Genomic DNA, 72,089 nt, shown 5'->3' on the forward strand with positions numbered 1-72,089 from the left:
CGGAAGCAATGTTACAAAATACTCCACGAATGCTCGAACCGGAGCATCAAACGTTAGATATATGTCCAGATAGTTTAAACTGACTTCAATTCACCACGCTTAATCTTTTACGATAAATCATATTGGAAGTCGCGAAAGTGGTCGGGTGCGTCACGCTCATGGGGACCCTCTGTCTATCGGTAGATGCTGCATATGGATATAGCTCGGTTATATAATGTCTGCAGTAGCTCTATGCACACTTAATAAAGAACGCAAGGCGAATTGAATGCGTGTGACTATCTTGTTTTGTGTAATAAAGTGTTTCGGAAATGTCTCTCACAATCATGAGATTCCTTCAGTTCTGCCTGGTAAAAGTAAATGACGTCTCGTGATTTTTTTCATAAATGAAATAAGTTATTCCTGTGTGACAGAGGTCACGGTTATCCAATCAAAACGAATGAAACGAGGTCAATCTTGTACGACAAACGTGTGGCGTACGGATTTAGTATCTTACCACCTGTATCTTCACAACGTGGGATTGGGCACGGGTGGCCCAGTCGTCTAAGGCGCCGCGATTCGCTTTGCAGATTTGCGTTCCTTGGGCACGCCAGAAACCTATGATTGTGGGTTCGAATCCCGGTTCGCCCCGATTATGTTTCTAGGTTTGTCAGCACCATACCCGTGCTCGTGGGTTTCACCGAAGTGGTAAACGTCTAAGATCTGCATCACTTCGGAGTAACTGTAATACTGTTAAAAGCGGCGTTAAACCCAACTCTGTGTGTGTGTGTGTGTGTGTGTGTGTGTGTGTGTGTGTGTGTGTGTGTGTGTGTGTGTGTGTGTGTGCGTGTGTGTGCGTGTGCGTGTGCGAATATCCCACTCAGACACAGCATACAACGAGCCGACCAGTCCTTGTCCTTAATGCCGAGGGCCAGGAAGGTGATAATAAATACCATCTTTTAACGTCTTTTGGTATGACGTGGCCGGGGATCTTACCCCTGACCTTCCGCTCTCCGGGCAGACGCTCTCTCATCTGGACCATGGAGTGGGTTCTCAGCAATAACCGATCACTAGAAACTAGACTTTTCTTTATGTGTTATTATCGATAGTTAATAATGTATTTTAATTTGCAGTTATCAACAGTTTCTCTAAATATATAGAATGAGAGTATTTTGTATGTTTTCTTCGCCCAGGTTGGAATTGTTCATGAAATCCGTTGGTCTCATTTTTTCGTTGGCCATTTTCGACCATAGCCAATCCTCAGATGCTGTCACTCAACTTCATCTTGATTTGGATGTTAAAGTTGCATGTTAATAGTATTTATCATAGTAAAAAAAGTAGGGGAATAATGTAATAATTCCAAAATTGTAAGAGATATAAGTTTCTAGTAATAGTTGCACGATGATAATGAACGAACTGGGAATACTGCGGCATACTGCGTAGTCACCCAATGGCGATTTGAGTGGGTCTGTCCAAATCCTCTCGCAACGCCTGACGTTCTACCAGCGTGGTTGGCAGCCTATGACGTTGACGCACACGTCTCCTTATCATGTCCCAGATGTGTCCAATGGGGGAAAGATATCCATGTGATAGATTACTAAATAACTTTGGAAAAACTATTTTGGAAATGTGTTCAATTCTGAACATATATGTTGTGAACGGAAGATTTGGAACTTACTATCAAATCGGTGACTGTACATTTATTGGTCATTTAGTGAGTGAGTTGGGTTTATCGCCGCTTTTAAGAGTATTCCAGTTATATCACGGCGTGTCAGCTTAATGTGGGAGGAAGGCCCGAAGTGATGCAGGTCTCAGATGTTTACCACTTCGGTGAAACCCACGAGCACGGGTATGGTGCTGACAAACCTAGAAACATAATCCGGATTCGAACCCACAATCATAGGTTTCTGGCGTGCCCTCTGCAATCCGAATCGCGGGGCCTTAGACGACTGGGCCACCCGTACCCCCTCGTTGTAAGTGCTTGTGGTATATGTGTTATATGTGAAGAGCCTGTGAATCTGATTTGCACATCTAATTTCAATATATTTAATATCTGCATTTGACTTATTGCCTCATGATATGCACTTTATTGAAAGAGGTTAAAATTCTTAACATGTTTACTTTCGAAACATGTTGAAATGTGTGTGTGTGTGTGTGCGTGCGTGCGTGCGTGCGTGTGTGTGTGTGTAATGGTCAAATGAAACATCTGATGCTAAAGACTTTCTTTAATCTATGTTGGTTGCAAAAACCTAATTGGAAGACACGTGTGGTACTTTTGCACATAAATATTTCCAAACAAATAGACTGAAAAGACAATTCAATGAGATTGCATGTTATTTAAAAACTTCAACAGATACAAGGTATTCCTCCCACTGTCAGCAAGTAACAAGAATCATAACAAGCCTTAAGAGTTATTTCCTTTGAATAACATCGTCTTCCCTTGCACCTGTTGTGAAATTCAGCTTTTTATGGTCCTGCTTCTAACGCTGCATGTGACGTTCTGGCGGTATGGTTTACACTTATGTTATATAACCACAGAACTTTCGCCGTTATCCGATTGAAAAGGAGAACGTATGTTGTCCGAAATCCACTTCTAGCTTGTCATCTCTGTGCGTCCGAGGTCTCAGACCTGCACATAATGACAACAACACTGGGTGAAACAAGAAAACATCATTCTCAAAACTTTTTGAACGTACATCCTATATGAACTACTAGTATCTAACCTGATCTTGGTATATGCACAAATGATACAGCTGTATTGTATTTAGATTAGACTAGTTTAGTTACTCATTACCAAAATATTTGTTCAAGAACGTACCTAGAAATCTTATTCTACTTTCTTCCGAACGTCTGCATGCAGTACATAGAGATTACTGTACGAGAATGTGTGTCATACTGATTTTTCGAAACGAGAGTCAAATCTTTTGTATTTGGAGTGGAGCGAGGGTAATCTATGAATTCTTACACAAGTTTCGTAAAATCAGTTAAACACACATGCGAGTATTATCATTTTTTTATTTCCCATTATTTATTCATTCATAAAAGATTCCTTTTAGAAAAATGCACTGTGTGCCGTTGTACAAAGGAACATTAGAGCAACGACTGTCGTAGGTCTATGTTAGGATTTGGGAGTTACGATCACTTTAGTGCTGAGATCTTAGAAAACAATTCCAGCTATGATGTTGTTTCTAGTGTCACGTCATCGTCTGACCTTACGTGACAATAAGATTCCAATGACGTCAACAATGACGTCAGCATCACGTTAGCAATACAATGGTGCGCGTGAAGTGATATTTGGGCTAGTGCGCATATTAGTGCACGTAGTGCATTTTATGCATTTTATGAACTCGTATATATCTAATCTTATGGATAATACAATACAGTATGCCTTTAATGCCCCACGCTTGTTATAAGAGCCAACTACACAGGATCGGGGGACCATGTTTGTCTGTACGATGCATACAGTAAACTACGGTTATAACGAACACGCTTATAACGAACTGACCGATATAACGAACTTACTGTTTTGGTCCCGACTATTTGCTGTAGTTATGCTGTATATATGCTTATAGCGAACTACGGTTATAACGAGCTAAAATTAGTAGTCCCTTTGAGTTCGTTATAACCGTACTTTACTGTACTTCCAAAAGTTCTAATAACATTCAAGGCCTCGGTGGAGCATTATTTTTTTATGTTATGGTAGAAATGCTGAGGAAATTTCCAAATATGACCAAACAGTGACAAAACTCCTGTCTGATGCAGTAAAGTAGTTTGACTTCTAACATATGTTCTTTTCCTTTTCAGGTGAAAAAATGACTTGTCTTTGCATGAATTTCCCATACATATTTACTACGGGCGACTTTTCGTCTACGAGCTGAAGCTACCAATTATGTTGCATGAAGGTCTCATGACTGTGGGCTCTGCTGTCATATCGTCAAAGGACCGCCTCCGTGGTCTAATGGTAGAGCGTCCGCCCGGAGAGCGGAAGGTCCAGGGTTCCATCACCAGCCGCGTCATAGCAAAAGACGTTAAAAGATGGTACTTGTTGTTACCCCGTCTAGCGCTCGGCATTAAGGGGCTAAAACAAGGACTTGTCGGCTCGGAGTTAGTAGACTGTGTCTGAGTGGGGCATTCATGTTAAACTGCGGCATGGTATCTCAGTGTGCTAGCACTATAAATCGGCATCAGTCCGGACTAGTACAAGCAGCCACACGCCAAACATACACGTGCATGCACGTCGCTATATAAGTGCAATAATCTTGGACGCGACGTTAGACCCCATTTCACCTCACCTCACCTCATATCGTCAAAGAAGAGGGTGACATGGGACTGTCACATTAACTGAAATAATCTCGTGCTCACACTAAATGTGTTTCATATGTGGTGGTGACACAAATTGGGATAAATAGGTCAATGGAAAAGTACTCCTCAACAGTTCCATAAACTGGAATCGGCACGTGTCATTACTGGTTTGCCTGGTCCAAAACTCATTAATCAACAATCCACAATCCACAGCCGCACTATTGCTCACTGTGGAGAAACACAACATTCACTGACCACTCTTACTAAGTGATCCAATCAAAATTGACCTGATCTCATTTTTTAATTTAAAATTTTGACGACTAATGAAGGATCTTGACTTTTAGGAAAAGGTGTGTGTGACATTTTCATGAATGTTTCATGTTTAACATACGGATGATAGAATTGGTGGCTTATTTCACTGTTTTATATAATATTTATTGTTTATTGCTAAAGATAAGCGACATCGCACGAGAGGCCTTCGTGGCTATTGATCCTGATTGCCAACAGTACGTGTCTCAAGATCCAAGCAGCTCTTTCTACGAGGGGGCACGGGTGGCCCAGTCGTCTAAAGCGCCGCGATTCGCTGTGCAGGGTTGCGTCCCTTGGGCACGCCAGAAACCTATGATTGTGGGTTCGAATCCCGGTTAGCCCCGATTATGTTTCTTGGTTTGTCAGCACCATACCCGTGCTCGTGGGTTTCACCGAAGTGGTAAACGTCTGAGACCTGCATCACTTCGGGCTTTCCTCTCACATTAAGCTGAGACGCCGTGATATAACTGGAATATTGTTAAAAGCGGCGTAAAACCCAACTCACTCACTCACTCACTCTTTCTACGAAGATTTCAAAGAGCATCATCCGACTCTTGTTCAACATTCAAGGCATCAGCATAACTTTCAAAAGGATTTATGGTAGACATGTGGAGGACGCCAAATGTGACGCTTCAGTAACATAAAATAGGCTGGTTGGTTGGTTGGTTGGTTTGTTGGTTAACGCAGCACTCAGCAATATTCCAGCTATATGACGGCGGTCTGTAAATAATCGAGTCTGGACCGGACAATCCAGTGATTAAAATCATGAGCATCGATCCACCCAATCGGGATCGATGACATGCATCAACCAAGTCAGCGAGCCTGACCACCCGATCCCGGTTTTCAACAGTTGACTTGTCTTTGCATGTGATGACACTCACCGAGTCACCGAGTCGTACCACCCGATCTATTAACAGTCATCCTTGTGAGTCATTAGTACATTATACCACAACATGGAACTGAGGGATGTCAATGTAATAGAACGTTAACTTTGAATCATAATTTACGACGTAATTATTCAATCAGTGACGTGCAAAATGTCCTTTGTAACATTAAAGTACAGTACAGTGTAAACTAGCCTTTGTCGTTTAGCTTCAACTGCGCCAAGGTTCTATTCATTACAATAATTGTTTCAAACAACTGAAACGGGAAGACCTTATACGTTATAGTCGGCTTTCGAGTAATTGGCTCATTACTTGGCTTGTACAAACTGAAAACGAGGGTAAAACGAGTTTGACTCACTGGTCTAATTCAGTTGGTCCTGACATCCGAGGACTAGATGATGAGTGTGGTTGAGTTAATCTCAATGCAAAAATGCGACATACTTTCATCATTTAAGCCTTTTGGCCAATTGTAAATTCAATACAATAAGGGTTTTAAACATATGAGACACAAAGACATGTTACAGGCATTTACACACGGCCAACCTCGTGAAACTCGTGAAAGCTAAAACATCCCTCTGACCACCTGACATCCGAAGATTATATGATTAGTGAGGTTGAGTTAATCTCAAGGCAAAAATGCGACATACTTTCATCAGTTCGTGGCGGAGGGAGAAATGTGGTTTCATGTTGATGAGGAGGTTGGGAATCTCCGTCACCTGTAAAGCAAAGTAACAAAGTGTAACAACAAAGACTCTTTCATGTGTGGATTATCAGAGAGACAGCCTTGCAGGCAATACATTGTTGTAACAGGCTATTGGTATTGTGAAACGATTTAGCCCTGTATAACTTCGGGCATTCCTCTCATATAGAACTGAAATAATGTTACGAGCAGCGTTAAAGTCAACTCACTCATTTACTCACTGTTGCAAAACAGTGTACTACCCTGGCATAAAAAAAATCCTTACAAAGGTAATATGTGTTTTTTAACAGAAGGTGTTTATCTAACGCCCGGGTATATTATTAAAAAGAAAATGTTTTAGTCTTTGCCGTTTTTGTGTTGCATACAATATCTCCATATTGGTTTTATTACTACTTATTACTACTACTTAAAAACATTATTTCAGTTGCACAAAAGTATACAGGTTTAATATTGGAGGAAATGATACACAGTATTAGACGTTAATCACTTTGATAGTGTGAGTGAGTGAGTTGGGTTTAACGCCGCTTTTAACAGTATTCTAGTTATATCGCGGCGTGTCAGCTTAATGTGGGAGGAAAGCCCGAAGTGATGCAGGTCTCAGAAGTTTACCACTTCGGTGAAACCCACGAGCACGGGTATGGTGCTGACAAACCTAGAAACATAATTGGGGCTAACCGGGATTTATCACTTTGATAAAAAACATGAGCATGCTTGACGTGCTACTGTTATCTCTGGATCGATGCTTCAGTCAACAATGTGCTACCGGATCACATGGAGTTGAGGTATATGTACTACTCAATGGTTTGCATGTCCTTGTTGTGATCATTTTGATCCAGGACATTTGTCACTGACACTATAACACATTAAACCTCTAAATGTTTGCACCTCTTGGTCCGCTAATTTTGCTTTTAATGCCAAAAATGTCCGTTTTGCGTTTCTTTCTTTTTTGAATATATATACTCAACAACAAAAGTTACTGTGACACCAATGTTTTAGTGTATTCTTCAAACAAGTAAACATAGGTTTTCAATATTATAGTACATGTATAAAATCAAGTCACAAAAACGCAACTTATACAGAAAAGCATGCATTCCATGCAAAAGTGGACTTTCATGCAAGCCCCATGCATTTCACTACCCAAGAATGGGTATTAAAACCTGTGCATTAACGAGATTCCATATGCACTCAACATTACGAAATGCCACGCTTGTCCGAAAATGAGCGTCTGCGAGCCATTGGTATGCTTGAAGCAGGATCGAGTCAACGTGATGTTGCAAGACAATTTAACGTCCACAAAAACACCATTTAGTGTTTATGGCAACGTTGGCAACAGACGAATGCAGTCGGACACCATCCTCGGAGTGGCAGGCCACGCGTAACCAATAATCGACAAGACGACTGGATTCGAACAACACACGATTCCAGCCAGCAACAGTGACTGCAAGATGCACCCCTGGCCTTCGACGAATATCTTCACAAACCGCACGTCGTCTCCTCAGATGTGCAGGGATTGTCCTCAGAAGACCAACCAGACGTCCCATTTTGACAGGAAACCACCGTCAAGCACTTCTTCAGTGGTGCAGACAGGGCCTACCCTGGACGGCCATGCAGTGGGGACAAGTTCTATTCACTGACGAGTCTCGTTTTCACCTCAGCCACAGCGATGGACGGATTCGAGTGTACCGACGTCGAGGTGAACGTTACGTCAATCATTGTGTCATGGAAGAAGATCGGTTCGGGGGCGGCAACGTTATGGTATGGGGTGGGATTACAGCAAGACAGAGGACCCGTTTGATAGTGGTAGAGGGAAATCTCAATGGACAGCGCTATCGCGACGAGATCATCGGCCCTGTTGTTCTACCGTTTTTATGTCGTCATGACCCAGGCATTACCTTTCAACATGAGAACGGCGCGGCGTCACATTGCTCGACTTGTTCAGGATTCTCTTCAACAAAACAACGTGAATGTCATCCCCTGGCCGGCTTGCTCCCTGATCTCTCACCAATCGAGCACATGTGGGATGAGATGGATCGGCGCCTTCGACGTCAACCACGTGTTCCACAGACACTCCAGGAACTTCGAAACATGCTCCAGCAGATACGGACAGATATCCCACAGGACTTTGTGCGATGCCTCGTCCATTCCATGAGACGAAGATATGTTTCTTGCATCGCAACCAGAGGTGGACACACACGCTATTGATTTGTAAATTGACATTTCGGCATGTTCATGGTTTTTTTTAATGAAATCACACATTTTCTGAAGTCAGTATTGCAAATTATACCATTTGAACACTTACAGGAGTCTTTTATCTGTTGCAAACCGAAATTGTTTCAGATTTGGTAAAAAACATAACTTTGCATTGAATTTTTTTCAATGTCACAGGAACTTTTGTTGTTCAGTATATATAAAACAGAATTACTCATTTCAAGATATGGAGAAAATGTACATAACAGGGTGATTCATTTCAAGAGTAAAGATACTCTGGTATCTTTATATAACAGAGTCATTAGTAGTCATAATCGTACAATTGACTACACAAGTGTTACAACTTTTTTCTTTTTTTTTTGAAAGTGTGGCATCAAAAAAGCTCTCTAAAATGTGATGTGAACTATGAAGCACAATAGGTTGTTTTTTTCTTTTGATGCATGGGTATGCGAGTGTGTTGTTATCGTTACTGGTAAAGGGCTACACTGATTTCCATATTGGATCATGACACAGAGAAAATGACCTGGGTTCAACGCTGACTTAATACAATGAGGATTGCTGATGTTTACGGAATTTCCAAATTGAAACGCAAAGGTTATCCCTGAAACCGGTTTCAACAGAAGTCAATTGTGAAATCAGTAAATGAACACTTAAGATCAAGGAATCAGGAACACACACTGTTTCAGGTTTCCAATAAAAACGGCAATATAATGGGTCAAGTCAGTGTCGGGAGCAATAAGTGCCATGTCCTAGAATTATTGTAAGTGCATCTTAAATCTTTGGAATATAGTCCCCGTTGAATGTCTTGAAAGAGGCCTACATGTATCTACGTTCTTGAATTCAAAAAAAGCGTTGATAGCTGGCAAAACGTTGGTGATTCCAAAAAGGTGTCCACAACACTTGACAAGAAGATAAGAAACAAGTCAGGTCGGAAAAGGCCTCCAAGTATCCTTTATACAATAATTATATCGACTTGGATTGAACTATCCTTTCTTTGAAATGTGAGGTATCATTGAACTCAAAGCCTTTACTTTGTTAACAGTTGGTCTTTAAAACACAGATGTTTGATGATTGATATGACAACACACACACATGGGAAGTGGTGGTTGAACGGGTCACGAAACTTCCACTTGGTTTGCAGGAAGCACAAGGTCCCTGGAAAAAGACTGTCATACATTTTCGACTTGGTTTCAGGGGCATTATGCCGTTATCACTCAAGGAATGAATGAATGAGTACATATTACTTTACGTCGAATTATCAATTTTCAACCTCTTCGCGACTAGACAACGAGAATATGACTCAGGAAATATTGTTTCGGATGGTGTAAAGTGAACTATAGATTACCGATAGGCATATTTCAATATTTTAATTATAGAATATTTTTTTTATTTAATAATTTACTAAATTTGCTGATAATTGCCAGCAGGTACAGGGATGGTGGAAATCTTGCTAGGGTATCATCAAAGTAGCAGAAACACCCCTTGGTCTCTAGTAGGGTGATCTACCTTCAGCTGGCGATCTATAGCCAGCCGTTGTTATGTATTGCGATATGTTTGATTGTTACATACTAGTTTTAAAAAATGATAAATGATATTTCAATATTTTACTATCCTTATTTGACAGGTTTTTATGTAGTATAAATATGTTTATTGTTGATATACATGTATAATATTACCCACTCACCTTTATCATAGTAACGCGTCACACAAAGAGAATCCGACTCGTAATTTTGAAAAAAAAGTGTGAAAAGCGAGCAGATGTAAGTATTCAACCTTATATATAAACCGATGGCATTAAGGCGTAGTGACAAAGATAAGCCCAAACTGAAGTTAAAATATAAAATAAACCAAGCTAAAGTATTAAGGCTTTAAGTAAACAAGTACATGTTGAAGCCACACAGCGTCACATACGTCTTATATGTGAACAGTTACGTCACTAGGTTCTGTCTTCACTGCTGGACAAAGACTCCGGCCTTTGATCGTGCATCAGGAACTGACAGTAGAAAAAGCTGATCTTCGACTTGCGACAGACTTCTAGCATATGAACTTGTGGCTGAGTGATTAAGAGTCGACTTCTGCCTTAGCAGAGTATATAGGTAGGACGCGTACATGTGTTAAATACAATAAAGGCCCAAGTGACTGTCAATTCATCGCCTAAAAGGTAACTAAAATCTGAATGAAATTAAACGTTTAATACACAAACACCATAAAATACATGGGTTTGATCTGAACGTCATCAGCCATTTGTGTGCTACTAGCATGTATTGTCTCGCCATGACTGCTGAAACTGTCATGCAAACAAAGGTGTATATATTTTAAACCACATATAACTTTCACAACTGTTTCACAATCCTCTTACAAACCTACAAATTCCCTTTCACCTCTTACGTAAACGCATTCAGGGATGACTAAATCTGAGGCATATCTACAAATATAATAGAACATTTAATCATTACTCTGTCACCTGTAAAGCAAAGTAACAATGTTCCAAGGAAAGTGTATCATAGTGTCAAAATCTAAGGCATGTCGACAAGGCATGTGTGTGTGTGCGAAACGAGTTTGTCCACCCGGTCCAATTAATTTAGTCTCCTATCATACAAGGAATATGTAATCAGTGTACTTGAGTTAATCTCCATGCAAAAATGAAACATACTTTCAACAGTTCGTGGTGGAGGAAGCGATGTTGTTTCATGTTGATGAGGACGTTCAGAGTCTCCACCTGTAAAATAGAAAGTGTAACAATCAAGATTCACACATGTTAAGAAAATAATCGGGACAAAACGTTTTGCAGGGTGGAGGAACAGATGACAGACTCGTCTGAGCCCCCACAATTCGCTGTGCAGAGTTGCCTTTTCATAACAGTCAAATAGTTATTGTGAAACAGTGCACTAACCTTGCTTCGAGCAAGTCTTTCAAAAGTTAAAATTAAGAGGGAGCAGAACTTTTTTTCGGAGCATTGGTATATTATTGAAAAGAATACGCTTTAGTCTTTGCAGTTTATGTAATGCATACAATAACAACGACAAAATCATTGCGACGTCATTTTATGATGAGGCATTGATAGCGTTTTTGAATGAAACAATACATACAACGATTACACGATTCTGGACAGGTTCTGAACATGAATGAGAACATGCTTTGTCCCACATAGCAGTATCCCTTCTCGGCATAGCTTGGGCATAGTTTTAACTTGTCCTTACACGGTGGGCCTGGAAGTAAATGAATATACAAGCAACACACCAGCCGATGATCTTTATCAATTATGGCACAGGAGACAGTTGGAGTTGTAGTTAACGTGCAGTATTATATATTATATTTTGGAACATGACATGAAGGTTTATGTAGATTTGAAACTTTTGGAGATAGAACACCAAAGTTGAATGATGTGGAGATTAAACATTTCCAATCTCAGTTTTGTCAGAAGCCATCCATTTGTGGCTACGTTTCAAGGACTTTCTAGAGGGACCATATCGTTTGTTTCCTGACGTTTTATCTCTTGGTTTCATATGCTCTTGGCAAAGACAGTCTTGTGTAAATAAAGAACCATTGACCAGACAAACCAGTTTTGGAAGACAGGACCAATGATGCACACTGACACGAAAGCGACAATGACCAACCGATCCAGTTGGGATGAGGGATAAATATAGTGGATCATCAAAACAATACTCACACACATTACAAGTTCGTTGACATTGCCTTAACATGAAGGAGTACATGTAATTCTCCTTTGCACAGAACCCTTTCTTTGCATGTGCTTGACATCTGTTTGAGTCGTCCTTACAATGTGGGTCTGGAAGTAAATAGTAATAACCTCTGTACCACGCTTATCGTGTCGACCTGTAGTCATTGTGTTTTCATCATTTGATGTAAAACGTATTTCATGACAAAAACTGTAATATATACACATGATTTAAAGTCTGATCTGTATTGTGCATTGTAGGTTTAGTCGCCTTTAGCACAATACAATCAATAATGCATTTTGGTATAAAGGCATCAGACCAACATCCAAGTCAATACCATATTTGTTTTATATGGACGCAACATCATATGAGGTTATCTGTTACAGACATGTGTATGACTCTGTTACGACAGTACCTGAGACACTGATATTTCTTCTTTTTAATAATCTCGGAAAAGGATGTTTGAGCACATACTATTACAGGGTTTCACTTACAAAACTTTTTAATGGCTTGTTTATTTGATCAAGGGAAATGCTTTTGAAAAAGTTCCAAGCCAGCAAACAAATATGGCATGTGTTTTTTATTTGCAAAAACTAACCATTATTCGTGAGATATTACTTCCATATATACTATTTATGTATATATGGATTTATGTCAAGTATATCGCAACACAAAATTGACCATCCTTTGGACATTGCGTGAGCAAAGATGGTGGGTAAAGTGTTGGCAACTTAGTTTTGTTTTGGTTTGTTGTTTGTTGTCAGCAATATTCATTCCACATTAAATAATCGCGTCTGGATCAGACAATCCAGTCATCATTCGCCGTCGGGGCATCTTGACACGTCATCAACCAAGTTACCGATTCTGACAACCTGATTCAGTCACCATTACAATTCATTGGTACGTAACAACACCACACAAAACTCAGGGATGTCACTGTTATAGAACCATAGACAATGACAACTTTGCATCGTAATTAATTACATGAGCAGTCACTTAATGACGTATGAAATGCCATATTAAACAGGATAGAACAGCACACTGCAAAGTAGCTTTTATCCGGTTAAGCTTTTTTTCAGTCTATAATTCATTTTGGTATTAAGGCTTTGAGCTAATTTTCGATTCCATATAATAAAGGTCTCAAACGAATGAAACACAAAGACCTCGCACATTAAGCTGAAACGCCCTGATAGCACTGAAATAATGTAAAGAGCGGCGTTAAAGTCAACTCACTCATTTACTCACTATGGCGAAACAGTGTACTACCCTGTCATCAGAATATTCTTACCAAGGGAAAATGTGTATTTTGTACCTGAAGGTGTTTATCTTACGCCCGGGTATATTATTAAAAAGAATATGCTTCACTCTTTGCAGTTTATGTGATGCTTAAAACGATTGGAATGATCTCAAGATTCATTTTGTTACTATCACGAATGATATCACTATAAACACTGTTTGAGTTGCACCAAGGTATGCCAGTGTTTTATTGGACAAAATCAGTTATGCAGACCTCCAATTATGCTTCATACATTAATTACATGAACTTGGATTGAACTATCCTTTCCTTGAAATGTGAGGTATTGAACTCAAAGCATTTACTTCATTAACATGTGGCCCTTAAAACACAGATGTTTGATGATCGATATGATTGAACACACATGGGAAGTGGTGGTTGAACGTTTCCCGAAACTTCCACTTGGTTTGCAGGAAGCACAAGGTCCCTGGAAAAAGACTGTCATACATTTTCCACTTGGTTTGCAGGGGCATTATGCCGTTTAGTTACTACATAAGGAATGAATGAATGAGTGAGTGAATATTACTTTACGTTGAATCATCAATTTTCCACCTATTCGCGACGAGACTACAAGTACATCACTTAATGAATGGTGTAAACGGAACTACAGATTACCGATAAGCATATTTCACTATGTTAATCCCAGAATATTTGTTTGATGTAATTTTGGCTAAATGCTGATAATCGGCAGCAGGTAGAGGGATGGTGGAAGTCCTGCTTTTTAACATAAACATATGATATTCTATTTATATTACTTTCCTTTTTTGACAGGATATTATAAAGTATAAATATGTTTTTTGTTTATGTATAATAATACCCAATCACTTTAGTCATAGTAACGCGTCACACAAAGAGAATCCGACTCGTAATTTTGAAAAAAGTTTCGAAAGCGAGCAGATGTAAGTATCCAAACTTATATATAAACCGATGGCATTAAGGCATAGTGACAAAGATAAGCCCAAACTGAAGTTTAAATATTAAATAAACCAAGCTAAAGCATTAAGGCTTTAAGTAAACAAGTACATGGTGAAGCAACACTGTGTCACATACGTCTTATATGTGAACAGTTAGGTCACTAGGTTCTGTCTTCACTGCTGGACAGTGACTCCGGCTTTTGATCGTGCATCAGGAACCGACGGTAGAAAAAGCTAATCTTCAACTTGAGACAGACTTCCAGCGTATGATGTTGTTGCTAAGTGTTTAAGAGTCGACTTCTGCCTTAGCAGAGTATATTGAGCCGTAAAGTTAAATGGGTAGGACGCGGACATGTGTTAAATACAATAAAGGCCCAAGTGACTATTAATTCATCACCTGAAGGGTAACTAAATTCTGAATGGAATTGAGCGTTTCAGATACAAATACCACAAGATACTTGTGTTTGGTCTGAGCGTCATTACACATGTAACTTGTGAACTTGTGTGCTACTGACATGTATTGTTTCGCCATGAGAACAGAAACTGTTATGCTAACAAAAGTGTATATATTGGAGACCACATGTAACTTTCACAACTGTTTCACAATCATCTTACAAACCTACACATTCTCTTTCACTTCTTACGTAAATGCATTCAGGAATGACTTAAGCTGAGGAATATACACAAATATAATAGAATATTTAATCATTACCCCTGACAATGTTCCAAGGGAAGTGTGTCATTGGGGTGTGTATGACACGGATAACAAAATCTAAGGCATGTCGACAAGGCATGTGTGTGTGTGAAACGAGTTTGTCCATGCGGTCCAGTTAATTTAGTCTCCTATCATACAAGGAGTATGTGATCAGTGTATTTGAGTTAATCTCAATGCAAAAACAAGACATACTTTCGACTGTCTGTGGTGGAGGAAGCGATGTTGTTTCATGTTGATGAGGACGTTCAGAGTCTCCACCTGTAAAATAGAAAGTGTAACAATCAAGACTCACACATGTCAGGAAAATAATCGGGACAAAACATTTTGCAGGTTTAAAGCACAGGAGAACCTGTCGTCTGATCCCCACAATTCCTTGTGCAGAGTTGTTTTTCATGACAATCAAATGGTATTGTGAAACAGTGTACTAACCTGGATTCGAACAATTCTTTCATAGGTAAAATGAAGAAGGAGCAGAACCTTTTTTCTGAGAGTTAGTATTATTATTAAAAAGAATATGCTTTAGTCTTTGCAGTTTATGTAATGCTAACAACAACAGGGAAAATCGAATTCTTTTATCAAAGCTTCAGACAGAAATATTTCAACTACATCAAGGCTGTGTGACAACAAAATTACATTTTATTGAGGTATTGATAGCGTTTTTGAATGAAACAATACTTACAACGATTACACGTTTGTGGACAGGTTCTGAACATGAATGGGAACATGTTATGCCCCATAGAGCAGTATCCCATCTTCGCATAGGTTGGACATATTTTTAACTTGTCCTTACAAGGAGGGCCTGGAAGTAAATCAATATACAGGCTCCAAACCAGCCAATCATCTTTATCAATTATGGCACAGGGGACAGTTTGAGTTGTTGTTATTGTGCAGTATTATGTATTATATATTGGACCATGACATGAAGGTATATGTAGATTTTGAACATTTTAAGATGCAACACCAAAGTTGAATCATGTGGAGATTAAACATTTCCAATCTTTGTCAGAAGCTATCCATTTGTGGCTACGTTTCAAGGACTTTCTAGAATGACCATATCGTTTGCTTCCTGACGTTTTACCTCTTGGTTTCATATCCTCTTGACAAAGACAGACTTGTGTAAATAAAGAACCCTTGACCAGTCAAACCAGTTTTGGAAGACAGGACCAATGATGGCACACTGACAGGAAAGCGACAATGACCACCCGATCCATTTGGGATGAGGGATAAATATAGTGGATCATCAAAACAATACTCACACACATTACAAGTCCGCTGACAGTGTATCGACATGAACGTGCACATAGAACTCTCCTTTGCACAAAACCCTTTCTTTGCATGTGCTTGACATCTGTTTGACTTATCCTTACAATGTGGGTCTGGAAGTAAATAGTAATGCAGCCTACAACTCTCTGTACCACGCTTATCGTGTCGACAAGTCATTGTGTTTTCGTCATTTGATATGAAATATTTTTCATGTCAAAAACTGTATTACATAAACATGGCATACAGTCTGACAAAACATCCAATTCAATACCATATTGGTTTTACATGGACGCAACATCATATGGGGTTATCTGTCACAGACATGTGCATGGCTCTTGTTACGACAGTACCTGAAACACTGATACTTCTACTTTTTGATAACCTCGGGAAAGGATGTTTGAGCACATACTATTACGTGGTTTCACTTACAAAACGTTTTAATGACTTGTATATATGATAAAGGCAATTGCTTTTGAAACATTTCCAAAAAAAGCCAGCAACCAAATACCGTTATTATCGCATGTGGATTTTAGTTGCAAGAACTAACGATCCTCGTGAGATATTACTTCCAAATATACTATTTATGTATATATGGATTTATGTCAAGTATATCCCAACAAGAAATGGACCACCCTTTGGACATTGCAGGATCAAAGATTTTGTGTAAAGTGTTGGCAACTTAGTTTTGTTTTGGTTTGTTGTTTGTTGTCAGCAATATTCATTCCACATTAAATAATTGCGTCTGGATCAGACAATCCAGTCATCATTGGCCGTTGCGGCATCTTGACACGTCATCAACCAAGTTACCGATTCTGTCAACCTGATTGAATCACCATTACAAGTCATTGGTACGTAACAACATCACGCAAAACTCAGGGTATCACTGTTTAGAACCATATACAAGGACAAATTTGAATTGTAATTAATTACATGACCAGTCACTTAATGACGTGTTAAATGCCATATTAACAAGGATAGAACAGCGCACTGCAAAGTAGCTTCTTTTCAGTCTATAATTCATTTTGTTATTAAGGCTTTGTGCTATTTTTCGATTCCATACAATAAAGGTTTCAAAAATATGAAACACAAAGACATGTTCAAACGACCAGTAAGTAAAAACGAGACGTTACTTGGCAAACTCGTACAAGCTAAAACATCCCTCTGACCACATGACATCCGAAGATTATATGATTAATGTAGTTGCGTTCATCGCAAGGCAAAAATGCGACATACTTTCATCAGTTCGTGGCGGAGGGAGAGATGTTGTTTCAAGTTGATGAGGAGGTTGGGAGTTTCCGTCACCTGTAAAGCAAAGTAACAAAGTGTAAGAACAAAGACTCTCTGATGTGTGGATTATCAGAGAGACAGTGTTGCAGGCAATACGTTTTGTAACATTGAAATGGTATTGTGAAAGAACTGAGACCTGCATCACTTCGGGCATTCCTCGCACATTAAGCTGAAACGCCCTGATAGCACTGAAATAATGTAAAGAGCGGCGTTTAACTCAACTCACTCATTTACTCACTATGGCGAAACAGTGTACTACCCTGTCATCAAAATATTCTTACCAAGGGAAAATGTGTATTTTGTACCTGAAGGTGTTTATCTTACGCCCGGGTATATTATTAAAAAGAATATGCTTCACTCTTTGCAGTTTATGTGATGCTTTAAACGGATGCAATGAACTCCAGATTAATTTTGTTACTACCACGAATGATATCACTATAAACACTGTTTGAGTTGCACCAAGGTATGCCAGGTTTTTATTGGAAAAAATCAGTAATGCAGACCTCCAATTATGCTTCATACATTTATTATATAGACTTGGATTGAACTATCCTTTCCTTGAAATTGATTGAACTCAAATCCTTTCCTTTTTAACATATGGCCCTTAAAATACAGATGTTTGATGATTGATATGATTGAACACACATGGGAAGTGGTGGTTGAACGGGTCACGAAACTTTCACTTAGTTTGCAGGAAGCACAAGGTCCCTGGAAAAAGACTGTCATACATTTTCCACTTGGTTTGCAGGGGCATTATGTCGTTTATTACTCAATGAATGAATGAATAAATGAGTGAATATTACTTTACGTTGAATCATCAATTTTCCACCTATTCTCAACGAGACTTCAAGAACATCACTCAATGAATGGTGTAAAGGGAACTACAGATTACCGATAGGCATAATTCAATATTTTAATCCCAGAATATTTGTTTGATTTAATTTTGGCTAAATTTGCTGATAATCGCCAGCATGTAGAGGGATGGTGGAAATCCTCCTAGGGTACCATGAAAGTAGAAGAAATACCCCTTGGACTCCAGTAGGTTCATCTACCTTCAGTTGCTGGCGATCTATAGCCAGTCTTTATCATGTAGTTCACATATAAGGCCCAAGTGACTATTAATTCATCGCCTGAAGGGTAACTTAATTCTGAATGGAATTAAGCGTTTAAGATACAAATACCACAAGATGCTTGTGTTTGATCTGAACGTCATTACACATGCAATTTGTGTGCTACTGACATGTGTTGCCTCGACATGACAACTGAAACTGTTATGAAAACAAAAGAGTATATATTGGAGACCACATGTAACTTTCACAACTATTTCACAATCATCTTACAAACCTACAAATTCCCTTTCACCTCTTACGTAAATGCATTCAGGGATGACTAAAGCTGAGGAATATATACAAATATAATAGAATATTTAGTCATTACCCCTGACGATGTTCCAAGGGAAGTGTGTCATTGGGATGTGTATGACACGGATAACAAAATCTAAGGCATGTCGACAAAGCATGTGTGTGTGTGAAACGAGTTTGTCCATGCGGTCCAATTAATTTAGTCTCCTATCATACAAGGAGTATGTGATCAGTGTATTTGAGTTAATCTCAATACAAAAACAAGACATACTTTCAACTTTTCGTGGTGGAGAAGGCGATGTTGTTTCATGTTGATGAGGACGTTCAGAGTCTCCACCTGTAAAATAGAAAGTGTAACAATCAAGACTCACACATGTCAGGAAAATAATCAGGACAAAACGTTTTGCAGTGTTGAGGCACAGGAGAACCTGTCGTCTGATCCCCACAATTCCTTGTGCAGAGTTGTCTTTTCATGACAATCAAATGGTATTGGGAAACAGTGTACTAACCTGGATTCGAACAATTCTTACATAGGTAAAATGAAGAGGGAGCTGAACCTTTTTTCTGAGTGTTGGTATATTATTAAAAAGAATATGCTTTAGTCTTTGCAGTTTATGTAATGCTAACAACAACAGGGAAAAGTGAATTCTTCATCAAAGCTTCAGACAGAAATATTTCAACTACATCAAGGCTGTGTGACAACAAAATTACATTTTATTGAGGTATTGATAGCGTTTTTGAATGAAACAATACTTACAACGATTACACGTTTGTGGACAGGTTCTGAACATGAATGGGAACATGTTATGCCCCATAGAGCAGTATCCCATCTTCGCATAGGTTGGACATATTTTTAACTTGTCCTTACAAGGAGGGCCTGGAAGTAAATCAATATACAGGCTCCAAACCAGCCAATCATCTTTATCAATTATGGCACAGGGGACAGTTTGAGTTGTTGTTATTGTGCAGTATTATATATTATATATTGGACCATGACATGAAGGTAAATGTAGATTTTGAACATTTTAAGATGCAACACCAAAGTTGAATCATGTGGAGATTAAACATTTCCAATCTTTGTCAGAAGCTATCCATTTGTGGCTACGTTTCAAGGACTTTCTAGAATGACCATATCGTTTGCTTCCTGACGTTTTACCTCTTGGTTTCATATCCTCTTGACAAAGACAGACTTGTGTAAATAAGGAACCCTTGACCAGTCAAACCAGTTTTGGAAGACAGGACCAATGATGGCACACTGACAGGAAAGCGACAATGACCACCCGATCCATTTGGGATGAGGGATAAATATAGTGGATCATCAAAACAATACTCACACACATTACAAGTCCGCTGACAGTGTATCGACATGAACGTGTACATAGAACTCTCCTTTGCACAAAACCCTTTCTTTGCATGTGCTTGACATCTGTTTGACTTATCCTTACAATGTGGGTCTGGAAGTAAATAGTAATGCAGCCTACAACTCTCTGTACCACGCTTATCGTGTCGACAAGTCATTGTGTTTTCGTCATTTGATATGAAATATTTTTCATGACAAAAACTGTATTACATAAACATGGCATACAGTCTGACAAAACATCCAATTCAATACCATATTGGTTTTACATGGACGCAACATCATATGGGGTTATCTGTCACAGACATGTGCATGGCTCTTGTTACGACAGTACCTGAAACACTGATACTTCTACTTTTTGATAATCTCGGGAAAGGATGTTTGAGCACATACTATTACGTGGTTTCACTTACAAAACGTTTTAATGACTTGTATATATGATAAAGGCAATTGCTTTTGAAACATTTCCAAAAAAAGCCAGCAACCAAATACCGTTATTATCGCATGTGGATTTTAGTTGCAAGATCTAACGATCCTCGTGAGATATTACTTCCAAATATACTATTTATGTATATATGGATTTATGTCAAGTATATCCCAACAAGAAATGGACCACCCTTTGGACATTGCAGGATCAAAGATTTTGTGTAAAGTGTTGGCAACTTAGTTTTGTTTTGGTTTGTTGTTTGTTGTCAGCAATATTCATTCCACATTAAATAATTGCGTCTGGATCAGACAATCCAGTCATCATTGGCCGTTGCGGCATCTTGACACGTCATCAACCAAGTTACCGATTCTGTCAACCTGATTGAATCACCATTACAAGTCATTGGTACGTAACAACATCACGCAAAACTCAGGGTATCACTGTTTAGAACCATATACAAGGACAAATTTGAATTGTAATTAATTACATGACCAGTCACTTAATGACATGTTAAATGCCATATTAACAAGGATAGAACAGCGCACTGCAAAGTAGCTTCTTTTCAGTCTATAATTCATTTTGTTATTAAGGCTTTGTGCTAATTTTCGATTCCATACAATAAAGGTTTCAAAAATATGAAACACAAAGACATGTTCAAACGACCAGTAAGTAAAAACGAGACGTTACTTGGCAAACTCGTACAAGCTAAAACATCCCTCTGACCACATGACATCCGAAGATTATATGATTAAAGTAGTTGCGTTCATCGCAAGGCAAAAATGCGACATACTTTCATCAGTTCGTGGCGGAGGGAGAGATGTTGTTTCAAGTTGCTGAGGAGGTTGGGAGTTTCCGTCACCTGTAAAGCAAAGTAACAAAGTGTAAGAACAAAGACTCTCTGATGTGTGGATTATCAGAGAGACAGTGTTGCAGGCAATACGTTTTGTAACATTGAAATGGTATTGTGAAAGAACTGAGACCTGCATCACTTCGGGCATTCCTCGCACATTAAGCTGAAACGCCCTGATAGCACTGAAATAATGTAAAGAGCGGCGTTTAACTCAACTCACTCATTTACTCACTATGGCGAAACAGTGTACTACCCTGTCATCAAAATATTCTTACCAAGGGAAAATGTGTATTTTTTACCTGAAGGTGTTTATCTTACGCCCGGGTATATTATTAAAAAGAATATGCTTCACTCTTTGCAGTTTATGTGATGCTTTAAACGGATGCAATGAACTCCAGATTAATTTTGTTACTACCACGAATGATATCACTATAAACACTGTTTGAGTTGCACCAAGGTATGCCAGGTTTTTATTGGAAAAAATCAGTAATGCAGACCTCCAATTATGCTTCATACATTTATTATATAGACTTGGATTGAACTATCCTTTCCTTGAAATTGATTGAACTCAAATCCTTTCCTTTTTAACATATGGCCCTTAAAATACAGATGTTTGATGATTGATATGATTGAACACACATGGGAAGTGGTGGTTGAACGGGTCACGAAACTTTCACTTAGTTTGCAGGAAGCACAAGGTCCCTGGAAAAAGACTGTCATACATTTTCCACTTGGTTTGCAGGGGCATTATGTCGTTTATTACTCAATGAATGAATGAATAAATGAGTGAATATTACTTTACGTTGAATCATCAATTTTCCACCTATTCTCGACGAGACTTCAAGAACATCACTCAATGAATGGTGTAAAGGGAACTACAGATTACCGATAGGCATAATTCAATATTTTAATCCCAGAATATTTGTTTGATTTAATTTTGGCTAAATTTGCTGATAATCGCCAGCATGTAGAGGGATGGTGGAAATCCTCCTAGGGTACCATGAAAGTAGAAGAAATACCCCTTGGACTCCAGTAGGTTCATCTACCTTCAGTTGCTGGCGATCTATAGCCAGTATTTATCATGTAGTTCACATATAAGGCCCAAGTGACTATTAATTCATCGCCTGAAGGGTAACTTAATTCTGAATGGAATTAAGCGTTTAAGATACAAATACCACAAGATGCTTGTGTTTGATCTGAACGTCATTACACATGCAATTTGTGTGCTACTGACATGTACTGTCTCGCCATGACAACTGAAACTGTTATGCAAACAAAAGTGTATATATTGGAGACCACATGTAACTTTCACAACTGGTTCACAATCCTCTTACAAATCTACAAATTCCCTTTCACCTCTTACGTAAACGCATTCAGGGATGACTAAATCTGAGGCATATATACAAATATGATAGAACATGTAATCATTACTCCTGACAATGTTCCAAGGGAAGTGTGTCATTAGGGTGTGTATGACACGGATAACAAAATCTAAGGCATGTCGACAAGGCATGTGTGTGTGTGAAACGAGTTTGTCCATGCGGTCCAATTAAATTAGTCTACTATCATACAAGGAGTATGTGATCAGTGTATTTGAGTTAATCTCAATGCAAAAACAAGACATACTTTCAACTGTTCGTGGTGGAGGAAGCGATGTTGTTTCATGTTGATGAGGACGTTCAGAGTCTCCACCTGTAAAATAGAAAGTGTAACAATCAAGACTCACACATGTCAGGAAAATAATCGGGACAAAACGTTTTGCAGTGTTAAGGCACAGGAGAACCTGTCGTCTGATCCCCACAATTCCTTGTGCAGAGTTGTCTTTTCATGACAATCAAATGGTATTGTGAAACAGTGTACTAACCTTGATTTGAACAATTCTTACATAGGTAAAATGAAGAAGGAGCAGAACCTTTTTTCTGAGTGTTGGTATATTATTAAAAAGAATATCCTTTAGTCTTTGCAGTTTATGTAATGCTAACAACAACAGGGAAAAGTGAATTCTTCATCAAAGCTTCAGACAGAAATATTTCAACTACATCAAGGCTGTGTGACAACAAAATTACATTTTATTGAGGTATTGATAGCGTTTTTGAATGAAACAATACTTACAACGATTACACGTTTGTGGACAGGTTCTGAACATGAATTGGAACATGGTAAGCCCCATAGAGCAGTATCCCATCTTCGCATAGGTTGGACATATTTTTAACTTGTCCTTACAAGGTGGGCCTGGAAGTAAATCAATATACAGGATCCAAACCAGGCAATCATCCTTATCAATTATGGCACAGGAGACAGTTAGATTTGTTGTTATTGTGCAGTATTATATATTATATATTGGAACATGACATGAAGGTATATGTAGATTTTGAACATTTTAAGATGCAACACCAAAGTTGAATCATGTGGAGATTAAACATTTCCAATCTTTGTCAGAAGCTATCCATTTGTGGCTACGTTTCAAGGACTTTCTAGAATGATCATATCGTTTGCTTCCTGACGTTTTATCTCTTGGTTTCATATCCTCTTGACAAAGACAGACTTGTGTAAATAAGGAACCCTTGACCAGTCAAACCAGTTTTAGAAGACAGGACCAATGATGGCACACTGACACGAAAGCGACAATGACCACCCGATCCATTTGGGATGAGGGATAAATATAGTGGATCATCAAAACAATACTCACACACATTACAAGTTCGTTGACAGTGTATCGACATGAACGTGTACATGGAACTCTCCTTTGCACAAAACCCTTTCTTTGCATGTGCTTGACATCTGTTTGACTTATCCTTACAATGTGGGTCTGGAAGTAAATAGTAATGCAGCCTACAACTCTCTGTTCCACGCTCATCGTGTCGACAAGTCATTGTGTTTTCGTCATTTGATATGAAATATTTTTCATGACAAAAACTGTATTACATAAACATGGCATACAGTCTGACAAAACATCCAATTCAATACCATATTGGTTTTACATGGACGCAACATCATATGGGGTTATCTGTCACAGACATGTGCATGGCTCTTGTTACGACAGTACCTGAAACACTGATACTTCTACTTTTTGATAATCTCGGGAAAGGATGTTTGAGCACATACTATTACGTGGTTTCACTTACAAAACGTTTTAATGACTTGTATATATGATAAAGGCAATTGCTTTTGAAACATTTCCAAAAAAAGCCAGCAACCAAATACCGTTATTATCGCATGTGGATTTTAGTTGCAAGAACTAACGATCCTCGTGAGATATTACTTCCAAATATACTATTTATGTATATATGGATTAATGTCAAGTATATCCCAACAAGAAATGGACCACCCTTTGGACATTGCAGGATCAAAGATTTTGTGTAAAGTGTTGGCAACTTAGTTTTGTTTTGGTTTGTTGTTTGTTGTCAGCAATATTCATTCCACATTAAATAATTGCGTCTGGATCAGACAATCCAGTCATCATTGGCCGTTGCGGCATCTTGACACGTCATCAACCAAGTTACCGATTCTGTCAACCTGATTGAATCACCATTACAAGTCATTGGTACGTAACAACATCACGCAAAACTCAGGGTATCACTGTTTAGAACCATATAAAAGGACAAATTTGAATTGTAATTAATTACATGACCAGTCACTTAATGACATGTTAAATGCCATATTAACAAGGATAGAACAGCGCACTGCAAAGTAGCTTCTTTTCAGTCTATAATTCATTTTGTTATTAAGGCTTTGTGCTAATTTTCGATTCCATACAATAAAGGTTTCAAAAATATGAAACACAAAGACATGTTCAAACGACCAGTAAGTAAAAACGAGACGTTACTTGGCAAACTCGTACAAGCTAAAACATCCCTCTGACCACATGACATCCGAAGATTATATGATTAATGTAGTTGCGTTCATCGCAAGGCAAAAATGCGACATACTTTCATCAGTTCGTGGCGGAGGGAGAGATGTTGTTTCAAGTTGATGAGGAGGTTGGGAGTTTCCGTCACCTGTAAAGCAAAGTAACAAAGTGTAAGAACAAAGACTCTCTGATGTGTGGATTATCAGAGAGACAGTGTTGCAGGCAATACGTTTTGTAACATTGAAATGGTATTGTGAAACGAATTAAACCTGCATCACTTCGGGCATTCCTCGCACATTAAGCTGAAACGCCCTGATAGCACTGAAATAATGTAAAGAGCGGCGTTTAACTCAACTCACTCATTCACTCACTATGGCGAAACAGTGTGCTACCCTATCATCAAAATATTCTTACCAAGGGAAAATGTGTATTTTTTACCTGAAGGTGTTTATCTTACGCCCGGGTATATTATTAAAAAGAATATGCTTCACTCTTTGCAGTTTATGTGATGCTTAAAAGGAGTGGGATGATCTCCAGATTAATTTTGTTACTACCACGAATGATATCACTATAAACACTGTTTGAGTTGCACCAAGGGAAGCCAGTGTTTTATTGGATAAAGTCAGTAATGCAGACCTCCAATTATACTTCATACATTAATTATATGGACTTGGATTGAACTATCCTTTCCTTGAAATGTGAGGTATGATTGAACTCAAAGCCTTTACTTTGTTAACATATGGCCCTTAAAACACAGATGTTTGATGATCGATATGATTGAACACACATATGGGAAGTGGTGGTGGATCGGGTCACGAAACTTCCACTTGGTTTTCAGGGAGCACAAGGTCCCTGGAAAAAGACTGTCATACATTTTCCACTTGGTTTTCAGGGGCATTATGCCGTTTAGTTATTACTCAAGGAATGAATGAATGAGTGAGTGAATATTACTTTAGGTTGAATCATCAATTTCAACCTATTCTCGACGAGACTTCAAGAACATCACTCAAGGAATGGGTAAAAGGAACTACAGATTACCGATAGGCATATTTCAATATTTTAATCCCAAAATATTTGTTTATATAATTTTGACTACATTTGATGATAATCGCCAGCAGGTAGAGTGATGGTGGAAATCCTGCTAGGGTACCATGAAAGTAGAAGAAATACCCCTTGGACTCAAGTGGGGTGATCTACTTTCAGTTGCTGGCGATCTATAGCCAGTCTTTATCATGTATTGTTATGAAAAGTGATATGTTTCATTGTTTCATAATAGTTTTTAATATTAATATATGATATTCTATTTATTTTACTATCCTTTTTTGAAAGAATATTATAAAGAATAAATATGTTTATTGTTTATGTATAATATTACCCAATCACTTTAGCCATAGTAACGCGTCACACAAAGAGAATCCGACTCGTGTTTTTGAAATATGTGTCGAAAGCGAGCAGATGTAAGTATACAAACTTATATATAAACCGATGGCATTAAGGCGTAGTAACAAAGATAAGCCAAAACGGAAGTTAAAATATTAAATAAACCAAGCTAAAGCATTAAAGCTTTAAGTAAACAGGTACATGTTGAAACCACACATCGTCACATACGTCTTATATGTGAACAGTTACGTCACTAGGTTCTGTCTTCACTGCTGGACAGTGACTCCGGCTTTTGATCGTGCATCAGGAACCGACGGTAGAAAAAGCTAATCTTCAACTTGAGACAGACTTCCAGCGTATGTTGTTGTTGCTAAGTGTTTAAGAGTCGACTTCTGCCTTAGCAGAGTATATTGAGCCGTAAAGTTATATAGGTAGGACGCGGACATGTGTTAAATACAATAAAGGCTCAAGTGACTATTAATTCATCACCTGAAAGGTAACTAAATTCTGAATGGAATTTAACGTTTAAGATACTTTACCATAAAATACTTGTAGTAGGACTCCAGTAGGTTGATCTACCTTCAGTTTCTGGCGATCTATAGCCAGTCTTTATCATGTAGTTCACATATAAGGCCCAAGTGACTATTAATTCATCGCCTGAAGGGTAACTTAATTCTGAATGGAATTGAGCGTTTAAGATACAAATACCACAAGAGGCTTGTGTTTGATCTGAACGTCATTACACATGCAACTTGTGTGCTACTGACATGTATTGTCTCGCCATGACAACTGAAACTGTTATGAAGTGTAACAAAAGTGTATATATTGGAGACCACATGTAACTTTCACAATTGTTTCACAATCCTCTTACAAACCTACAAATTCCCTTTCACCTCTTACGTAAACGCATTCAGGGATGACTAAATCTGAAGAATATATACAAATATAATAGAACATTTAATCATTACTCCTGACAATGTTCCAAGGGAAGTGTGTCATTGGGATGTGTATGACACGGATAACAAAATCTAAGGCATGTCGACAAGGCATGTGTGTGTGTGAAACGAGTTTGTCCATGCGGTCCAATTAAATTAGTCTACTATCATACAAGGAGTATGTGATCAGTGTATTTGAGTTAATCTCAATGCAAAAACAAGACATACTTTCAACTGTTCGTGGTGGAGGAAGCGATGTTGTGTCATGTTGATGAGGACCTTCAGAGTCTCCACCTGTAAAATTGAAAGTGTAACAATCAAGACTCAAACATGTCAGGAAAATAATCGGGACAAAACGTTTTGCAGTGTTAAGGCACAGGTGAACCTGTCGGCTGATCCCAACAATTCGTTGCGCAGAGTTGTCTTTTCATGACAATCAAATGGTATTGGGAAACAGTGTACTAACCTGGATTCGAACAATTCTTACATAGGTAAAATGAAGAAGGAGCAGGACCTTTTTTCTGAGTGTTGGTATATTATTAAAAAGAATATCCTTTAGTCTTTGCAGTTTATGTAATGCTAACAACAACAGGGAAAAGTGAATTCTTCATCAAAGCTTCAGACAGAAATATTTCAACTACATCAAGGCAGTGGGACAACAAAATTACATTTTATTGAGGTATTGATAGCGTTTTTGAATGAAACCATACTTACAGCGATTACACGTTTGTGGACAGGTTCTGAACATATATGGGAACATGGAATGCCCCATATAGCAGTATCCCTTCTTGGAATACCATGGACATATTTCTAACTTGTCCTTACAAGGTGGGCCTGGAAGTAAATCAATATACAGGATCCAAACCAGCCAATCATCCTTATCAATTATGGCACAGGAGACAGTTGGAGTTGTAGTAATTGTGCAGTATTATATATTATATATTGGACCATGACATGAAGGTATATGTAGATTTTGAGCATGTTAAGATACAACACCAAAGTTGAATCATGTAGAGATTAAACATTTCCTATCTTTGTCAGAAGCCATCCATTTTTGGCTACGTTTCAAGGACTTTCTAGAGTGACCATATCGTTTGTTTCCTGACGTTTTATCTCTTGGTTTCATATGCTCTTGGCAAAGACAGACTTGTTTAAATAAAGAACCATTGACCAGACAAACCAGTTTTAGAAGACAGGACCAATGATGGTACACTGACACGAAAGCGACAATGACCACCCGATCCAGTTGGGATGAGGGATAAATATAATGGATCATCAAAACAATACTCACACACATTACAAGTCCGCTGACAGTGTATCGACATGAACGTGTACATGGAACTCTCCTTTGCACAAAACCCTGACTTTGCAAATGCGTGACATCTGTTTGACTTATCCTTACAATGTGGGTCTGGAAGTAAATAGTAATGCAGCCTACAACACTCTGTACCACGCTTATCGTGTCGACAAGTCATTGTGTTTTCGTCATTTGATATGAATAGCTTTTCATCACAAAAACTGTATTACATAAACATGGTATACAGTCTGACATAACATCCAATTCAATTCAATTTTGGTTTTACATGGACGCAACATCATACGGGGTTATCTGTCACAGACATGTGTATGGCTCTTGTTACGACAGTACCTGAAACACTGATACTTCTACTTTTAAATAATCTCAGGAAAGGATGTATGGATTATCAGAGAGACAGTGTTGCAGGCAATACATTTGTTTTACATTCAAATGGTATTGTGAAACGACTGAGACCTGCATCACTTCTAAGCGAAGGTCTGTTTCTCATATCTGACACTCCCATTGTACCCGCTTTACAAACTAAGTTCACCTATTTAGATTGATAGATTATGTGATGGGAAAGAATAATATTTTGGTGTGCTCAATTTTTTTCACTGCGGTCACCCTGAAATCCAAGATGGCCGCCAAGATGGCCGCCACTTTTCTACCTAACCTATTAACTTCACTATATATCCCATTTGTTTATCAAATATTAATCATAAATCACTTCTGACCATGAACAGCTGATGTGTAATATATATATATTTTGTTTGGGCACCAAATATAAAATTTTAGAACGGAATTACTAGTTCAAAATGGATGCCAAGTTCAAATTAATTATATTCTTTAATAGAAAACAGGGTATTTTTTGTATGGATATACCAATCAGAACTGCAATTTGGAATAGGATAATACAAATTAACCACTTTCGGTTCAGTAAATATTCATTAAAGGTATATTAGGTTTCATCAAACTACAAATAATGACCAAAAATATGGAATTCATCTGTCAATAAGGGTGAGAAATTAAAAAGCATAGCAGCATAAAACTATCTTCTGCACTGTAAACGAATACATGCATTCAGTATATTCAAGAATAACATCATTGAACAGTTAAAAAAACAAATAAAAAAACAAAAACATTTAAAGTGGTTATGCTTATAATCACTACTATAAACAGTTGTCTTGCAAGTAGTACAGGAAGTGCTGTCTCAAAGAATGTTGTCAAGGATAAACAGACTCCACTGGAGGACAAAATTTTGCAAAATTATCTTAGTGTCGGTAAGTACATTGCTTTGTTATTGTTCACAACAGATTTGTGCATTCAAAAATACAGACAAGAGTCTTCGTATCTCTGTTGAACAAACATCAGCACTGCATAAATAAATCACTTCTTCAAGAGATGGATACTGCAAATGCAGAGATTCTGACATCTCAGAACGATCTTGGCTACCATATGCCGCAGGGAGTGGCTCCAATGTACCTTCTTTGTTTGGTTGGGACAACAATGACTACAAAAACAGAGGTCATTTCTCAGGATCACTACAGGGCCATGATCAACTGGATACATGGCTCAAGCAAGATTACCTGGACATGATGCTAATCGAGAACCTCCTACAGGTCAATCAGAGAATCACCCCCGAACTGGACGCAAATCCATATCTGTCTCTGTCTCTAGCATGCATCATAAGCAAAAGACCAGAACCTCCTCGATATAATAATGCTGCTCAACTGCTGACTACACTGGATTCAAAAAGTGCAAAAAAGGCTAAGCAGGTCGATTTGGTATGGCAACTGTCCCGAATGGATTTCAACTTAGGCAAAAACGTGGAACCATCAGAGCAAGCTGTCCCAGGATGGAAGGGATTTAACAGCGCTACCCAGCCCTCTACACCAATGGAGCCTCACATAATTGGATACTGCCAAACCATCCACAAACCCCCTGATCATAGTGTGATCTATACGTTTCTGACCAGATCATTGAGATGACTGACAAAACAATGGATGATGATCATGGCAGAGGTTCTTGTTCTGTCCAAGTGGTAGTTGATATGGGAATATGGACCAAAGCCATAGAAGTTATCCACAGCAAACAGGATTCTGATCCTAAAATGAACCGAATTGTGTTGCATCAGGGGCCATTTCATACAAGTATGCGGTTCATGGCATGTGCTGGTTTCCTCTTTGGTAATGCTGGACTGCGTGACATCTTCATTGAGGCAGGAATTTTGGCAGAAGGATCAGTTGACAAGGTCCTTCAAGGAGAGCACTGGGAGCGTGGGTTCTATGCCCACACGCTTGTTGCTGAAGCTTGTGAGAGACTTCGTTTTGCAGCGTTTGTCAAACACCTTGATCATGGAAGATGTCTTGAAATCTTGAAGTCTGAAATTGATGGTATTCGTCATGATATGTCACCTTAGAGACTTGCCACTCTAACAACCTCAGACACCTTCAGATTTGTGTTGTCACTCTACAACTCATACATCTAATCTCTTGGACCAAATGGAAAGTTCTGGTCAATGTATCTCGAAATGGTTGGGATACTCTTGCGGCATGTGCGAGCTGCTTGAACAGGTGACTGGAAACTAAGTCTACACTCTGAAATTGAAATGCTCCCCTGGTTTTTTGCCTGTGGAAGAAATGTATATGGACGATACAAACCTCTCTACTTGCTAATGATGCTGAACCTTGAAAACACACACCCAGATTGCCAAGAGCAGCTTCTTAATGGATCCCTCTTCACCATCCAGAAGAGTAAAAATAACCCATTTGGCAGAGTTCCTGCTGACCAAGAAACTGAAATGGGTGTTTACAGAGATTCTAAGGCTCCAGGAGGTGTAGCAGATATCAGCATGAAACCAGCAGCAACACGGAAATGGGAAATCCTGTCAACTCAGAGAGCTGAGTTTATGAGACGGTGCACTTCTCTGACTGGGCAAGATACGGGTCAGAGAAGATGAAGAGAAAGTGCAGCACATCATGAACACAATAACAAAATGGAACAATCCATTTGAAGGTGAAGGACCACTTTGTCTTGGAGTAGATGAATGTGAAGGTCTTATAGGAGCTCATCCTTTCACTGGTTGCGACAGTACTAGTGCCTTCAAGGGACGAGGAAAAATGGGCATACTCTGGCTTCTTGAAAATGATGCAATCTTCTGCAATGCATTGGCTTCACTTGGAAAAAGCTCAGAAGTAACTGACGATCTATTGAAATCGTGTGAAGCAGCAACTTGCATCTTCTACAGCTTCAATTCCAGAACCAAACATCTGAATCCGGTTTTAACATACAGTGTAAATACACTGCGGACAATCATGTTTGGATCAGGAACATCAGATCCAGAGAAACTACCTCCATGCCAGAATGTTCTGAGAAAGAAAGTACAGCGTGCTAATTACCAAGCATTCCTCTCCAGAAATTGTCTGAAACAGGACCAGCAACCACCTTCTCCAAATGGACATGGATGGTTTGTGGCAGATAAAAAGTTTGAAATTAAATGGATGGATGTACAACCAGCACTGTCATCAGTCCTAGCAATGACCTGCTGCAGCTGCAAAACTGATTGCCAAACAAAGAGGTGTGGATGTGTAAAGAACAGTCTGAAATTTACAGGACTGTGTTCTTGTGTCTCAGGATGCCAGAACAAGTCAAGAAACACTGGTGCTGAAGTGGACATACTTCCTTCAGAAGATTCTTCAGTTGAAATACCTGATGGCGATATCCATGATTCAGACATGGAGTCAAACTCATCTTCAGACACAGACAGTGATATCTGAATCAACTTTGTCCAATGAAATGATGCATCTGAATGCATCAAAGCTCTTCAAACATCATTTACTGAATCAAATACAGTACTAGTGAGTGTGAAACATTTTGACATCATGAAAATGGACTTTGATTTAAAAACAATTTTCCTTTGAGTTTGAGTCTAATCTCAGATATGTAAATATGTTGCACTTTTTTCTACAAAATTCATTATTTAACTTTATAAAAGTACTATTTTTGCAGAATTCTGAATTATTTTGCATTAAAAATGTATATGTGCACCTATAAATGCATTTCCGATTTTGAAAAAGCTGACTTGTTATTGTTTTGACAGAGTAATGAGTGCATTGAGAAATTTTCCCACTTTGGCGGCCATCTTGGACGCCATTTTGGATTTCGGGGTGACCGCAGTAAATTTTTACGAGCACACCAAGAAATAATGTTAGGTAATGGTTTAAGCAAGCTAAACAACATGGTGAACTTAGTTTGTAAGATGGGTACAATGGCACCCAAAAACTAAGCATGCTATGGGAATCAGACCTTCGATTATTCGGGCATTCCTCGCATAGTTAATCTGAAACGCCCTGATAGCACTGAAATAATGTAAAGAGCGGCGTTTAACTCAACTCACTCATTCACTCACTATGGCGAAACAGTGTACTACCCTATCATCAAAATATTCTTACCAAGGGAAAATGTGTATTTTGTACCTGAAGGTGTTTATCTTACGCCCGGGTATATTATTAAAAAGAATATGCTTCACTCTTTGCAGTTAATGTGATGCTTAAAACGATTGGGATGATCTCCAGATTAATTTTGTTACTACCACGAATGATATCACTATAAACACTGTTTGAGTTGCACCAAGGTATGCCAGTGTTTTATTGGATAAAGTCAGTAATGCAGACCTCCAATCATGCTTCATACATTAATTATATGAACTTGGATTGAACTATCCTTTCCTTGAAATGTGATGTATGATTGAACTCAAAGCCTTTACTTTGTTAACATATGGCCCTTAAAACACAGATGTTTGATGATCGATATGATTGAACACACATATGGGAAGTGGTGGTGGAACGGGTCACGAAACTTCCACTTGGTTTTCAGGGAGCACAAGGTCCCTGTATAAAGACTTTCATACATTTTCAACTTGGTTTTCAGGGGCATTATGCCGTTTAGTTATTACTCAAGGAATGAATGAATGAGTGATTATTACTTAAGGTTGAATCATCAATTTCCACCTATTCGCGACGAGACTACACGTACATCACTCAATGAATGGCGTAAACGGAACTACAGATTACCGATAAGCATATTTCACTATGTTAATCCCAGAATATTTGTTTGATGTAATTTTGGCTAAATTCTGATAATCGGCAGCAGGTAGAGGGGTGATGGAAGTCCTGCTTTTCAATATAAATATATGATATTCTATTTATTTTACTATCCTTTTTTGACAGGATATTATAAAGTATAAATATGTTTATTGTTTTTGTATAATATTACCCAATCACTTTAGCCATAGTAACGCGTCACACAAAGTGAATCCGACTCGTAATTTTGAAAAAAGTTTCGAAAGCGAGCAGATGTAAGTATCCAAACTTATATATAAACCGATGGCATTAAGGCGTAGTAACAAAGATAAGCCCAAACTGAAGTTAAAATATTAAATAAACCAAGCTAAAGCATTAAGGCTTTAAGTAAACAAGTACATGTTGAAACCACACATCGTCACATACGTCTTATATGTGAACAGTTACGTCACTAGGTTATGTCTTCACTGCTGGACAGTGACTCCGGCTTTTGATCGTGCATCAGGAACCGACGGTAGAAAAAGCTAATCTTCAACTTGAGACAGACTTCCAGCGTATGATGTTGTTGCTAAGTCTTTAAGAGTCGACTTCTGCCTTAGCAGAGTATATTGAGCCGTAAAGTTAAATGGGTAGGACGCGGACATGTGTTAAATACAATAAAGGCCCAAGTGACTATTAATTCATCCCCTGAAGGGTAACTAAATTCTGAATGGAATTGAGCGTTTAAGATACAAATACCACAAGATACTTGTGTTTGATCTGAACGTCATTACACATGCAATTTGTGTGCTACTGACATGTGTTGCCTCGACATGACAACTGAAACTGTTATGAAAACAAAAGAGTATATATTGGAGACCACATTTAGCTTTCACAACTGTTTCACAATCCTCTTACAAACCTACAAATTCCCTTTCACCTCTTACGTAAACGCATTCAGGGATGACTAAAGCTGTGGAATATATACAAATATAATAGAATATTTAATCATTACCCCTGACAATGTTCCAAGGGAAGTGTGTCATTGGGATGTGTATGACACGGATAACAAAATCTAAGGCATGTCGACAAGGCATGTGTGTGTGTGAAACGAGTTTGTCCATGCGGTCCAATTAATTGAGTCTCCTATCATACAAGGAGTATGTGATCAGTTTATTTGAGTTAATCTCAATGCAAAAACAAGACATACTTTCAACTGTTCGTGGTGGAGGAAGCGATGTTGTGTCATGTTGATGAGGATGTTTAGAGTCTCCACCTGTAAAATAGAAAGTGTAACAATCAAGACTCACACATGTCAGGAAAATAATCGGGACAAAACGTTTTGCAGTGTTTAGGCACAGGTGAACCTGTCGGCTGATCCCAACAATTCGTTGTTCAGAGTTGTCTGTTCATGACAATCAAATGGCATTGTGAAACAGTGTACTAACCTGGATTCGAACAATTCTTACATAGGTGAACACGAAGAAGGAGCAGAACCTTTTTTTCTGAGTGTTAGTATTATTATTAAAAAGAATATCCTTTAGTCTTTGCAGTTTATGTAATGCTAACAACAACAGGGAAAAGTGAATTCTTCATCAAAGCTTCAGACAGAAATATTTCAGCTACATTAATGCAGTCAGACAACCCAATAACATTTTATTGAGGTATTGATAGCGTTTTTGAATGAAACAATACTTACAAAGATTACACGCTTCAGGACAGGTTCTGAACATGAATGGGAACATGTTATGCCCCATAGAGCAGTATCCCATCTTCGCATAGGTTGGACATATTTTTAACTTGTCCTTACAAGGAGGGCCTGGAAGTAAATCAATATACAGGCTCCAAACCAGCCGATCATCCTTATCAATTATGGCACAGGAGACAGTTGGAGTTGTAGTTATTGTGCAGTATTATGTGTTATATTTTGAAACATGACATGAAGGTATATGTAGATTTTGAGCATGTTAAGATGCAACACCAAAGTTGAATCATGTGGAGATTAAACATTTCCAATCTTTGTCAGAAGCCATCCATTTCTGGCTACGTTTCAAGGATTTTCTAGAGTGACCATATCGTTTGCTGCCTGACGTTTTACCTCTTGGTTTCATATGCTTCTTGGCAAAGACAGTCTTGTGTAAATAAGGAACCCTTGATCAGACAAACCAGTTTTGGAAGACAGCACCAATGATGGTACACTGACAGGAAAGCGACAATGACCACCCGATCCATTTGGGATGAGGGATAAATATAGTGGATCATCAAAACAATACTCACACACATTACAAGTCCGCTGACAGTGTATCGACATGAACGTGTACATGGAACTCTCCTTTGCACAGAACCCTGACTTTGCATATGTGTGACATCTGTTTGACTTATCCTTACAATGTGGGTCTGGAAGTAAATAGTAATGCAGCCTACAACAATCTGTACCACGCTTATCGTGTCGACAAGTCATTGTGTTTTCGTCATTTGATATAAAATGTTTTTCATGACAAAAACTGTATTACATAAACATGGTATACAGTCTGACATAACATCGATTCAATACCATATTGGTATTTCTTTGACGCATCATATGGCGTTATCTGCAACAGACATGTGCATGGCTCTTGTTACGACAGTACCTGAAACACTGATACTTCTACTTTTTTATAATCTCGGGAAAGGATGTTTGAACACATACTATTACGTGGTTTCACTTTCAAAACTTTTTAATGGCTTTTATATATGATAAAGGGAATTGCTTTTGAAATAGTTACAGGAAAAGCCAGCAACCAAATACCGTGCTTATGGCATGTGGATTTTGGTTGCAAGAACTAGCGATCTTTCGTGAGATATTACTTCCATATATACTATTTATGTATACTTGGATTTATTTCAATAATATCCCAACAAAAAAATGGACCACCCTTTTGACCTTGCGTGATCAAAGATTGTATGTAAATTGTTGGCAATTTAGTTTTGTTTTTGTTTGTTTTTTGTTGTTTGTTGTCAGCAATATCCCATCCATATGACAACGACTTGTAAATAATCACGTCTGGATCCGACAATCGGGGCACGCTGACGTCATCAACCAAGTCACCTATTCTCACCACCTGATTCAGTCACCATTACGAGTGATTGGTATGTTATAACACCTCGCAAATCTCAGATATCAATGCAATAGAGCCATCGACAACATTAACAATATAAACTGTTTATTAAGACACTGATAAGGGTCACATTTGGTACGGATGTAGGACGATGCATTCGAGAACAATCTCATAAGATACTGACAACGTTTACACTTTGTTACAATTGATAAAGTGGGTGCAATTACAATTTTACTTTCCTGCCAGTGATATCACTAGGCTGGCGGATAATGGATTCGAAAACACCAACATTAAAGGATTCAGAGAACTAATTGAAATAAAATCTTCATTTACGGTCATCAATAACATACAAGATGGTCAGATATAATAATATCTGAAGTCAAAATTTAAAAAAAATGTTATATCGTTCCTGAGTGAGGACTTTAAACTTAATTCCACCAACATGGTGCTACAACCAAGAACCTTATCAGGAATAACTGTGAGTTTACGATCAATGGATTCTGGCATGACAAAGGGACACAACTCCAAGTTACAAACGACCTGGACAGCACAACATGGATCGCAGAATACACATATGTGTGTTTCATGCGATATATGATGTTAAAAAGGATGACACGTCCTTACCCTCAGTCGGTGTTGCACTCCCCGAAGACGCCAGTAACACAGTTACCAGAACTGAGACAACTATCCCAGTCATGGTTGGCAGTTCTCGCAGTACAGTCGATGTGGTCACCACGCCTGTGTGTACCACGATGTGTATCTCAGGTAGGGAGAAACTGCGAGTAACGTAAGCTAGAACAGCATTTATAGTACAATAATAAACAGCAAGTGGTTTCAGAGTATTTGATTGGCTGCCAAGTAATGTTTTTGCTAATAGGCGCATAAGCCCAAACATAGGCCACGCCTATGAGCGGACTTCTGGTGTCCTGATTGGCTGAGAATAGGGTTGACGTAGACTGGGTTGCATTATTGCTTCGAAAGATGTCACTACTATTGTCTACAATTTTGCTTCAAATACAATCCTTGAAGTAATTATCGTGGCCTTATTTATTTTATAAGAATAAACTTAAATATGTTTTGTGTCTATCGAGGAGTTAACGTAAACTCCGGTGTACATACTTTACGCAAGTCCGCATCGACGGAAATAATATTACCGTCAATTATTAGGTCACATTAATGTAACAAAAGGTGTGATGGCGTTATCAGGCTTGGCTTTTGTCGGACACTCCATACTCAAAGGCATGGATACTAATACCTTCGCCATGCGATATATTCCCAGAGGTATCGAGTTTGTGATGCGGTATGGCTACCCGACCATGTGGCTTTTCTGCATGTATTGGTATGTACAGAGTGGCAGAACAAAGTGATTAGAGCCGCTTTATGTGCATTTAATGCGTTTCATTGGGGTTGATATCTTTTCTGACATGTGACACAAGCCATAGGTTTGCATTAATTTGCTTGAGGTTTACAAACACCCTTGTGTTCAAACTGTGACGTGTACACGATGACCTTGTCATCAACCTCGATGTCATTCGATGTAGTCTTACGTTCCTCTCACGTGCCTTAGGTCTCCAGATTTTCCTTGGGTATTATGTATAATTTTACGCCCTTCGATCAATTCTATTGTGTATTTTTAAATTATTTTTAGTTTAAAAATAATTAAAATTCTGTTTCAGGTTACTTCTACTTAAAAAAAGCTTGTATTGAGAATACATAAACTTTCAGCTACAGCTGCGATACCAGATATATTTTTATTATAACGATGTAATGCTTGACGTTGTATTATTGGCATTGCATTTCTTTTAAATGGGCGAGAAGGGCAACACACATATAAAATAATTTTGACGTTTTGACCAGATATATTTTTATTATATCCATGTAATGTGCTTGACGTTGTATTATTGGCATTGCATTTCTTTTATATGGGCCAAAGGGCTCCACACAAATAAAATAATTTTGACGTTTTGACCAGATATATTTTTTATTAATTATAACTATTCCTTAATATGTTTTGGTAAAAAACACATTGCAACGATGTCATTTTTGTTGCAGACAATCCCTTTCTTCAACAGTCTAAAGCATAATATTTGCTAAAAAAATTGAATCTCTCATACGCCCTGATTATGTTCTTGGTTTATAGGTACCAATTTGTAATCATCTTGGTCTCAATTTGGACATTAACGTGAACAAGGACGTTCTTTGTAAACAGAACCCTTTCTTGGCATATGTTTGACTTACAACAGGTGGAGGTGGAATAGGATGGAATTGGGTTTAATTTGCACTTATATAGCGACGTGCATGCACGTGTGTGTGTGTGTTTGTGTGGCTGCTTGTACTAGTCCTGACTGATGCCGATTTATAGTGCTAGCCCACTGAGATACCATGCCGCAGTTTAACATGAATACCCCACTCAGTATACTGACTCCGAGCCGACCAGTCCTTGTTTTAGCCCCTTAATGCCGAGGGCCAGACAGGATATAAACATGTACCATCCTTCAACGTCTTTTGGTATGACGCGACCGGGGATCGAACCCCGGTACTTCCCCTCTACGGGCAGACGCTCTACCACTAGACCCAGTTCCATAGCGACATTTTCAATGTCAATATATCTCAAATACATGGCCAAGAATCATACACTACAGGTCAAATTACCACAACAACAGCGTTATATATCAACATGACATGTACCCGCGGAAGGGGCGACCAACGGGATCGGACGGTCAGGCTCAGTGACTTGGGTGAATGTGTATCTCAAATGTGTAGATCGATGTTCTTAATGTCAATAACTAGGTTGCCTGCTCGAGTCAGGTTTAACGCCATTGCTAATTACAAATGTTATCAACCCGTGAAGATCCAGGTTAAAATAGGTCTTCGGCAATCCATACTTGCCGTAAAAGGCGACTATGCTTGCCGTAAGTGGCGATTAACATGATCGGGTGGTCTGACGGTTGATGCAAGTCATCCGATTGAAAATTGCGTGGATCGATGCTCATGCAACCAATCACTGGGTTATCTGGTCCAGACTCGATTATTTACAGACCGTCGTCATATAGCTGGAATATAGCTGTGTGCGGCGTTAAACAATAAACAATTAAAAAAAACAAAGAGTGCAAGCACATAAGCGTGAAATGTCATTTCAAGGATTATCAGTAAAAATATCACCTTTTCAGGAACGTTGTATACACCTTGAAATTTTCCAATGTACGACGTCATCACGTTGCGAGCGTATGTTCCTAACTGAATCAAGAACAAATTTACTTTGTCAATACAGTATTTTCATCAAGCATGTCGAGCGAACATTTTCTAGGGTAATTGATTGGACAAAGTGATTTTGTGTATTATTTCTGAAACAATTTATAAGGTTTTCTTAATCCTGCTCAGTACCAATGGGTAAAAACGTTTGGGAGTGATATGCATCAGTTGTACTAAGATTAATATTTGACGCAGCATAGGAATGTATTAACATAGACGACATTTGCCATTATCTCGACAAAGTCTGTCCCTACATGCTGAATTATATACACAATAACGCTCTGGCAGCTGGTATCAATTGACTGGGGTACTTTGTGCATGCACCAAGCTGGTGTATGCAGTCTTGCACAATACAAGTACACACATTGCCATAATTATTATCATTATTATTATTTTTGACGCCAGGGTCAACGTTATTATCGATCAGACATAATCGATCAAAGAGTGGCGATTTGTTTGACTTTAACTTATAGTACTACGTTTCGCGAAATCCACCTCCATTGTGAGATTTCTATTGTCTTATATCTGCTAAAGTATATTTCTCTCCTGTAAAATCTTGAATCATGTCAACGGATCATGCCATAAGATCGCGCTTTTAAATCTCGGTACATACTGGAGGGAATATTGTATATGAATCAGGTCTGTCAGCACCATACCCGTGCTCGTGGGTTTCACCGAAGTGGTAAACATCTGAGACCTGCATCACTTCGGGCCTTCCTCCCACATTAAGCTGACACGCCGTGATATAACTGGAATACTGTTAAAAGCGGCGTTAAACCCAACTCACTCACTGAATATGAATCAATCGTCAAATTTTCAGTATTGTATACTACATGCGTGTATATACTATAGTAACCATATGATTGACAATAAACGGGTTAAAATAAGAATCCAGTCATAACGAACATAGTATATTGACCGCAGGCCTCACTAGGACATCAGTAATACGATATAATACAGATATACAGAAAATTAATCATTGGTGACGGGTATTGGTGCAATCATTTCTCACTCAAAATTATGATTAGAAGATAAATACTTACGTTTGTTACTTTTGCCTAAGACCGCCTCCGTGGTCTAGTGGTAGAGCGTCCGCCCGGAGAGCGGAAGGTCCGGGGTTCGATCCCCGGCCGCGTTAAAAGACGTTAAAAGATGGTACTTGTTGTTTCCCTGTCTGGCGCTCGGCATTAAGGGGCTAAAACAAAGACTGGTCGGCTCGGGGTCAGTATACTGTGTCAGAGTGGGGTATTCATGTTAAACTGCGGCATGGTATCTCAGTGGACTAGCACTATAAATCGGAGGAGCAGGACATCCAGCATGCCAAGCGGACAATTTATTTTGGGGGCCTCGTCATATGTACAGCGCCACTATTCGCTGTGTAGAGTTGCGGCTATAAATCGGCAGCAGTCCGGACTAGTACAAGCAGCCACACAAACACACACACGTACATTCACGTCGCTATATAAGTGCAAAAATCTTGGACGCGATGTTAAACCCCATTTCACCTCACCTACTTTTGCCTAATGTCATTCATCGACTGCAAATGCATTTGAAACGTATCCCGCTAGTTAGATAATGTGTATTCAGAGCTCCAGATAACTTTTGAGCAATTGTGTTTTTACTCCAGGGTTTCTATTCTAATTGAGTTATTACATTCTTCATTGGGAAACCAATATTTATTCACTCATCTATTCATCACTCTATTGAGTTTTTCCCCAAATTAGTAAACATTTTAGGATTTTAAAAAATGAAATACTATTTTAGATGTTTATAACTGTTGTTAATATATTGGTTTGACTCGGAAAGTAAATTAGCTCGTAATTGTGTTTCGGAAATTATGCATGCTGAAAAAGCTTCATTGGGCATTGACGCGTACTGTTTTTATACATTTGTGTTTTTCATTAAATGCAAGCGTTTCTGTACGCAAGTTAATTGAAAGTAATTGCGTTTTGAATATATATATTTTTTATTTTATTTTATTATTTTTTTTTGGCGGGGGGGGGGGGCGGGGGGGGGGGGGGGGGATTTGGGGGTATTTTACGCAAATTCGCAGCTTATCTGTAGCTCTGCAGACTGTATTCATGACTGTACCGCCATTACCGATCCGGGTTAGAATAGGTCTTCAACAACCCTTGCTTGTCGTAAGAGGCGACTAACGGGATCGCGTGGCCATGCCAGCTAATGTGGTTGATGTCATTGTATCCAAGTTGCCTAGATTAGTGCTCATAATATCAATCATTGGATTGTCTGGTCCAGCCTCGATTATTTACAAACTGCCGTCAGATTGCTGAGTGACGTAAACAAACAAACTAACATAACTGTACATTCACGCTGTTTATCGTAATTGCCTAGAGGTATCCATTTAAAAGAGTTTTTCAGCATGTTACTTTAATTGTAATGACGGAAACCTCAGCGAATCGAGGTTTCATACAGAAAGTACGGCATCATTAAGGACTGTTTAACAGTCTAGGTAAGGGAGCAACTATGGGTATCTTTCTCTATGCACATTTTTGTTAACAGCACCGAAGACTAACCTATGAAACGTTTCACTCCCCAGGTTGTGCTCTGCAGTTACCTTTGACACTGATGGTTTTCGGGCCCTCATCTTTAATGTTGATGAAGCGGGTAGGCTTTGCAATTCTTCGACTTGCGGAGGGGTGGTCGGATAGCCTAGTGGTTAAAGTGTTCGGTCGTCGAGCCGAAGACCCGGGTTCGATTCCCGACATGGTCACAATGTGCGAAGCCCTTTTCTGGTGTCCCACGTTGTGATATTGCTGGAATATTGCTAAAGCGGCGTAAAACCTCACTCACTCACTCGCTCACTCGCTGGGGCCGTGAATCTCATCATGACGTATGTCCGCTTCAATCGCCTGGTCGAGTTAGAAACCTATCAATAGTTATGAATACTTAGAAAATATCATCTTTTTTCCTTTTATATCTGTAGTTGTATTTATAGTATGTATACAAATTAACGCTGTTACATAAACAAGATAGTATTCATAAACTGAGCGTTTATTCTCCTCATGTAAAAACATGGAGTTGATAAAGGCGTAGCCCATCATTAAATGCTTGCCATCATCATTCCTGAATTCTTCCAGGATAGTATCTGTAAATAATCGAGTTTGGATCACATAATCCAGTGATTGACATCATGAGCATCGATCCACGCAATTGGGATCGATGACATGCATCAACCAAGTCAGCGAGCCTGACCACCCGGTCCCGTTAGTCGCCTCTTATGACAAGCATTGTCGCCTTTTACGGCAAGCATGGGTTGCTGAAGACCTATTCTGCTCCGGAATCTTCACGGGTCAAAAGTCTTATGTGGATTTGTGGGAACTGAATGATAATCAAGTAAGTAGGCTGATCACATTAACTTCTGGTTTACAATGATTGCCTCGCGCCGAGGGGGTAAGTCGTTCTAATTGTTGAGTGTTTATAAAGAGTCGCCCATCCAATTTCTGTGGCGGCGTTTCAAAATGAGACAAATAGAGCTGATGTATTTACTAAACATCAGGAAATACATCTTTATTTATTTTTGTGTATGGGAAGGGGAACGACCATTTGATATTTGGGGGCGGGGGTGGGGATTGTTGTGGAGAGGGGTGCTGCGATTTTGTATTGAGACCAGATGTTTTTTCAGCTTTTACCAGATATTAATTAAAACTTTGAGACATAATATTTTATAGAAAAAAACACATTGTAGCAATGTATATGAAGTATAATTCGTATTTTGGCAAGAGCAAGTACTTTTTTCGATAAAATCCCTCCAATAACTTCAAATGGTAGGCCCTAATATATCGTATAACTGACTTTTTCTGCAGGATTTCTTACCTATAACAGGTGCACGTCAGGCTACCCTACACTCATGGGCATGGATATGTTAATGTCCATGTCCATGTCCATGTCCATGTCAATGTCCACGTCCATGCCTACGTCCATGTCTCTTAACATTAACATTTACATGGGCATTGACATTGACATGGACATGGACACGGACATAGACACGGACATGGACATGGGCATGGACATAGACACTGACATGGACATGGGTCATAGACACTGGCATGGACATTGACATTGACATGGACATGGGCATGGACATAGACACGGACATGGGCATGGACATTGACACTGACATGGGCATGGACATATAGACACTGACATGGGCATGGACATAGACACTGACATGGACATTGACATTGACATGGACATGGGCATGGACATAGACACGGACATGGGCATGGACATTGACACTGACATGGGCATGGACATATAGACACTGACATGGGCATGGACATATAGACACTGACATGGGCATGGACATAGACATAGACACTGACATGGGCATGGACATATAGACACTGACATGGGCGTGGACATAAAAACACTGACATGGGCATGGACATAGACACTGACATGGGCATGGACATATAGACACTGACATGGACATGGACATGGACATAGACACTGACATGGGCATGGACATAGACACTGACATGGGCATGGACATATAGACACTGACATGGACATGGACATAGACACTGACATGGACAAAGACATAGACACTGACATGGGCATGGACATATAGACACTGACATGGGCATGGATATATAGACACTGACATAGGCATGGACATATAGACACTGACATGGGCATGGACATATAGACACTGACATGGACATGGACATATAGACACTGACATGGGCATGGACATATAGACACTGACATGGACATGGACATATAGACACTGACATGGACAAAGACATAGACACTGACATTGGCATGGACATATAAACACTGACATGGACATAAACATAGACATTGACATGGGCATGGACATATAGACACTGACATGGGCATGGACATATAGACACTGACATGGACAAAGACATAGACACTGACATGGACAAAGACATAGACACTGACATGGGCAAAGACATAGACACTGACATGGGCATGAACATATAGACACTGACATGGACAAAGACATAGACACTGACATGGGCATGGACATATAAACACTGACATGGACATAAACATAGACACTGACATGGGCATGGACATATAGACACTGACATGGGCATGGACATATAGACACTGACATGGACATGGACATATAGACACTGACATGGACATGGACATATAGACACTGACATGGACATGGACATATAGACACTGACATGGACAAAGACATAGACACTGACATGGGCATGGACATATAAACACTGACATGGACATAAACATAGACACTGACATGGGCATGGACATATAGACACTGACATGGGCATGGACATATAGACACTGACATGGACAAAGACATAGACACTGACATGGACAAAGACATAGACACTGACATGGGCAAAGACATAGACACTGACATGGGCATGAACATATAGACACTGACATGGACATGGACATAGACACTGACATGGACATATAGACACTGACATGGGCATGGGCATATAGACACTGACATGGGCATGAACATATAGACACTGACATGGGCATGGACATATAGACACTGACATGGGCATGGACATATAGACACTGACATGGACATGAACATATAGACACTGACATGGACATGGACATATAGACACTGACATGGACATGGACATAGACACTGACATGGACATGGACATAGACACTGACATGGACATGAACATATAGACACTGACATGGACATAGACACGGACATGGGCATGGACATATAGACACTGACACGGACATGGACATAGACACTGACATGGACATGGACATAGACACTGACATGGACATGAACATATAGACACTGACATGGACATAGACACTGACATGGGCATGGACATATAGACAATGACATGGACATGGACATAGACACTGACATGGACAAAGACATAGACACTGACATGGACACGGACATAGACACTGACATGGACATGAACATATAGACACTGACATGGACATAGACATATAGACACTGACATGGGCATGGACATGGACATATAGACACTGACACGGACATGGACATTGACACTGACATGGGCATGAACATATATACACTGACATGGACATGGACATGGACATGGACATAGACACTGACATGGACATGGACATTAACATGGACATTAACATGGACATGGACATTAACATGGACATGGACATGGACATGGACATTAACATGAACATGGACATTGAAACTGACATGGACATGGACATGGACATGGACATTAACATGGACATGGACATATAGACACTGACATGGACATGGACATGGACATTAACATGGACATGGACATATAGACACTGACATGGACATGGACATATAGACACTGACATGGACATGGACATGGACATATAGACACTGACATGGGCATGGACATGGACATTAACATGGACATGGACATGGACATATAGACACTGACATGGGCATGGACATATAGACACTGACATGGACATGGACATTAACATGGACATGGACATGGACATATAGACACTGACATGGACATGGACATAGACACTGACATGGACATGGACATAGACACTGACATGGACAAAGACATAGACACTGACATTGACATGGACAAAGACATAGACACTGACATTGACATGGACATATAGACACTGACATGGGCATGGACATATAGATACTGACATGGACAAAAACATAGACACTGACATGGGCATGGACATATAGACACTGACATGGACATGGACATTTACACTGACATGGGCATGGACATATAGACACTGACATGGACATGGACATAGACACTGACATGGGCATGGACATATAGACACTGACATGGACATGGACATAGACACTGATATGGACATAGACACTGACATGGACATGGACATAGACACTGACATGGGCATGGACATATAGACACTGACATGGACATGGACATAGACACTGACATGGACAAAGACATAGACACTGACATGGGCAAGGACATATAGACACTGACATGGGCATGGATATATAGACACTGACATGGGCATGGACATATAGACACTGACATGGACATGGACATAGACACTGACATGGACATAGACACTGACATGGACATGGACATAGACACTGACATGGGCATGGACATATAGACACTGACATGGACATGGACATAGACACTGACATGGACAAAGACATAGACACTGACATGGGCATGGACATATAGACACTGACATGGGCATGGATATATAGACACTGACATGGGCATGGACATATAGACACTGACATGGGCATGGACATATAGACACTGACATGGACATGGACATATAGACACTGACATGGGCATGGACATATAGACACTGACATGGACATGGACATATAGACACTGACATGGACAAAGACATAGACACTGACATGGGCATGGACATATAAACACTGACATGGACATAAACATAGACACTGACATTGGCATGGACATATAGACACTGACATGGGCATGGACATATAGACACTGACATGGACAAAGACATAGACACTGACATGGACAAAGACATAGACACTGACATGGGCCAAGACATAGACACTGACATGGGCATGAACATATAGACACTGACATGGACAAATACATAGACACTGACATGGACATATAGACACTGACATGGGCATGGACATATAGACACTGACATGGGCATGAACATATAGACACTGACATGGGCATGGACATATAGACACTGACATGGACATGGACATATAGACACTGACATGGGCATGGACATATAGACACTGACATGGGCATGGACATATAGACACTGACATGGACATGGACATATAGACACTGACATGGACAAAGACATAGACACTGACATGGGCATGGACATATAAACACTGACATGGACATAAACATAGACACTGACATGGGCATGGACATATAGACACTGACATGGGCATGGACATATAGACACTGACATGGACAAAGACATAGACACTGACATGGACAAAGACATAGACACTGACATGGGCAAAGACATAGACACTGACATGGGCATGAACATATAGACACTGACATGGACAAATACATAGACACTGACATGAACATATAGACACTGACATGGGCATGGACATATAGACACTGATATGGGCATGAACATATAGACACTGACATGGGCATGGACATATAGACACTGACATGGACATGGACATAGACACTGACATGGGCATGGACATATAGACACTGACATGGGCATGGACATATAGACACTGACATGGACATGGACATATAGACACTGACATGGACATGGACATAGACACTGAGAGGGACATGGACATAGACACTGACATGGACATGGACATAGACACTGACATGGACATGGACATAGACACTTACATGGACATAAACATAGACACTGACATGGGCATGGACATTGACACTGACATGGGCATGGACATATAGACACTGACATGGACAAAGACATAGACACTGACATGGACATGGACATAGACACGGACATGGGCATGGACATATAGACACTGACATGGACATGGACATAGACACTGACATGGACAAAGACATAGACACTGACATGGACAAAGACATAGACACTGACATGGACATGGACATATAGACACTGACATGGACAAAGACATAGACACTGACATGGGCATGGACATACACACTGACATGGACATGAACATATAGACACTGACGTGGACATGAACATATAGACACTGACATGGGCATGAACATATAGACACTGACATGGACAAAGACATAGACACTGACATGGGCATGGACATATAGACACTGACATGGGCATGGATATATAGACACTGACATGGGCATGGACATATAGACACTGACATGGGCATGGACATATAGACACTGACATGGACATGGACATATAGACACTGACATGGGCATGGACATATAGACACTGACATGGACATGGACATATAGACACTGACATGGACAAAGACATAGACACTGACATGGGCATGGACATATAAACACTGACATGGACATAAACATAGACACTGACATGGGCATGGACATATAGACACTGACATGGGCATGGACATATAGACACTGACATGGACAAAGACATAGACACTGACATGGACAAAGACATAGACACTGACATGGGCCAAGACATAGACACTGACATGGGCATGAACATATAGACACTGACATGGACAAATACATAGACACTGACATGGACATATAGACACTGACATGGGCATGGACATATAGACACTGACATGGGCATGAACATATAGACACTGACATGGGCATGGACATATAGACACTGACATGGACATGGACATATAGACACTGACATGGGCATGGACATATAGACACTGACATGGGCATGGACATATAGACACTGACATGGACATGGACATATAGACACTGACATGGACAAAGACATAGACACTGACATGGGCATGGACATATAAACACTGACATGGACATAAACATAGACACTGACATGGGCATGGACATATAGACACTGACATGGGCATGGACATATAGACACTGACATGGACAAAGACATAGACACTGACATGGACAAAGACATAGACACTGACATGGGCAAAGACATAGACACTGACATGGGCATGAACATATAGACACTGACATGGACAAATACATAGACACTGACATGAACATATAGACACTGACATGGGCATGGACATATAGACACTGATATGGGCATGAACATATAGACACTGACATGGGCATGGACATATAGACACTGACATGGACATGGACATAGACACTGACATGGGCATGGACATATAGACACTGACATGGGCATGGACATATAGACACTGACATGGACATGGACATATAGACACTGACATGGACATGGACATAGACACTGAGATGGACATGGACATAGACACTGACATGGACATGGACATAGACACTGACATGGACATGGACATAGACACTTACATGGACATAAACATAGACACTGACATGGGCATGGACATTGACACTGACATGGGCATGGACATATAGACACTGACATGGACAAAGACATAGACACTGACATGGACATGGACATAGACACTGACATGGGCATGGACATATAGACACTGACATGGACATGGACATAGACACTGACATGGACAAAGACATAGACACTGACATGGACAAAGACATAGACACTGACATGGACATGGACATATAGACACTGACATGGACAAAGACATAGACACTGACATGGGCATGGACAGACACACTGACATGGACATGAACATATAGACACTGACGTGGACATGAACATATAGACACTGACATGGGCATGAACATATAGACACTGACATGGGCATCGACATATAGATACTGACATGGGCATGGACATATAGACACTGACATGGACATGGACATATACACACTGACATGGGCATGGACATATAGACACTGACATGGGCATGGACATATAGACACTGACATGGACATGGACATAGACACTGACATGGACATGGACATATAGACACTGAGATGGACATGGACATAGACACTGACATGGACATAAACATAGACACTGACATGGGCATGGACATATACACACTGACATGGGCATGGACATATAGACACTGACATGGACATGGACATAGACACTGACATGGACATGGACATATAGACACTGAGATGGACATGGACATAGACACTGACATGGACATGGACATAGACACTGACATGGACATGGACATAGACACTGACATGGACATAAACATAGACACTGACATGGGCATGGACATATAGACACTGACATGGACATGGACATAGACACTGACATGGACAAAGACATAGACACTGACATGGGCATGAACATGAACACTGATATGGACATGAACATATAGACACTGACGTGGACATGAACATATAGACACTGACATGGGCATGAACATATAGACACTGACATGGGCATCGACATATAGATACTGACATGGGCATGGACATATAGACACTGACATGGACATGGACATATAGACACTGACATGGGCATGGACATATAGACACTGACATGGACATGGACATAGACACTGACATGGACATTGACATAGACACTTACATGGGCATGGACATATAGACACTGACATGGACATGGACATAGACACTGACATGGACAAAGACATAGACACTGACATGGGCATGAACATGAACACTGATATGGACATGAACATATAGATACTGACGTGGACATGAACATATAGACACTGACATGGGCATGAACATATAGACACTGACATGGGCATCGACATATAGATACTGACATGGGCATGGACATATAGACACTGACATGGACATGGACATATAGACACTGACATGGGCATGGACATATAGACACTGACATGGACATGGACATATAGACACTGACATGGGCATGGACATATAGACACTGACATGGACATGGACATATACACACTGACATGGGCATGGACATATAGACACTGACATGGACATGAACATATAGACACTGACATGGACATGAACATGGACACTGACATCGACATGAACATATAGACACTGACATGGACATGGACATATAGACACTGACATGGACATGAACATATAGACACTGACATGGGCATGGACATGGACATATAGACACTGACACGGACATGAACATTGACACTGACATGGGCATGAACATATATACACTGACATTGACATGGACATGGACATGGACATAGACACTGACATGGACATGGACATTAACATGGACATGGACATTGACATGGACATTAACATGGACATGGACATTGACACTGACACTGACACTGACATGGACATGGACATGGACATGGACATGGACATGGACATGGACATGGACATTGACATGGACATGAACATGGACATTGACATGGACATTGACATTGACATGGACACTGACATGGGCATGGACATTGACACTGACATTGGCATGGACATTAACATGGACATGGACATTGACATGGACATTAACATGAACAGGGACATTAACATGGACATGGACATTAACATGAACATGGACATGTACACTGACATGGGCATGGACATAAACATGGACATATAGACACTGACATGGACATGGACATGGACATTAACATGGACATTGACATTGACATGGACACTGACATGGACATGGACATTGACACTGACATGGACATGGACATTAACATGGACATGGACATGGACATGGACATTGACATTAACATGGACATTAACATGGACATGGACATGGACATGGACATGGACATGGACATGGACATTAACATGAACATGAACATTGACATGGACATGGACATGGACATTGACATGGACATTACCATGACCATGGGCATGGACATTGACATGGACATTAACATGAACATGGACATTGACACTGACATGGACATGGACATGGACATGGACATGGACACTGACATGGACATGGACATGGACATTAACATGGACATTGACATTGACATGGACACTGACATGGACATGGACATGGACATTGACATTGACATGGACATGAACATGAACATTGACATGGACATTAACATGGACATGGACATGGACATTACCATGACCATGCGCATGGACATTGACATGGACATTAACATGAACATGGACATTGACACTGACATGGACATGGACATTAACATGGACATGGACATGGACATGGACATATAGACACTGACATGGACATGGACATAGACACTGACATGGACAAAGACATAGACACTGACATTGACATGGACAAAGACATAGACACTGACATTGACATGGACATATAGACACTGACATGGGCATGGACATATAGATACTGACATGGACAAAAACATAGACACTGACATGGGCATGGACATATAGACACTGACATGGACATGGACATTTACACTGACATGGGCATGGACATATAGACACTGACATGGACATGGACATAGACACTGACATGGGCATGGACATATAGACACTGACATGGACATGGACATAGACACTGATATGGACATAGACACTGACATGGACATGGACATAGACACTGACATGGGCATGGACATATAGACACTGACATGGACATGGACATAGACACTGACATGGACAAAGACATAGACACTGACATGGGCAAGGACATATAGACACTGACATGGGCATGGATATATAGACACTGACATGGGCATGGACATATAGACACTGACATGGACATGGACATAGACACTGACATGGACATAGACACTGACATGGACATGGACATAGACACTGACATGGGCATGGACATATAGACACTGACATGGACATGGACATAGACACTGACATGGACAAAGACATAGACACTGACATGGGCATGGACATATAGACACTGACATGGGCATGGATATATAGACACTGACATGGGCATGGACATATAGACACTGACATGGGCATGGACATATAGACACTGACATGGACATGGACATATAGACACTGACATGGGCATGGACATATAGACACTGACATGGACATGGACATATAGACACTGACATGGACAAAGACATAGACACTGACATGGGCATGGACATATAAACACTGACATGGACATAAACATAGACACTGACATGGGCATGGACATATAGACACTGACATGGGCATGGACATATAGACACTGACATGGACAAAGACATAGACACTGACATGGACAAAGACATAGACACTGACATGGGCAAAGACATAGACACTGACATGGGCATGAACATATAGACACTGACATGGACAAATACATAGACACTGACATGGACATATAGACACTGACATGGGCATGGACATATAGACACTGACATGGGCATGAACATATAGACACTGACATGGGCATGGACATATAGACACTGACATGGACATGGACATATAGACACTGACATGGGCATGGACATATAGACACTGACATGGGCATGGACATATAGACACTGACATGGACATGGACATATAGACACTGACATGGACAAAGACATAGACACTGACATGGGCATGGACATATAAACACTGACATGGACATAAACATAGACACTGACATGGGCATGGACATATAGACACTGACATGGGCATGGACATATAGACACTGACATGGACAAAGACATAGACACTGACATGGACAAAGACATAGACACTGACATGGGCAAAGACATAGACACTGACATGGGCATGAACATATAGACACTGACATGGACAAATACATAGACACTGACATGAACATATAGACACTGACATGGGCATGGACATATAGACACTGATATGGGCATGAACATATAGACACTGACATGGGCATGGACATATAGACACTGACATGGACATGGACATAGACACTGACATGGGCATGGACATATAGACACTGACATGGGCATGGACATATAGACACTGACATGGACATGGACATATAGACACTGACATGGACATGGACATAGACACTGAGATGGACATGGACATAGACACTGACATGGACATGGACATAGACACTGACATGGACATGGACATAGACACTTACATGGACATAAACATAGACACTGACATGGGCATGGACATTGACACTGACATGGGCATGGACATATAGACACTGACATGGACAAAGACATAGACACTGACATGGACATGGACATAGACACTGACATGGGCATGGACATATAGACACTGACATGGACATGGACATAGACACTGACATGGACAAAGACATAGACACTGACATGGACAAAGACATACACACTGACATGGACATGGACATATAGACACTGACATGGACAAAGACATAGACACTGACATGGGCATGGACATACACACTGACATGGACATGAACATATAGACACTGACGTGGACATGAACATATAGACACTGACATGGGCATGAACATATAGACACTGACATGGACATGGACATAGACACTGACATGGACAAGGACATAGACACTGACATGGGCATGGACATACACACTGACATGGACATGAACATATAGACACTGACATGGGCATGAACATGGACACTGATATGGACATGAACATATAGACACTGACGTGGACATGAACATATAGACACTGACATGGGCATGAACATATAGACACTGACATGGGCATCGACATATAGATACTGACATGGGCATGGACATATAGACACTGACATGGACATGGACATATACACACTGACATGGGCATGGACATATAGACACTGACATGGGCATGGACATATAGACACTGACATGGACATGGACATAGACACTGACATGGACATGGACATATAGACACTGAGATGGACATGGACATAGACACTGACATGGACATAAACATAGACACTGACATGGGCATGGACATATACACACTGACATGGGCATGGACATATAGACACTGACATGGACATGGACATAGACACTGACATGGACATGGACATATAGACACTGAGATGGACATGGACATAGACACTTACATGGACATGGACATAGACACTGACATGGACATGGACATAGACACTGACATGGACATAAACATAGACACTGACATGGGCATGGACATTGACACTGACATGGGCATGGACATATAGACACTGACATGGACATGGACATAGACACTGACATGGACATGGACATAGACACTTACATGGGCCAAGACATAGACACTGACATGGACATGAACATATAGACACTGACATGGACATGGACATAGACACTTACATGGGCCAAGACATAGACACTTACATGGGCATGGACATATAGACACTGACATGGACATGGACATAGACACTGACATGGACAAAGACATAGACACTGACATGGGCATGAACATGAACACTGATATGGACATGAACATATAGACACTGACGTGGACATGAACATATAGACACTGACATGGGCATGAACTTATAGACACTGACATGGGCATCGACATATAGATACTGACATGGGCATGGACATATAGACACTGACATGGACATGGACATATAGACACTGACATGGGCATGGACATATAGACACTGACATGGACATGGACATATAGACACTGACATGGGCATGGACATATAGACACTGACATGGACATGGACATATACACACTGACATGGGCATGGACATATAGACACTGACATGGACATGAACATATAGACACTGACATGGACATGAACATGGACACTGACATCGACATGAACATATAGACACTGACATGGACATGGACATATAGACACTGACATGGACATGAACATATAGACACTGACATGGGCATGGACATGGACATATAGACACTGACACGGACATGGACATTGACACTGACATGGGCATGAACATATATACACTGACATTGACATGGACATGGACATGGACATAGACACTGACATGGACATGGACATTAACATGGACATGGACATTGACATGGACATTAACATGGACATGGACATTGACATGGACATTAACATGAACATGGACATTGACACTGACACTGACACTGACATGGACATGGACATGGACATGGACATTGACATGGACATTGACATGGACATGAACATGGACATTGACATGGACATTGACATTGACATGGACACTGACATGGGCATGGACATTGACACTGACATTGGCATGGACATTAACATGGACATGGACATTGACATGGACATTAACATGAACAGGGACATTAACATGGACATGGACATTAACATGAACATGGACATGTACACTGACATGGGCATGGACATAAACATGGACATAGACACTGACATGGACATGGATATGGACATTAACATGGACATTGACATTGACATGGACACTGACATGGACATGGACATTGACACTGACATGGACATGGACATTAACATGGACATGGACATGGACATGGACATGGACATTGACATGGACATTAACATGAACATGAACATTGACATGGACATTAACATGGACATGGACATGGACATTACCATGACCATGGGCATGGACATTGACATGGACATTAACATGAACATGGACATTGACACTGACATGGACATGGACATGGACATAGACACTGACATGGACACTGACATGGACATGGACATTGACATTGACATTGACATGGACATGGACATGAACATGAACATTGACATGGACATTAACATGGACATGGACATGGACATTACCATGACCATGCGCATGGACATTGACATGGACATTAACATGAACATGGACATTGACACTGACATGGACATGGACATGGACATGGACATTAACATGGACATGGACATGGACATTGACATTGACATGGACATGGACATGGACATGGACATTAACATGGACATGGACATTGACATTGACATTGACATGGACATGGACATGGACATGGACATTGACATGGACATTAACATGAACATGGACATTGACACTGACATGGACATGGACATGGACATGGACATTAACATGGACATTAACATGGACATGGACATTGACATGGACATGGACATGGACATGGACACTGACATGGATATGGACATGGACATGGACATTGACATGGACATGGACATTGACATGGACATGGACACTGACATGGACATGGACATTAACATGGACATGGACATGGACACTGACATGGGCATGGACATGGACATGGACATGGACACTGACACTGACATGGACATGGACATTAACATGGACATGGACATGGACACTGACATGGGCATGGACATGGACATGGACATGGACATGGACACTGACATGGACATGGACATTAACATGGACATGGACATGGACACTGACATGGGCATGGACATGGACATGGACATGGACACTGACATGGATATGGACATGGACATGGACATGGACATGGACATTAACATGAACATGGACACTGACATGGGCATGGACATTAACATGGACATGGACACTGACATGGACATGGACATTAACATGGACATTGACATTGACATGGACACTGACATGGGCATGGACATGGACACTGACATGGACATTGACATTAACATTGACATGGACATTGACATGGACATTGACATGAACAGGGACATTAACATGGACATTAACATTAACATTGGCATTGACATAGCCATAGACATTAACATTGACATTTACATGGACATTAGCAATCAAGATCAAGATTCTGCAATTCTGTCGATGACATGGTGTCTATTTCTAATGTGTATTTCATTGTTGTGTCGAAAGTGTGTTGGTGAAATACCCTCATACATTACTAATAAAACAAATATAATAAATAAAATTACCAATATTTATTACAAATAATATGTAGCACAAACGGTCCCAAAATGCAGGAAATTGTTTAAACATTTCGGGGAGAACCTCGGACGCAGTACACCCTAAAAAATAAAACTGAATTTTTTGCGCCCTTGGACATAGATGTTTTGTTTAGCTCTCATGCGACAGGTCAAATCACCGTCAACCATAAATACGTGCAACATAATCAGCAAGTCAGTGACCTGTCTACCCCATGTCCACATCCTCGCATACTTATGATGTTGTTGTGACATGGCAGACATCACCAACTACTGACCCTCTACACGGCGGTGCATTCCTCATTCGCATCAACAACACCACGTCACTGACAGCCAAAGTTCAAAATGTGCAAATCAAATAGTTCTGGATTCTGATTCCGAATAACATTTGCAACTTGCATATTCCACGTTTATCCATGCATCATCCAATGGTGGTATGCATGTCTTGCTGTGTATTTGTGTTCGAAAACTTTAACGCTGGGTTACTGACATTCGTCACCACTCGCCCCTTTCCGTAACCTGCAAGAAGACTCGTCCCCCTGTCGATGAATGTAATGTGCTAAAATACGACAAACCAATCAGAATGCGCGTATGATTTCAAGTTCTTCATCAAAGAATCCTTCAAAAATAATTTTTGATTTTATATATGTCTTGCATCTAAACAATATACCCAAGACACAGTTAAATGTGTTCAATCATACTGTGTAATTCTGCATGTCCCGATGTGCTTTAAATTGCATCTGAAATATAATATATGGGGAAATATATGTGAACCAGTAGCAAAGAGTTGACAATTGTTTTAGGTATGCCCGTTTGCGCTAAGACGGAACCCGGTCGCAAAAAATGGCCATGAGCGGGGCACGAGTCGCTATTCGGCTTGTCTCGGAATAACACGAGTTGGTCACGAATGGGTTATTGAGTCGCGGTAACGTGACGTCAGCACGTGTGACACACTTTAACTGACCTCGCAGTCGCCGAAGGTGACTTCTGACATTGTGAACTTGCATTTGATAAAGTTCATGTATTAAATCCAACAAGACGTACTTTCTACGGTGGCCCATAAGGGACATGGAGTCGGTTTTTCAATATTTTGATTTTTCACTTACTGTTATCGTAACCTTTTGCAAATTGACACGATTTGTCATACAAATATGTGATAAATCATGTATAAAGAAGATATTGAATCGCTGAAAATGTCAAAAACTAAAATGAAAATGTCAAAAACAAAAAGGAAAAGGTCAAAAACAAAAATAAAAACGTAAAAAAAACAAACGAAAATGTCAAAAACAAAAGCGAAAATGTCAAAAACTAAAATGAAAATACAAGAAAACTATTTCCATCGCAGTGATAATATTCCCACCGCGGGGATAATATTTCCACCGCGGTGAGAATATTATTCTGTATTTTCATTTTAGTTTTTGACATTTTCGCTTCACATTTCAGCGATTCAATAACTACTTTAAAGTACATTTTCCATGTTTTCGGTTGTTTTTATACATGATTTATCACATACTTGTATGACAAATCGTGTTTATTTGCAAAAGGGTATGATAAAAGTAAGTGAAATATCAAAATATTGAAAAACAGACTCCATGTCCCTTATTGGCCACCGTATCTTTCCAAGAGACATTATCCACATGACTGTGTGATAGGAAGGATGACTTCAACTTTCCCATAGTCAACTTTGCCTTGATGTCTTGCAATATTCAAGCAGTTCCAGTCGAGCTGCCTCAACCTACGCACATTGATAAAAATTCGTCCTGAGATACCGGATTCACGCACCGCCGTCTGTCATTGCACTTCGGCAGACCCGTGAAGATCCAGGGTAGAATAGGTCTTCAGCAACCCATGCTTGCCGTAAAAGCGACTATGCTTGTCGTAAGAGGCGACTAACGGGATCGGGTGGTCAGGCTCGCTGACTTGGTTGATGCATGTCATCGTATCCCATTGGCGTTGATCGATGATGTCAATCACTTGATTGTCAGGTCCAGATTCGATTATTTACAGACCGTCGTCTCATAGTTGGAATATTTGTTGAGTGCGGCGTTAAACGACAAACAAACAATCCGATGTATCCTGAAAGGTCGCTGGGTTTTTTTGTTGCGTGGGGATAAGCCGCTAAAACTTTGGTGGTTAGGGATAGGATCTAGAGACGTTTGAAGTGCGATCGGACCGCCTCCGTGGTCTAGTGGTAGAGCGTCTGCCCGGAGAGCGGAAGGTCGGGGGTTCGATCCCCGGCCGAGTCCTACCAAAAAACAATAAAAGATGGCATTTGTTGTTACCCTGCCTGACGGTCGGCATTAAGGGGCTAAAACAAGGACTGGTCGGCTCGGAGTCAGTATACTGTGTCTGAGTTAGGTTTTCATGTTTACTGAGAGAACAATACCAGTGAAGATCCGGTTAGAATTGGCCTTCAGCAACCCATGTTTGTAAGGGGCGACTAACGAGATCGGGTGGCCATACTTACTAATGTGGTTGATGTTATTGTATCCCAGTTGCCTAGATCGATGCTCATGCTATCAGTCACTGGATTGTCTGGTCCGAAAAAAATTTACAGACCGCCGTCATAAAGCTGGAATACTGCTGAGTCCGGCGTTAAACAGCAAATTAAACAAACACAGAGAGCAAGCATATAAGCGTGACATTTCCGTGATTATCAGTAAAATTAGCACTATTTCAATAAAATCATAAACAAACTATTTCAAGGACGATGTATAATCCCAGAAATTTTCAGTGACTATGTTATATTACTGGGGAAGATCAACTACACACATGTTCCCGAATATTCGTGATTAGTGATATTTTTTATTATACATCGTCCACGGAACACATACACACACCTATTTATATACGTCATGTATGTCTCAATTACTAATCAATAACTTTACTTTCATTTCCGTGTATGTCACTGCCTCTGGTCAATAGTGCACAAAGCGGGAGCATTGTACGTGCTCTATAACCCACGACCGTACAATACAGACTTGTTTATTCATATCCGAGAGCACGTGCCATCTGTGAAATGTACTATCTATAGTTATATCGATAACCTCAATACGTCGGGTCGGAGTACAGAGCTGATTTGGGTATTTAGACTTACGACCGGCTAATCATCCCGACCAAGAAGTATAGATCAGATTGTTGCATGCTAAATACGAATTATGCGTTGAAGATTTAATAAGTGCACGTAAGACGATAAAACAAGCTGGTCCGTCATGGAAGTCGACGATTGTGCTGGAGTTTCCGTCAGTTGGCGACAGGCGACGAATTCGAAGGGAGCTGTCAAAGCAGACGACAGTACTCGCGCAGGCGCAGACGTGACTCCGTGGATTGTCGTCTGCTTGACTAACCACGTGAGAAAGGTTTTGTCATTTGTTATGGAAACGTTTGGAATGCAGACAAGCTCGGAACCACTGCTGCCACAGTCAACCATAACGACTATGATGGAAGAGGCTAAACACATATGCAAGGATTATACATACCAGCGACTGTCAGAAAAAGATATGACGAAGAAATTACCGTTTGGAGGCTGTAATTCAGAGCTGTCTGAAAGCTATATCAACGCGGGACAGGTGCTGGAGAAAATGTACCCTCGTGTTTACACGGACGTTTCAAGGAAGATTGGCAGAACTATGAGTAGCGCAGGTATTGTGAAAGCAACTCTGAACGACGTGTTGAACATACTCTTCCGTGATTCCATTACTTGGGGTAAAATTGTGTCAATGTTCGCGATAAGTAGTTCCTTTGCCGAGGAGTGCGTTCAACAAGGACACCCTGATTTCGTCAACGACGTAGTCGACACGGTTGGGGGATTTGTCGTCATGCACCTCGTGGAATGGCTTGTAAAACAAGGTGGATGGGTAGGTCGATGTTTAAATTGCATTGTTTTTTTCATGAATTCAATTGTTCTGTCATTTGCATAAGTTGTCATCATCGTTTTCTCAGATAATACCATTCAAATTTAGAAACGAGATCGAACGGGTCTGGGGTTTGTATAGACTGGGATCAGTCTGTGTTTTCGATATAAAATCAATTATTTGGAACATACGAGGTACATTTGCCCTGGTCTTTGATATGTACAACAGTGTGTTCTGAATGCACAAATGCATGTGGAAACTTTTAAAAACTATGTTTATATTTTAGGTTTTAGTTGCATGTTGTTTGTTTCTTTGTTTAATGTAATTGTTTACAAAATATTTTAACAAAATGGAGACTGCATAGGTCTAGGGATTGTGGCGATTGGGTTTTGGTTGATGGGGTGGGTTGGTTTGTTGGTGTTCGGCTGGGATTGGTCAGTGGGAATAAGAGGGACGCTCCACAACATCACCAGTCATTAAGCAATTAATTGCAATTTTCCTGTTAATTAAGTCGTGTTTATGTGCGATCACAGTGTCGGACGACTGTGATGGAATGTTCGTGACAACATGATTTTAAAAATATTTTTATTATCATCATCATCATCATCATCATCATTATTATTATCAGATTGATATTATTAAATACAAATTATAATATCGCCACCCATCCACCTCGTGTTCAAATGATTTTCTTTCAGTTTCGGACTTGAGGAAGACGAGATTGAGATAAAGTTATCCAAGGTTAATGTCAAGTCCTTTGTTTTGATAATCTCAATCTGGTCCCCCCAAAAATATTACTATATCAGCTACTTATAAATAGTTAGCTCTCCAGCCAAGTAAAGGGCTAATCACTTACGTCAGAACAAATGTTATCGTGCCACTTAAAACCACGAACCACAAATGTCCCATCTCAACCAAGGCCACACACCATACCTGCACAATAGGAAGATAGTCACATGTTGATCTCTCCAGTTCGATAGCATGTGAAATACGGCAGATAAACTTTGATAAGCTATGAATGACAGGGCCATGAATGCTGGCGATAAATAAGCCTGTTGTTTTTAATCGTAACTGCGATCTTAGAACAGGGGCTATGCACACGAGTCCATTTTTTCTGTTGTTATCCGATCGTATATCTATCAATGTCCACGAGTAGGTCACGAGCGCCGATTGACGTTGGTATGTGTGACACAGCTACGAATTGCTGTCAGATCATAAGCATGTGTAGAGTTACGAGGTTGCGCAACATGCTGCGTCTCGCTATCTACATTTACCTGTAAGCTAGATGTGACATCAGGTGAAATGGGGTTCCAGATTTTTTTTTAAAATCGCAAACTGGAATAAATCAAAAGTAACAAAATAATGCATTATTGCTACAACTAATGTGATGGCTTTGTAGACGTAGCGTGTGTATTACTGATAACTATGAGTGTTATGTGGGAGTTGGAGTGAGTGAGTTGGGTTTAACGCCGCTTTTAACAGTATTACAGTTATATCACGGCGTGTCAGCTTGATGTGGGAGGAAAGCCCGAAGTGATGCAGGTCTCAGACGTTTACCACTTCGGTGAAACCCACGAGCACGGGTATGGTGTTGACAAACCTAGAAATATAACCGAGGCGAACCGGGAGTCGAAACCAAAATCATAGGTTTCTGGCGTGCCCAAGGGACGCAACTCTGCACAGCGAATCGCGGCGCCTTAGACGACTGGGCCACCCGTGCCCCCTACTGATAACAGGACCAGTAAAGAGACTTCAATGTTTGATTTTACATTATTGTACTGAATGCAATGTTTAAATACCTCGAAGATATGAACTTTACAATAATCCCAATTATAAGCAAAATAATGATTTTGTTCCCCAGTTTGCCTGCCAAGCGTGCTTAGTTAAGAATCCTAGACAAATCCCTGAGTGTGGCTGCTTGTACTAGTCCGGACTAATGTCGATTTGATGGTGCTAACCATCTGAGTTATCATGCCGCAGTTTAACGTGGAATTTAACTCAGAGGCGACCAGTACTTGTTTTATCCCCATAATGCCGAGCGCTAGGCAGGGTAACAACAAGTACCGTTTTATTTTTGTATGACGCGCCCAGCATCGAACCACCCACCCTCCGTTATCCGGGTAGACGTCATATCCACTCGACCAGGGAGGCGGTCTCTATATGCTGTCAATATATGTTTGAAACAGACAAATTTCAGTCAGCACTTCAAGACCTTCAGTTCTACTCGCTTTAAAGAGCCAAACATATTTTTAACATTAACATTATTTGTTTTTTAAATCCATCACATCCAGTCAACGACTTGTTTTGGGGACTAATTTAAAAAAAATATATACGGGATCAGATCTCATATTCACTACCTGTCAGAATACCAAACACTCAGTGAAGATCCGGGGTAGAAGAGATCTTCAGCAACCCATGCTTGCCGTAAAACGCGACTATGCATGTCGTAAAAGGCGACTAACGGGATCGGGTGGTCAGGCTCGCTGACTTGGTTGATGCATGCCAATTGCGTGGATCGATGCTCGTGATATCAATCACTGGATTGTCTGGTCCAGACTCGATTATTTACAGACCGCCGCCAGATAGCTGGAATATTGCTGAGTGCGGCGTTAAACAACAAACCAACCAACCAACGCTTACAACGTTGATGCATGTCATCGATCACACATTGCAAGGATCGATGCTCATGATATTGCACGGGATTGTGTGGTCCAGACTCGATTATGTACAGACCGCCGTCATATAGCTGGAATATTGGTGAGTGCGGCCAACAAACCAACCAACCAAACACTCGGCGTCTAACTCAGTGCGACTGTTAAACATTCATTGTCAGTGCTGAATGATAGTTGACCGCCTCTGTGGTCTTGTGGTAGAACGTCCGCATGGAGAGCGGTTGATTGCAGGATTTGCAAAGCATGTTTACTGTCGTTTGCCTCTTGTTTTAAACTCACGAGCAGTAGGATTCTGAAGGACCAAGGGTCATAATCAGATTTAATCAGGGAGGTTCGAACCAATTCATAGCTTCATGAACCGCTTTCGTGATCTAGTGGAAGAGCGTCTGGCCGGAGAGCGGAAGGTCCGGGGTTCGATCCCCGGCCGCGTCATGCCAAAATACGTTAAAAGATGGTACTTGTTGTTACCCTGTCTGACGCTCGGCATTAAGGGGCTAAAACAAGGACTGGTCGGCCTGGAGTCAGTATACTGTGTCTGAGTGGGGTATTCATGTTAAACTGCGGCATGGTATCTAAGTGTGCTAGCACTATAAATCGGCATCAGTCCGGACTAGTACAAGCAGCCACACACACACACGTGCATGCACGTCGCTACATAAGTGCAATAAACTTGGACGCGACGTTAAACCCCATTTCACCTCACCTCACCACCCCACCTGAATGATAGTTAAACAAATAGCATTTATAGGTCAATGCTGTTGACGAGCACCCAATGCTACGTGTAAATGTTACAATATCGCATTCGTTTTTACGTGTGTTGTTTGTCTGTTTCTTGTTCAACGCCACAGTCAGTAGTATTCCAGCTACATGCATGGCGGCGGACTGTAAATAATCAAGTCTGGATCAAGCCATCCAGTGATCGATACTTTGAGCAACGATCGGGGTACGAAGACACACGAACAGCAAGTCACCGAGTCTGTCCTCCCGATCCAAAGTCCTGCACCCTGACCGTCGAATATATTTATTTTGTGAAAATAAATAAATCTAGAAACGCATACAAAAGCAAGTCTAGCCATCCCTAGCAAGCTCTTTTCCACAGCATAGGGATTTTTTTAAAATTTTAGTCAAGAAGGATATTGTGTAATATAAGATTTCAGAGACTAAATGTTAGTCTACCCGATCCACTGAGTTGCCTCTTACGACCAGCATTGGTTGCTAGGGGCTACCTATAGCCCGGAATCCCCACCGTGTAAATACGTGCACAGCTGCCTACTTATTGTAGCTTATAGGTTTGACGCTAACAGCCCCCTCCACGGTGACGCAGACATGCGTGATGGATGCATGTAAAAAACGAATATGCTATTGGTTCATGTGCACAATTTATCATTGTTTTACCAAGTAGAATGCTGTATGATAAAAAGACGAGAGAGATAGAGAGAGAGATTTCATCTCCAAATGCTCGAAATATTGCAAATAATTATTGTGATTTCACACAAGAGTAGGTTATTCTACGTATTACCGATATTATTCTACGTATTACCGATATTATTCTACGTATTACCGATATTATTCTACGTATTACCCATGTTATTCTACGTATTACCCATATTATTCTACGTATTACCCATTATAATGTTTTATTTGGTTATGATGTAGAGAAGATCTCAAAATTTCATGTTGGCCTCGGTGGGTCATTTACAACGGATCACCTCATCTCAATGTTTTGCGACAATGCGTTCATATGACGTCACGTTTCTATAGGATCGCCACAAAGGGGCACAACTGAAACGAAGTAGCCAGCATAAAGCTAACATTGCGCTCAGTTACAACTGAAATAATTTCACAGATATCCTATGCATAAGTCCAGTGTCATTAATATCAAATTACATCCAAGGAATCGGAAGCCATGAAGGCATTGTACTCTTGACCATTAAAAACGCGTTGTCCATTGATCAGGGCGATCAGTGTTGACATTGCTATTAGTTCCAAAGCATTAAACGGTCAAGAAGCCAAAAGCCGAATTCAATATGCCAGTATATATATAAGCAGAATAAATCCTTGACTTGGGCAGTCTGACACGACTGCATATTTGAGCTGCTGTTATATGAAATCGTTATCTATACGTGCACCTTCAGTATGACAGGGGGGCACGGGGGGCCCAGTCGTCTTAGGCGCCGCGATTCGCTGTGCAGAGTTGCGTCCCTTGGGCACGCCAGAAACCTACAATCATGTTTCTAGGTTTGTCAGCACCATACCCGTGCCCGTGGGTTTCACCGAAGTGGTAAACGTCTGAGACCTGCATCACTTCGGGCTTTCCTCCCACATTAAGCTGACACGCCGTGATATAACTGGAATACTGTTAAAAGCGGCGATAAGCCCAACTCACTCACTCACTCAGTATGACAGTTGTCCTTTATCGACCTTCGTCGAAATGCTGTCATTGTTGCAGTGACTGAGTGTCGTATTCGGATATTAATGGATGTGCAAAACGCTGACCATTTCGCTTACATCCGGCGTTCTTTCACATACCAATCCTACTTGGAAGTGAGTGAGGTTTAACGCTGCTTTGGGTGAGCAAGAGTGCTGGTTTTACGCAGGTTTTAACAATATTCCAGTAAAATCACGGCGGGGAACCATCTTCCCGAGGCAAGGGAGTTAACTGACTGTTAAAGTCCAGTTTCCACCCGTGCCGAAGTAGCCTGGAATTATGGAGTTATATTTTGGCTGGACTAGTGCATCTATGCACAGTAGATCATATACATAGATCATAGATCATTATACCGCAGTTACAGCTGTTTCCACACTAAGAGGGTTCATTCAGGTACAGGTAAACACCTTTACACATGTTGCATAAAGTGCATATCACCATGGATGTGATGTAATATATATTTAAGTTAGAAGTGCAAATCATAAATACCACCATGACTAACAACGAACTCGGTACAATATTAAGATAAAAATGTACAAATAAACCAAGCTAACGTGACCAGGAAAACTGATACTTGTGACAACAACAGTTTCCGTAGCACAGGTGGTAGCGTGACGGAAGACAAATCAAGGTCCGAATTCCACCGAGCTTTAAGATTCTTGTTTCATCAATGTGTTAATTGTTGATGTATGCTTAACAGTACTTCTCTCATACAAGAAACTGACAATGAAAGTATATCTGATTACCACTGAACCTTCTTAGTGGGGGCACGGGTTGCCCAGTCGTCTAAGGCGCCGCGATTCGCTGTGCAGAGTTGCGTCTCTTCGGCACGCCAGAAACCTATGATAGTGGGTTCGAATCCCGGTTCGCCCCGATTATGTTTCTAGGTTTGTCAGCACCATACCCGTGCCCGTGGGTTTCACCAAAGTGGTAAACGTCTGAGACTTGCATCACTTCGGGCTTTCCTCCCACATTAAGCTGACACGCCGCGATATAACTGGAATACTGTTAAAAGTGGCGATAAGCCCAACTCACTCACTCTTAGTTAGTGATCGTCACGATATGGCTGAAATATTGCCGATGTGACGTAAAGCATTAACTCACTCACTTAGTTAGTGACGACTGGCCACCTCGTAAAAAATACTAACTGATTAGTAAAGTCATGTTATGTTAGATTCTCAGTGAACAGCGAAAGTCACCAAATCTGTTAGTTACAAACTAATTCTGTCAGCGGTGTTTCATTGAACGTTTCTGTGACAATATCTATTTATACGTTAATGCGAATCGGCGAATTTATCCACTTGACTGTCTGATATTTAGCTGTTTCTTGCGAAATATACACCAGCTGAAATTAGTGCCGATATAGCTTCTGATATAAAATCTGTTTTTACATTGCAACTAGACGACTTCGACATTTTTTTATGATTTGTAGGCATTTTATTGATATTTTACATTCTTGTGCTATTTGGATCGAACATACGTCGGAAATACACTGGGTACGTAACGATAATTACTGAGTCGATATGCGTGCGTCTGTTTTGACGCGTGTCTTGTATTGCAACATAATCTTTTTATCTTTAACCGGGAATCATGTCGTATTGTGCATCAAATATATTTCTATAATATATCAAATTCTGACCAGACAGAACGTTGTAAAGTTGCTAACACTGACAAATATTTGATTATTATTAAAATACACAATTGCAAGATCAATCACTATTACCCACAACGTGGCGTACAAATTGTCAAATACGCATAATTTGTTTTTAAAACAATAGCATAATAGTACTTACCGAATGTATCATTTTTAACGTCCATACCGGTATTTCTTTACAGATCTTTTCTTTTACTGTCGTATGTTGTTTGTTATTTAAAGCCGCACTCAGCAATATTCCAGCTATATGACGGCGGTTTTTAAATAATAGAGTCCGGACCAGACTATTCAGTGGATGACATCACGAGCAACGATCCACGCAATTGGGTTGCGATGACATGCATGAACCAAATCAGAGAGTCTGACCACCCGATCCCGTTAGTCGCCTCTTACGACAAACCGTCACTTTTTTAAGGCAAGCACAGGTTGCTGAAGACCTATTCTACCCCGGATCTTCACGGGTCTCTCTATTTACTGATAGAATGCAGCATCACCTATGCGTAATAAAAGCGCTATGTCACGCTTGTTTGTATTTAAACCATGGCTACTTTGTTTTTAACGTGCATGTACTGACTGACTTGTGAGTTGAACATTGTTGGCAGTGAGGGGACCTCTATTTCCCCCTATCATATCCCTTGATGATAGAACAGTTTCACGAAAAACGTGTGTTGTCGCCAGCGGGATTCCAGCCCGCACCGAAGGGTATCGAATATGGTCTTCCGCCACGGCGTCATGGAAGTAACTGTATGAAACTAACAACGAAATATTTACTTTCATCAGAACTAATAGTTTATCCGTTTATGGAAGGTGAAATATGTGTTTTATATGCCGTACGTTTTTAATGTTATTCTATGCCTTGTACGTACGGGGGCGGTCGGGTAGCCTAGTGGTTAAAGCGTTCGCTCGTCACGCCGAAGACCCGGATTCGATTCCCGACATGGGCACAATGTGTGAAGCCCATTTCTGGTGTCCCCCGCCGTGATATTGCTGGAATATTGCTGGAAGCGGCGTAAAACCATACTCACTCACTCTCTCCTTGCACGTACGTGTGATTTGGTAGCTTTTCGTTCTTAGAAATAAACCGACAGAAAACAAGTTACTCTTAACTTGATCAGGGCTGTATTTGCTCACAATAAGCCCAGCAACATGGGGAAGTAATATTTACCTGATTGATAAATATGCTCAAGTTGGTCCTATATGAACTGTATACTTGCCCTGGACATGTATTTCATAACCCAAATCGCAGGTGCACGCCAGTTGGCTCAAGGAACACAATTCACGTGCATCACGCAGGGGCGACTCACATGGTGTTCTGAAAGATAAGCATAGGGTTATTGAATATCTTTTAATATACGTCTATCAAAGTACTGATGTTTAAACATTTTATGGTTCTTGGGTTGTCTGAATGTTGGTCATGGTTTAAATACGTTAGAGCACTCAGACCATGGTGTCTCATCGTTAAAATAGGGCCACCGTGTTCTCGTGCTCTAGCCAATACTTGTTCGCCCCGATTATGTTTCTAGGTTTGTCGGCACCATATCTGTGCTCGGTGGCCCAGTCGTCTAAGGCGCCGCGATTCGCTGTGCAGAGTTGCGTCCCTTGGGCACGCCAGAAATCTATGATTGTGGATTCGAATCCCGGTTTGCCCCGATTATGTTTCTAGGTTTGTCAGCACCATACCCGTGCTCGTGGGTTTCACCGAAGTGGTAAATGTCTGAGACCTGCATCACTTCGAGCTTTCCACCCACATTAAGCTGACACGCCGTGATACTGGAATACTGCTAAAAGCGGCGTTAAACCAAACTCACTCACTCACTCTAACCTATACTCAGACATGTATATCGCTGTTTTGAGTTTATGCGATATGTTACACACTTGGGTAAGAACTTTCCTAAAAAAAGAGTTTGACGCATGTTATCGTTTCCCTATATATTACGTAGATTGATGCTCATGATGTCAATCACTGGATTGTCTGGTACAGACTCGAATATTTACAGACCGCTGACGTATAGCTATTGCTGAGTGCGTCGTAAAACAACACACAAACACATTTAAATGTCTACAGTACTCACTGGTGAAAACATATTCAACAGACAGAAATCAATTTAGTTCCAATGTACCGAATATCCAAAGAAAACTATGAATACCCAGTGTGATTGACAACTTGTGAGCTAACACGCAAAGGCTCAAAACGTTATCGGGACCTCTGATTAATACTCTGCTGATCTATACTATTCTCATCCATGGAGGTTCGAAGTACTGTTTTCGTTGCCCTCATTACCTTTGTCCGTTGAATGTTGCCGCACTCAGCAATAGTCCAGCCATATGATCGTTTGTTTGTTTATGTGTTGTTTAACGCTGCACTCAGCAAAATTCCAGCTATATGACGGCGGTCTGTAAATAATCGAGTCTGTACCAATCAATCCAATGATTGATATCATGAGCATCGATCCACGCAATTTGGATACGATGACATGCATCAACGAGCGTGACCTCCCGATCCCGTTAGTCGCCTCTAACGACAAGCATAGTCGCCTTTTACGTCAAGCGTGTGTTACTGAAGACCTATTCTACCGCGGATCGTCACGATTCTCCAGCAATCTGGATCAAAGAATCAAGTGATTTACATCATGAGCATCAATCTACGCAGTTGGGATTCGATAACATGCATCAACCATGACTGCGATCCTGACCACCCGATAACGTTACATTCCTCGCCACTTGAAATAGAATCACGATGATATCGCAGTGATCGGTCAGCGAAAATAGTTGCAAGTGTGCTAATACTTATAAAGTGTAAGAGGCCATTCCGCCAATAAGGAATATTACTTTCAATAATCGACCCGTGAAGATTCCGGGGTAGAATAGGTCTTCAACAACCCATGCTTGCCGTAAAAGGCGACTATGCTTGTCGTAAAAGGCGACTAACGGGATCGGGTGGTCTGGCGCGTTGACTT

General features: G+C 40.3%; 2 protein-coding genes across 2 annotated transcripts in view; one reads left to right on the forward strand and one right to left on the reverse strand.

Annotated features, from left to right (window-relative positions):
- Positions 1-2,297: 2,297 nt before the first annotated feature.
- Positions 2,298-40,376, reverse strand: LOC124150718. Its single transcript, XM_048390298.1, has 21 exons — positions 40,310-40,376; positions 37,772-37,939; positions 36,327-36,446; positions 35,749-35,868; positions 35,260-35,325; positions 28,984-29,103; positions 28,407-28,526; positions 27,921-27,986; positions 25,457-25,525; positions 24,217-24,336; positions 23,640-23,759; positions 23,154-23,219; positions 21,468-21,536; positions 20,228-20,347; positions 19,651-19,770; positions 19,165-19,230; positions 12,050-12,169; positions 11,469-11,588; positions 11,033-11,098; positions 6,119-6,187; positions 2,298-2,605 (listed from the first exon to the last, which is right to left on the reverse strand). The coding sequence occupies exons 2-21, from the start codon at positions 37,842-37,844 to the stop codon at positions 2,526-2,528; spliced, it is 1,890 nt and encodes a 629-aa protein (XP_048246255.1). The 5' UTR covers positions 37,845-37,939; positions 40,310-40,376; the 3' UTR covers positions 2,298-2,525.
- Positions 40,377-61,590: 21,214 nt separating this feature from the next.
- The window catches only part of LOC124150721 (bcl-2-related ovarian killer protein-like), an 18,905-nt gene continuing 8,406 nt past the window's right edge, over positions 61,591-72,089 (forward strand). The window contains exon 1 of the mRNA XM_046522739.2: positions 61,591-62,381. Coding sequence (XP_046378695.2) covers positions 61,737-62,381 — 645 coding nt within the window. The 5' untranslated portion in view covers positions 61,591-61,736. The remainder of the gene's footprint in view (positions 62,382-72,089) is intronic.

This window comes from Haliotis rufescens, unplaced genomic scaffold (genome assembly GCF_023055435.1).
Source record: "Haliotis rufescens isolate VD_foot unplaced genomic scaffold, xgHalRufe1.0.p SCAF_89, whole genome shotgun sequence".
Taxonomy (NCBI): domain Eukaryota; kingdom Metazoa; phylum Mollusca; class Gastropoda; order Lepetellida; family Haliotidae; genus Haliotis; species Haliotis rufescens.

Bases quoted from the DNA above. Each gene is read 5' to 3' on its own strand.
- LOC124150718 (XM_048390298.1), bottom strand. From the start codon at position 37,844: ATGACTGGGATAGTTGTCTCAGTTCTGGTAACTGTGTTACTGGCGTCT. The intron at 28,527-28,983 runs GTGAGTATTGTT...ATTTACTTCCAG, and splicing joins TCAGCGGACTTGTAATGTGT to GCCCACCTTGTAAGGACAAG. The intron at 21,537-23,153 runs GTATGTCTTGTT...TTTGCTTTACAG, and splicing joins TCCACCACGAACAGTTGAAA to GTGACGGAAACTCCCAACCT.